Below are 72,089 nucleotides of genomic sequence, written 5' to 3' on the forward strand. Positions count from 1 at the left end.
ATATTATTCTTTTTTACTAAACTCACTGTGCATTACAAGTAACTTTTTTCTTTAATCAATGATACATAACCAGAGAATTGTGTTGAGTCTGTTCAACTTGCTTCCAATCATCTAAGTTTGTACTAGAAGATATACCAATATGAGATAAACGCCAACTTCTGTACGAGTGTGCAAAATGTACCATACATGATCATTTTGAATACAAAAAGTGACAACAGAGCAACATACATCAGATTTTTCAAATAATATTTTTTTGAAATCCTACTCATCTATAAAACAGACACCTGACTGAGGTAGTCCAACATGTGTTCATGTATATCACATTCATCACTCACCACATCATCTTGGCAAGGAATGCCTAGGTCCTTAAGTCTATCTGCCTTGTGAGAAAGGAACTATGATATAAGTTCTATTTCTCCCTTCATTGTTCTCAGGACCTAAATAAATAGCACTCTTTGTTCTTGTGGATGTCTTTATTAAGAGTCCTTCATTTGGTGAGCAAATAGGTGGGGTGTAAAGAAAGTGTTGGTGGCTGGCGCCGCGGCTCACTAGGCTAATCCTCCACCTTGAGGCGCCGGCACACCAGGTTCTAGTCCCGGTCGGGGCACCGGATTCTGTCCCGGTTGCCCCTCTTCCAGGCCAGCTCTCTGCTGTGGCCCCGGAAGGCAGTGGAGGATGGCCCAAGTGTTTGGGCTCTGCACCCCATGGGAGACCAGGAGAACCACCTGGCTCCTGCCATCGGATCAGCACGGTGCGCTGGCCGCAGCGCACCAGCCACGGCGGCCATTGGAGGGCGAACGAACGGCAAAGGAAGACCTTTCTCTCTGTCTCTCTCTCTCTCACTGTCCACTCTGCCTGTCAAAAAAAAAAAAAAAAAAAAAAAAAAAAAGGTGTTGGTGAGCCACATAAGCTATCCTCAAGCCTATTCCACAACATTCTGGAACTTTTAAAAATCATTGAAAAAAGTTTCCACAGAGCACTCACATGATGCATTTTGTATCTAAGAATATCACCCTGTCACAATTGAAAGGGCATAGTGAAAGAAAAACAGTAAAAAGACAATTGAGTTTGCCCAGGCAAGCAATATTGTTGAGGACTAAAGGTAAAATAGTCATTATCTGATGGTAGGAATAAGAATGGACTAGAATAACGTTTCAGGGGTAGCAAATCTTTGACTTGCTAATGGAAGAACCAAAATTCAATCCAGGATGAGAGAGTTGGAGTAAAAATTGACAGTCTTCCCCAGATTAAAATAGGAAGATCAGGAGTGAGAGAGGACTCTGGAACATGCCAAGTTGGAAGTATGAAAGGACTTCAAAACATTTGTGGAAAAACAGAGTTAAAAGGTAAGTTTATTTTCACAGTATGCATTTCCATTTACTTACTTTTTTAAAAAAAAATATTTATTTATTTATTTGAAAGTCAGAGTTACACAAAGAGAGAAGAGGCAGAGCTAGAGAGAGGTCTTCCATCCACTGGTTCACTCCCCAATTGGCCTCAACAGTCAGAGCCGAGCCAATCCAAAGCCAGGAGCCAGGGGCTTCTTCCAGGTCTCCCATGTGAGTGCAGGGGCCCAAGGACATGGGCCATCTTCTACTGCTTTCCCAGGCCATCCAGAGAGCTGGATCGGAAGTGGAGCAGCTGGACTCGAACTGGTGTCCATACGGGATGCCAGCACTGCAGGCGGCGGCTTTACCCGTTATGCCACAGGGTCGACCCTTCCATTTACTTTCTGAAGACTTCTTTTGTAATGAGGTCAAAATTTCCAGCAGAGCCTTAAGGATGTGTACTGAAGCGAATAAAAGAGGTCTATGTCATTTAAACAAATCTGGAAAAGTTGTTGAAAACAAATATGACAGAGATATTTATTGCTTTCCAAAAATGCAAGTTCTCTTGCACATTTTCTAGCATCTTTTCATTCGGGGGCTCCATACAGCTACTGTTGATGAGTGAGCTATGGGTGGGAGTGGTGTGTGACACATCCTTGCAGAAGCAGGTATGGCCGTCCAGCACTTTTGTGCAGCCATGGTCCAGGCAGCACCCCTACAATATATAAATAGTTGGGACAGGACCTCTATATGGGATACAGCATTCCAAATGGTGACTTAACATGTTACACCACAACACCTGCCCCTAAAAGAGTAGGATTTAACTAAAGGTGATAATTAAAATTATCTGGAAGATTTTCAATTAAAAAATCTGTATTCTATGGTGGACATTTGACACAGCAGTTAAGATATCACTTGGGATGTTTGCTTACCATATAGAGATGCCAGGGCTCAGGTCCAGACTCCATTTCCAATTCCAGCCTCTTTATGAACTTTCGTTGTTTTCTGTATTCATAGTATATTAGCTTAGTCATCCTTCAGTATCCGTGGGACATCAATTCCTGGACCCCAGTGGATACCAAAATCCATAGATGCTCATGTCCCTTATGTAAAATGATATTGTGTTTGCATATAAACTATACCCCCTCTCACATAGTTTAAGTCATCTCTAGATTACTCTTAATTCCTAATACAAAGTAAGTGCTATGTAAATAGTTGTTATACTTTATTGTTCAAGGAGTCATAACAACAAAGAAAAAGTCTGTATGCATTCAGTACAGATACAGCAGTTGTGGTCCTAACTACATTTTCTTTTTAATTAAGATTATTTATTTATTCATTCATTCATTTTTATTTGAAAGTCAGAGAGACAGAGAACTTCCTTCTGTGAGTCACTCCCCAGATACCCATAAGAGCCCGGGCTGGACCACGCTAAAGTCAACAGCCAGGAACCAGAAGCTCCATCCAGGTCTCAAACACAAGTAATAGGGGTCCAAGTACTTGGGCCCACATCTTCTGCCTTCCCAGATGCATTAACAGGGAGATGGAAGCAGAGTAGCTGCAATTTGAACCAGGACTTTGGTACAGAATGCCGAAGTGACAGTATGCTGACTTTTTATCCAGCAGTAGCCAGCACATGTGTACACAAACACAAATAGAATAATAAACAATGTTGCATGTATTGGAAACAAAAATATTGAAGTTGGAGAAAAGCATCATTTTTGCTGGTAACATAACCTGATATGAAGTTCCCTCATGGATCACAGTGAAAGTTGTATAGAGAAGCAATAAGCAGAGTGGACACAACTGGGTAGCAAGTGACCCTATTTGTGGTAATGCTTTTCAGAAGGGCTGATGTCTTAAACATAAAGAAAAAGTGAAAATCTTTAAGAGCCAAAGTGAAATAATAGAGGTAGAAAACATCCTTATGGCCTTGCCGAAAACAGAGGAAATGTTTGGTGAAGTCAGAGAATTGTTTCCCAGAGTGCTTTGTGAGTAACACCACTCCATAAAGTGCCCCTATAGAGTAAATACTCTACTGTTGAGGAGTTCTTTGTCACTACTTCCAGTCCTTGGAGCCTCACAGAGCTCTTAGCTTGTCAGAAACCCAAAGAGATCCTTGGGTTAAAGAAACTGATTGAACTTTAGCCAATGTTTCATGTGTTGGATTAAAAACAACTCCCACTTTGTCCCAACCAGCAAAGTCGCATGCTTTAGTACCGTGTTCTTTAGAAAACAGTTTGGAAATGACAACGTTTCATATTCTTTTGGATTGCACTATGCTGTGCTTCCCATTCTTTGTGAAAGACTGAACAATGGCAGAAGATGCTTGCCCACATTAATAAGGACTGAGGATCCCTGGGTCTGGTCGCCAGGACATATCTGAAGAATCGCTGGCTTAAAAATAGTTAAAAGTTTTGATCACTAACAGTATTAGCATTGTCCCCTATTTAATATTATAGTAAATACTAATTTTCTTCAAGAAAAGCTCTGTCCTTTTGAAGGCAGTCTTCCTCCCATAGTCAATAAGATACTATTTAATAAGATACCCTGTGTTCCTTTGTTCAGAAGAAGAGCTTCATTTTTGCCTTTGATGCATCATTAATGTAAAAGAGATTTCTGGAGGAAACGAAGCAAAAGACTTAGGAAAAATGAACCAAGTAAAATGAAAAAGTAAAGCAGGCTGTTTGAAACATCTTTGTATCATGTCAATAAAATGCATCAATGTTAATCTGTTCAGCTCTGGAGAGGGAGATTAGAAAGAGAAGATTCTTGAGCAGGCATAGTGGCACAGTGATTTAAGCTACCACCAGCAACGGCAGCACCCATATTGGAGTGTCAGTTTGTGTTATGGTTACTTCGCTTCTGATCCACCTTCCTGCTAGTACACCAGGGAAAGCAGTGGAAGATGGTCCATGCCACCCAGGTGGAAGACCCAAATAGAATTCTTGGCTCCCATATTTGACCTGGCCCAGGCTCGGCCGCTTTGGTCATCTAGGGAGTGAATCAAAGATGGAAGATCTCTTTCTCTTTTTTCCCCTTCTCTCCTTGTCTGTATGACTCTCAAATAAATAAAAAAAATCTTTTAATTTTTTTTAAAAAAGTAAAAATAAAAGAACCTGTTATTAGTAGAGAAGAAATGACACTAAAATTACAAAATGTTTGGCGGGGATACATAGCTCCTTTTTTATGAATGTCGCTGAAAAATTTATCATGACATGCTCGTGTTTTGAACTGAAGGACAAAAAATTGTCAGAGAAAAGAAGTTATGGAGAAGGGAGAAAAGTTCAGAAGTATTCAAAATAGTTCTCAGGGTAAGTTCACAGAAGAATTAGAGGAAACAGTCAAGCCACAGATAACTGAGTCTAGTGACACTGCTGCAATTTTACAAAGGACAAAACTGAATATTGTTTTAGATTTTGTTAAGAATTTTAATCAAAACTTTGGAAATCTGGGCAAAGTCATTCTTGTCGCGGTTTGTGATGACCCACAATACAGCACCCTAAGTGGTGAGTGTGAGAGGAACAGCCCTGACTTGGCTGGAACGGGTGTTTGGGGGTTCAGGCTGGGTGGAGATGTCCTTGAAGATAAGCAGAGGAAATCTTTGAGAGGAGTGGAATGGGGTAGAAGAGAACTTCCAAAAGCCCCAGAGGATTTAGATAGTCCTACCTGAGTGCTTACCAAATAGCTTAATTTCTGCATTTGCGATGTTCTGTTTAATTTTAAACAGTCAGAAGTGGCTGAAAAAACAAAGTATAATAAAGAAAAGCGATCAATGGTTAGGATTTTGAAAATCAAGTGAACTAATGGACTAAGAAAAGCAAACAGCAAAAATCATTATTGTGTATTACTTAAGGGCACCCATTTTACAGTCTGAGAGACCCAGGTTGATTTTTTGAGTTATATCACCTTATTAGCTGCAAGAATTGGGCAGCTCACTTAAGGTTTGACATAGTTTCCATAGCCAGATAGTAATGCCTGCCTCTCAGGACTGCCAAACCAGATTTGAGATTCTTATTACAATGTCTGGCACTTATTTTTCATGTTTGACAAATTACTAATCACAAAAGAGTGAGAATCTGATCAGAGGAAAGCCTGATACAACTTTCAGTGTGATACAAAACAAATTTAAATGCAACTTTGAAGGCCTTTTAAAGATCCATAAAGGGTGTCCTAGTATTCTCTTGTTTAGAATGGTAGAGAAAAATTTTTAAGCATTGTACAGTGGAGGAAAGTCATCTATACCTATTTTCAACCTAAAAAATACAAACAATGTAAATGAAATCTTAGGAGACAACACTGTTTTGACATTTTTGCTCTTTTGTTTTTCTGAAGAGACATCTAGGAGAACACTTGGATATTTGAATGCCAATATGAACTTAGTCATTGAGTGGTGAAGTTAATTTTCTAGTAAGTGCTGTTAGCACTAAGCATATCATCCACACAGAAGGAGAGGCATATTCAATCTGATATACACAGAATGCAAACATCTGAGTTATACATCGCCCTAGTATAACATGGCTTGTCTCTATATGAGCCCAGATGTTACATGAGTCTATTTGAGGAAAAACAAACCAGTCAATATTGTGCTGGTGCTTAGTGTACTAACCTCACAGGCAACTCGGACAGCTGCTCTTCATTGGGAGGGTGTGGACATGCTGAGTCTTTCTAATCTAATCTTGAGCTGGAATTAACATTTCTACATACCTCTTCCCATCCAGAGGTGGGCTAATACACAGCAACCTCCATGAATACTAACACATTCGTGAACCTTATTCATTCATAAAATTTTTATCACCCACCCATGATGTGTGATGCTTGGTTTTCAGCCCTGGGGATAGAACTACAGGCAACATTGCACTCAGAGTGTCTCTGCTCTTGTGCAGAAAGATAGATCATGCACAGGTAAACAAGGAGGACAAATCCCTATAAACATAAGTTTCACCAAGGAAGGAAAACACAGTAATGAGACTTAGAGTAGGCTGTCAAGACATTTCTGTGGAATGAAAGAAGGAAAACAGTTCCTCCACAAATGTCACTTGGCAATCGCTCCAGGCAAACACAGATGCCCTCTTCCTAAGGTTACGGGTGGTGGATTTTCTTCCTTGCCAGCTATGCTGTAAAAGCCCATAAAGAGTGAGTTCCTTGGCCTCCATCATACACGCCTCCTCCCCCAGTAACATACACATACATAAGTTTCTCAAGAAACTCTCCAAGTCTACATTTTAAATGAGATAAACATCATTAGAATGCTTCCTATAATCCGTATCCTGTCCCCTAAAATTCTAAGTGTTTATTCATATTCAATACACTTGCATACTTGTAATCCAGGTGCTATTCTCATCTCCTTTATATAATGCAAAATTTTTAGGAGCAGGGAAATATAGTAGCTTGTGAAACATCACACATCAGCTGAGAGTCAAAATTTAAACCAACACAATGTGGCATCAGGGTTTGAGGTTTCCTTTTGTTGGAAGTGAAGGAGTCATCATCATGATTTAGTATTTTCCTCTCAACTCTGCTTCATAGTATTTTCATACTCGTCCAGCCAAGTCTCTGAATGCACAAGTTTTGTCTTTTTCCATCAAGATCTTGGAGGATCATCACAGGGAGACACACATCCTACCTGCAAGGGATCAACTCCTAGTTCAACTGACTTCCTTGACCAAACTGTCTCATGACTTACCAGTATCTGTAGTTTGCCTTTGGGGACTATAAATTGTGCTATATGGAATCATTTTATTTCTTATCTCTTCCACTAAACTATAAACTGAGAGAGGATATGGGTAATTTTTTGTTCCAAATATTTAGTAAAAATCCAGATATGTAAGATTATTCATGAGGTGCTAATGAAATGAATGAAGGAATATATGATGAGAATAGAGCTCCAAACCTATACGTAGTGGTGACTTCTTAATTGGTTTTAACTTTTTCCCAGAATAGTCATTTCTTGCAGACAGCGAGGTACAATTAAGCAGTAAAATGCTTCTGCTTTTTACTGGACCATCAATGTCACTAGCAGAAAATTAAGAGAATGAAAATAATTGTTGCTTTGAACTCTCACAGCTGAGGAACCTTTATTTAGAGCCTCTTCTAAAATAATTATCTTTTTATAAACATGCATTTGATCTCATCTACTCTTTCACAAGTTATTCCTGTGTTTGGTGCTCTGTTTTGACTCCAAGCTACCTTCTGGGTCCCCATCTGTCAATAGCAAAGTGCTACAATTATGACTTCCCCTCAGTCAAATCTGCTAGTTTTCTCATACTCAGTTGCTGTAGCACTTCAGCCTCCCTCTAAAGATCCGTGTCTTTAATACTGCACATTTCTCTCTACAATTCATTTACTTACACTTTTTCACAGATTTTTGTCGACACGTTACAGACTTTGACACTTGACAGTTTTCTGAAGCGTCTGCTAAGTAAATTGAAAATTGGGATACTACAACAGGAATTCAGCCTGTAGCTGTCTGTGTCGCACTTCTGTTTCACATCATCCAAAGTCCTATTGTAGTCAACTGTGCTGTAGAGCTGAAGCTCCAGCTCCACTTGGCGTGGAATTGCCATTTCGTTTACTATGCCCAGTGGTAGAACTTTGGACTGTAGGCATTATTTGCTGAAGAAGACATTTTCAAAACATATATCTGATAAGAGACTTGTGTCCAAAATATATAAAGAACTTACAATTCTATCATAAAAAGAAAATAACAACTTTAAAATTATAGAAAAACCTGGAACATTCACACAAATGGCCAATAAGTACTTGAAAAGGTATTTGACATCACCTCATTAGGACAAGGTAAATCAAAATCACAACATACCACTTCACATTGGTTAGTATGGCAAAACACAGAAATAATAAAACTGCTGTCAAGAGTATAGAGAAATTGGAATCTTGTTCCACTGCTGGTGAAATTGTAAAATGTCACAACAACTTGGGAAACAATTTTAGTTCCTCAAAAAATTAAACATAGGTTTACCATAAGAATGAATAACTCCATTCATAAACACACACACACACATACACACACACACGGATGCACACACACAAGAAGAGAAAACATGTCCGCACAAAAGCTCATACACTGCTCTTCACAGCAGAATTATTCATATAATGAAGATGTGGAAACAACCCAAATATCTGCCAATTGGCAAATGGATAAACAAAATATGGTGTGTTGAATAATCAATGTGTTAATCTTCCACAGAAAGGAATGAAAAGGGGTTCTGCACTGTGCCGTAGTGGGTAAAGCCACTGCCTGCTGTGCCGGCATCCCATTTGGGCGACAGTTCAAGTCCCAGCTACTCCACTTCTGATCTAGCTCTCGGCTATGACCTAGGAAAGCAGTAGTAGATGGCCCAAGTCCTAGGGCCCTTGTATCCACATGGAAGACCAGAAAGAAGCTCCTGGCTCCTGCTTTGAATTGGCCCATCTGGGGAGTGACCCAGCAGATGGAAGATTTCTCTCTCTCTAACTATTCCTTTCAAATAAATAAATAAATATTTAAAAGGAATGAAGTACTGATCCATGCTACAATGTGAACCTTGAAAAGATGATGATCAGTGAAAGAAGTACATCCAAGGTCACGTGTTATGTAATGACATTTATACGGAATGTCCATAATAGGGAAATCTTATAGATAGAAACTATTTTTTTTTATTTGACAGGTAGAGTTATAGACAGTGAGAGAGAGAGACAGAGAGAAAGGTCTTCCTTCTGTTAGTTCACTCCCCAAATGGCCGCCATGGCCAGCGTTGCACCGATCCAAAGCCAGAAGCCAGGTGCTTCCTCCTGGTCTCCCATGCAAGTGCAGGAGCCCAAGCACTTGGGCCATCCTCCACTGCCTTCCCGGGCCACAGAAGAGAGCTGGACTGGAAGAAGAGCAACTGGGACTAGAACCCAGAGCCCATAAGGGATGCCGGCACCGCAGGCGGAGGATTAACCAAGTGAGCCACGGCGCCAGCCCCTGGATAGAAACTGCTTTAGTGGTTGTCGGAGGCTAGGAGAAAGGTGAGCGGCTGGGTACAGCTATGGGATATATTTAGAGACTGTGTAAATGCTTTAAAATACTGTTTCAGTGGTGGTTGCACAATTCTGCAATATTGAAATTGGATAGTACCATCAAAACAAATAGATTTTATGGTATGTAAATTAGATCCAAATGTGCCTATTTATGCTTGATCATAGCCAAAAGGCTGAGAAGCAATAAATATATCTATTTAAGAAAGAATAATATTCTACACCTCCAAAATTCCACGGCTAAATTGGTGGTATTGATTCAAGGGTGTTATAAATTCTTGGACAAAGTTGAAGGGGTAAAATAATTTTCCAGTCGTTACTATCAATGAATGGGTCTGAGGCTAATTATCATGTTTACAAGGCACATTACCCCTAATTATTAATATTACTATTACCATAATAGTAATATTACTATTTTAATACAAATGCTGAAAAAGTTTTTCATCCAGAGAATTATGTGCATATATATTTATTATATATTTTGCTTGTGCTGTTAATCAATTTCACTAAACAGTATAGTTATGTGTTCAAATTTACATACCTTAAGGAAACCTATGAAATTTTTAATTAATAATTTCAATTCAAAATAGTACAAAAAGGAAAAATTAACTTAAGAAGTGAATTTTTTTATCCTCTGAAACCTTTCTTGCTGTTTGTAGATTTTGTTTTGGTTTCTGAATTTCTGACCTAACTCATTTCATGTCTGTGACATTGGACTTGGGGATGACCACTGAGGAGTATCGTTCCTTCTTATTTTTTGTCAGAACTTACACCCATTGATTTTGCTAGCAGAGTATTCCTTCTAAAATAATAAGGTCTCAAGAGATAACTAGGAGCAGGTACCTTGTTTAGAGTATCATGTGGACTACCAAATGAGTGCATGAATTTCTGGGTGCATATATTTTCTATGTGTGTGTGTGTGTGTGTATGCGTGTGTATTCATACCCTCAGAAGATTTAAGACCTAATTTCAAATTGTTAAATTGCATAGGAAGATGATACTATATATTGAGACTTTAATTCCCTTCATAATGAAGAGATGAAACTAGCATGTTTAATTTTAGAATCACATTTTAGTGTGAGAGACCTGATTTCTATTGATTCAGTAGATTCTTGTCCTACCTAATTTACAGTGGTAGAATTTTGAGGAAGCAAACATATATAAATGTGTAAGTTTCATGTATAATTGGGAAGCATAGATAAAAATAATTTGACACTGAAATTTATATTTAAGAAATGGTACACTTTGGTGCAATCAATTTTTTATTATGCTGCTGAGATCAATAGCTACAAATAAGATATAAAAACTCTATTATTGATGGGGCACATGTCAGTATAAAATGTGCTGTTTTCTATAGCATTCAGGGGTAGAAAATTGCATTATGCAGTTTCCAATGATATTCATATTGCTCTGTGAAGAATGGCTGTTAAAATCAATGTACAGTAAGTCAACATGAGGATATTTTATAACATTATAACATTGAGAAAGGCCAAAGCACATATACAAAAGAAACTTCTGTTTTTTTAAATATTATCTTAGATTCTTTTGTCAGGGATTGGCTTGAATTATCAAGATAATAATATTTCACCATTTGAAAACCAGTCCAGATTGGTCATTACTGAATCTGATTATCCCAAAAAGCTTCTGATCCTTGTGACATTAACTAAATAAAATCTTAATGCTTAAAATACTTCACATTGATGAGGACACCATGGAGTAGCCAGGGAGCACATGTTTAAGGTGGGGTGTGAAGTTGATGCAGGTGGCAAATCTTTGGACTCGAAAGATACGTTACACCTGGTATAGGTCATGATATTTTAGGTCCACAACATGCCATCCCCAGCTCAGCAATGCCATTCATTTAGAAAATAATTGTGCTCTATGCAAGGAAGGAAATAAGGAATATGTTGTATTAGAAATCTTCAAATAAGGTCGCGATGGTTGAGGACATTTATTTCCTTTTAAAAAAAACCTTGATTTAGGGGCGAAGAGGTTTTAATTTGCATGCTTTTTTTTTCTGACAAATAAAACAATGTCATAATGTTTCCAGATACTTCGCTCCATCACTTCTACTTCAATGATAATCCATTTGTCCATAATATAAATACATTTTAATCTATGATAAATGGTGTCTATCTGGCCTATTTGAAACAGTACCTGTTTTACATTTCTTGTCATTGAAATGAGACTTGTTTAAAACAAATAACTTGACAAGGAAATCTGTTTCAAAGAGGTTCATATCATATTTATAGTCAAATGATATTTATTCATTATCTAGACAAATGTGACACTCTGTGGGGCACCTGAACCTACTTATAAAGCAGAAAAGAAGAGAAAATTCACCTAGAGAGATTGATATTTAAATTTTGAAAGCCAGATATTTCTAATTTGGAAGATAATTTATGTCTAAGTAAAACGATTATGAGAAAGCAGTGCCCTAAAGGAAAGAATGGAAATGGATATGATTTCATGCATCAGCTAAAGGTGAGAATGTGTGTCTCTGAGTCGTGTGCATGTGTGTGTGTGTGTGTGTGTGTGTGTGGAGTATCATTACTACTAAAATTCTGACATTGAACATTTTTTAAGCCATACACCAGAGTCTTGCTCCCAAATTCTGTATTACCAAGATACTTTTAATTTCATACTGGAGCTGCCTCAATCATCTATAGCTGCCAGAACAAAATACCACAGGCTGGGATAAACAGCAGGTACCATTGTCCTACAGTTCTGGAGGCTGCAAGTCCAGGAACCAGGTGTCTGCAGGGCGGCACTCCTCTTGAAGCTGCTCTCCCTTGATTGCGGATGGCTGTCTTCTCATTGCGTCCTCACATGGCCTTTCTTCTCTGCACTACCATCCTTGGTGTCTCTTCCTCTTCTTATAAAAGTTCTATCAGATAAAAGATCCACCCTTATGATCTCATTTTACTTTAATTGTGTATTAAAGGCTCTATCTGGTTATTCTTGTAAGTGAATAAGGTGATGTGCGAAAATGGTTTGCTGCCCACTTGTCCCAGAAAACCCCTCAAAATCATGCAAATCAAGAGTGTCAAATCTTTGTGTTCTCTTTAAGAACACCTGAGAGACTTCCCAGGCCATCAAGGGTATGCACATCTGAAAAGCCACCAAATACTTGAAAGATGTCACACTAAAGGAGCAATGTGTGCCCTTCCGTACATACAGTGGTGGAGTTGGTAGTGGGACCAGGCCAAGCAGTAGGGCCGGACACAAGGTGGGTGGCCCAAAAAGAGTGCCGGGTTTCTGCTGCACGTTCTTAAAAATGCAGAGGGTGATGCTGAGCTGAAGGGTTTGGATGCAGATTCTCTGGTCGTTGACCACATCCAGGTGAGTAAGGCCCCCAAGAGGAGCTGCTGTACCTACAGAGCCCATGGTCAGATTAACCCATGCATGAGCTCCCCGTGCCATTTTGAGATGATCTTCACTGAAAAGGAACAAATTGTTTCTAAACCAGCAAAGGAAGTGGCACAGAAGTAAACAATATCCCAGAAGGAACTAAAGGAACAGAAACTATGACTCAGGAATAAATTTAACATGAAAAAATTCCAAATTAAAAAAAGGTTCTATCTTAACATTCAATCAAACTGGTGAAGAGGCATTCAGAAGGGCCGAGGAGAGGTGTGCAAGGGGTGTGATTCCGTCTGTAACAGGAGCTGTAAAGGTGCACATGCGGCTTCCATGTGGTCAGTAAATTTCCTAAAAGTGATGTGGCATTCAGGAGAGGAAGACTCATTTAGGTCCTTTTAGATCTGAATGGAAGCAATCATTGCCCTAAAATGAAATGGGGATGACCTAGCGAGCAATATGAACCTTTCAATTCTGAATTGCCAAGAACTGTTGGAACTGTGATGAAAACAGCCTCTATCGGTCTGGCACCCGAGACAGGCCCTGAAAGCAGGCAGGTTATCCATCAGTGGAGGTGGAAGGTGAGGGCACCGTAGCATAGAGAGGGCAGGGCTACTGGAGAAGTGGACACGGGCCACATGCACAGAATGCTGAGTAGCATATTTTAGTGAGAACCTCTAGACACCTCAAGGAAGCAGTAACAGCAACACCCACATTGGCAAGCATATTTGAGGGGTCTTGAGAAAGTTCATGGAATCATGCACATTTGTCACAGCACTAAAGACACCTGTTCAGATGCCTGCATCTCATATTGGAATGCCTTGGTTTGAGTCTTAGCTCCACTGCTGATCCCGGCTTCCTGCTGATACACAACCTCGAAGGCCTCAAGCGACAGCTCCCGATCTTGAGTCTCTGACACCCAAATGGGATTCCTAGATGGAGTTCTGAGCTGTTGGCTTATGTCTAACTCAGGCCTTGCTATTGTGGGTATTTGGGAGGCAAGCTAGCAGAGGGAAGATCTGTCTCTTTACCTTTCAAACAAATAAAGATAAATTTTAAAAGGGAACTCATGGAAATGTATATCATGGTAGGTGGATTTTAAAATTATGTTCTGGCCGGCGCCACGGCTCACTAGGCTAATCCTCCGCCTTGCAGTGCCGGCACACTGGGTTCTAGTCCTGGTTGGGGCGCTGGATTCTGTCCCAGTTGCCCCTCTTCCAGGCCAGCTCTCTGCTGTGGCCAGGGAGTGCAGTGGAGGATGGCCCAAGTGCTTGGGCCCTGCACCCCGTGGGAGACCAGGAGAAGCACCTGGCTCCTGCCATCAGATCAGCGCGATGCACCGGCTGCGGCGGCCATTGGAGGGTGAACCAACGGCAAAGGAAGACCTTTCTCTCTGTCTCTCTCTCTCACTGTCCACTCTGCTTGTCAAAAAAATTAAAATTATGTTCTACATCCATCTACACTTTTTTTTGTCTGTTCATTCACAAACATTTTAAAAGATTTATTTACTTATTTTGAAGTCACAGATACACAGCGAGAGACAGAGATATTCCATCTGTTTTTCACTCCCAAGATAGCCCCATCAACTGGGGCTGAGTCAAACCAAAGCCAGGAGCTAGGAGCTTCTTCTAGGTCTCCAAGATGGGTAGCAGGTGTCCAAGACTTGGGCCATCTTCCTCTGTTTTTCCCAGGCCATTAGCAAGGACTGAAATATGAACACATACGGGATGCCAGCATTGCAGGCAGCAGCATTACCCACTGTGCCACAAAGCCAGCCCCATCTACAAACTTTTGAGGTCTCCTTGCAGAATCTTGAAAGTAAGTCTGAGAATATCTTTTTGATTAGATGCCAGTGGCAGTATCTGTAGCTTCTAAATATGGAAAATAATACACTCAAAGTGGTATCAGAGGAAATTATTATTATTATTATTATTTTTTTTTTTTTACAGGCAGGGTTAGACTGTGAGAGAGAGACAGAGAGAAAGGTCTTCCTTCTGTTGGTTCACTCCCCAAATGGCCGCTCTGGCCAGCGCTGCGCTGATCCAAAGCCAGGAGCCAGGTACTTCCTCCTGGTCTCCCATGCTGGTGCAGGGCCCAAACACTTCCTCTGAGGATATTCTGACCACAAAGGAAGGGAGAATGGATTACAAGGTGAGCTACTAGAAAAAGACACAAAGTAAAGGAGTAGAATTCTGCCCAGTGCTAAAGGAGCCAATTGAAGCTGTGGCATGGTCATGCCCGAGCTTCAAACATGCCTTGTATCTATTTATGATTTACTTCCTTTGTTTTCCAAAAACATTGTTCCTAAAAGAGAAAATAAGAACCCAAAAGTCCCAAGTTGCTCTCCAATATCCATTGCTCTACATATAGACTTCATAATGAATCTATGGGATGGGTCTGCCATTATTCCAGGAAACCGTTAAGCAGCATTGAGGCAACCCAATATCACCACATTAGTTATGAGGAATTCATACAGATTGTCTATTGTGTTTGCTCCAAAGAGCAAGCTTTTTTGCAAGATATGGTGCAGAGTTCTAGTGTTCTAACACAAAACAACTAGATATGAAATAACAATGAAAGAAGAGACAAAATAGGATCAGAATGTTATCTTCACAAGCTAGGTCAAGAAAGGGAAGGTGTTGGGGTAGGAGGACCTTAGAAAAGCAAAGGGACATTAGAGATAGAAAATTCCCAGAGCAAATGCTGACAGCAGTATGCTGTCCCAGAGCGCCACACCAACTGCACCATGATATCCATTGCATTGTATTGCACGGCTTCATTAGGACTCACTCCTCTCTCTCCATTCCCGACTTCCATGAATGGAACAGATCCTGCAGGAATTTCCATGGCTCCTTGAATTTGTAGGTAATGCTAAATAAGAGAACCAGAATAACAGATGAAAAGTCAACTACTTTGAATGCATATCAGGAAAACGAACAAACAAATGGATGGATACTTCTTTTTGCTGGAACCCAGCCAACTCAAGCCTCAGTTAAATGCATGCATACTATGTTTACATCTGTATTTAATGCCTTGTGTGTCCCGTACAGTCATGGTGGCTTTTATCAGGCAAATTTAATTATCAATAATTATTTAAGAAGAAGCTACCTTCTTTCTGAAGTATACTCTGTTTTTTTCGAGTCCTCACTTCGGAGAGCTTCTTAGTCCAAATAAGTTATTGCATATTGGAGGTATAGAAGCATGCTTCTCTGTGTTATTGCAAATAGAGAACAATTTGAATAGTGTTATTTTAAGAACTCTTGCTTGAGTAGATTAGAACATGTACACACAAGCACACATACACACACACACACAGTTTCTGTTTCTATGGATAAGTCTTGATTTAAATGTGCATAGTTGAATGGCATTCTCAAGTTACTTGCAGACAATAAGGAAAAAAAAAAGTATTTAAGAACATCATGCATCCATTTATCTTTTTGAATATTTTAATATAAATTTTTAAGAAATTAAATGAAACTGAAATTAGAGATACAACAGAAAACGATCTCTTTTTTTAAAAAGATTTTATTTACTTATTTATTTGAGAGGTAAAGTTACAGAGAGAGGGAGAGACAGAGATAAAGGTCTTCCATCCACTGGTTCACACTCCAGATGGCCGTAACAGCTGGTGCTGGGCTGATCCAAAGTCAGGACCTTCTTCCTGGTCTCCCACATGGGTGCAGGGACCCAAGCACTTTACAAGAAAATAAAAATAAAAATAAACTCAACTAAATCTGTTGTAGAAAAGTAATTTAACTGGCCATTTGAGAAGCAACTAGAAGTGATTTTCTAAAATTTATTTATTTTTCTCTGTGAGGCAGAGAAACAGAGAGAGGAGTATGCACACACAGGGTGACAGAGAGAGAGAGAGTGAGAGCGAGAGAGGAAACATGTCTAACTGCTGGTTCACTCTTCAAATACTCACACCTGCCCATGGCTTAGGGCCAATGCTGGAAGTCGGAGACGCAATCCAGGTCTGGGACCTTGCCACCTGAGCCATTACAAACTGCCTCCTGGGGTCTGCAATACCAGGAAGCTGGAATTAGGAGTGGAGGTGAGACTGAAACCAAGCAGTCTGATGTGATGGTGGTGTTCCAAGTAGTGCCTTAACTGCTGGACCAAATGCCCACTCCTGGGCATTAAAGAAACAAATTAGTAATTTACATGTTGTCCACTTAAATGTTTTAATTAAATCTACTAAAATTTTCATAAATGATTCTTAATCACTAGCATTAGATATGTATATGGCCTTTTTTGGTAATGTATCAAACATAGTAAGATGGAGAATATAAAATATTATGAAAATAAATTACACATGAGAGGTCAGGAAAAATTGTACAAAGGAGAGAAAAATCACAAAACTGCTCCCACTTAGCAGTCCTCCCCTTAGCAGTTAGTTCTGCTAACAAAAAATAATTCATTTAAGAAAGATTTTTGCTTTTACACTTACATACTCTCTCTACTGAGTTAAGGTCAAATTATTTCTTATAGTCTTACGATTAAAGCACCAAGTGGAAAATAATTCAGCATAATAATATTTTTAAAAGACAAGAAATATTCATAGCCCAGAAAATGATAATGGACTGAGATAAGGATTTTATTATTTGTTCTTTTTCTTTTACAATATATTACTCCCAATTAAGGAAGCAAATAAATAAGAGACAATAATCACTTCTATTGTCTTATCAGAAAGTTGAAGGACATCTACAAATTGAGTCTGACTGTTCTTCACGTTTCTAATCTGCTCTGTGCTGGTTCATCAATCATATGACCACAGACTTTTTTAGATGAAAGAGACCAGAGAAATTGTCTCATGTATTTTTTTATCTCCTCCAGCAATTTGTGAAGACAACAGAAGCTTCCTCATATTTGCACTAACATTCTGAAAGAGATGCTGGTGGATTGAATGTGTCCTCTGGAATCAGTATTACTATTAGCAAATTATAAACAGATAACTCACTTCAGTGTGAGTAGCTGAGATTTCTAGCATTATTAAATATTGCAAGCTTACATTTTTATTTGATAAATTGGTGATTCAATTTTTATTGATTGCCCACTATGTGTTAGGTTCTAGGGATTTAAAATAATGAATAATCTGCAGCCGTAAGGTACAAGTAGAATGTAAATTGATGGCGAATTTAGATGCATTAAGAGATAATGATACTACAGTAATGTACATTGATAAAGACCCACACAGGGGGTGTGCAAAATTCATGACAATCTTAGTACACACGTCATACCCTGATTTAAAGTTTCCATGTAAACTAACTAATTCAATCCTCCACATAGCCCCATTAGCTGTGTTTTTTGTTTTTTTGTTTGTTTGTTTGTTTGTTGACAGGCAGAGTTAGACAGTGAGAGAGACAGAGAGACAGGTCTTCCTTTTGTTGGTACACCCCCCAAAATGGCCACTATGGCAGGTGTGCTGCGCCGATCCGAAGCCAGGAGCCAGGTGCTTCCTCCTGGTCTCCCATGCGGGTACAGGGCCCAAGATCTTGGGCCATCCTCCACTGCCTTCCCAGGCCACAGCAGTGAGCTGGACTGGAAGAGGAGCAACCAGGACAGAATCTGGTGCCCCAACCAGGACTAGAATCCAGGGTACTGGCGCCACAGGTGGAGGATTAGCCTAGTGAGCCACGGCGCTGGCCACGCTGTGTGCTCTTTTTAACTTCATCTTCTAAAGATGTGGAGAGGCAAACTGTTCCTGACCTGCCCAAGGTCACACACCAACACCAGACATTTTGCTGAAGAACTTGCCATAACATAGCCAAAGAATACCAAAGCTGACTGGAGTGAGTCTAAGTAGGAGGGCCAGGTGCACAGGTGAGGACAAGGTACTCCACATAGAAAAGGCTGCTTGCAAGAACAGCAGCTCGTGTTATCAGAGTACAGCAATTCAGTGTGGCTGAAGGGTGAAATGTAAGGCTGAGGGGATAGGAGGCTGGTGTGGAGGGTGGGGCGGTGATGGCCGTCTAATGCACATGACCTTCACCTAAAGATCAGAGTTTCTCCCAAATTGTGCTCTTTGGCTGCTGCTTATACAAAGACTCCCTGATCAGATAACCTGAGGAACTCTCCTGCAGACGTTTCTAATGGGGTTCCTTTTTAGCAGAATCTGATCGCGTCCTTAAAGTACAGCAAATATTGTAAGTTTCAATAAGTGAACTACAGGCTCTTGGTCTTTCTCAAAGAGTTTGGACACTGAATCGTTTGGTGACACAGCATCTCTTGAGCCTTGTACTGTGCTGTCCCTCAGGAGGCTTGTGGGGCTGCAGGCAATGGGGCCATGCTTAGTGAACTGAGAATAAAGGAGATGATCATTGGAGCTCCTGTGTCTATCCTCTGAAATCCATGAACAAAAAGTCAAAACAAGAGGTGGAGAGAGCCCTAGGAGCTGTTTCTGTGCTAAGACAAGGCATCCAGAATATTTCTTTGCATCTTCTAACTTCTGCTCTTCCTCTAATCTGAGACAATGTCATTGTTTGTCTTTGATTATTGCTCACAGCTAGAAAAACATCTAGCACTATGTTGAGAATAAGGAGAATGGAAGAGTATTAATGTGCATATATTTCATCTCGTATAGAGGGCTCATAGTTATTGCTTTTAATTGAGGAAGACCAAATATCTTCTGGATGTAAGCCAGAATGGTAGAAGGCAGACAAAGGAGAGTTGGTATTTGGGAGAATAAAATGTGAGTACCACCAGATGCATAGTCCACTGCTCAGCTTCATGTTGGGATTGACCTTTCTTTGGATAAGCCACATTTAGATGAGATTCAAAAAGGCTTTATTTATTTGCCTTTGTAAACTGCGGCATAGCACAGTAGTAACAAATGCTGTGGGGCCAGTGACTTGATTTTAATGGTAGTGTTCTCCAGTGCACAGGACAAAGTAAAACACAAACCAGAAATGAGAGACAAATTATCCAGGAGCTCAATATCAGAATAAGAGTTTAAAAAAATAGATCTTTGAATACCTTGTGGATACTAAAAGTAATTATGAAGCATGGTAGCTATTCAAAATTTTGTTCAGTTTTTGAAAGTAAAAATAATAGAACAGAGGGAAGATTCATGTATTTCTGAATGAGATGGAAGTTTTTCATACATAGGACAAAAAAGTACAAAATGTTTTAATATGATTAAGAATCCTAGGGCCAACATTAATGTAGTTACCTTTCAATGGAGCATACACACACACACACACACACACAAATATGCAAATCCGGCATCTAAAAAAAAAGAGAGAGAAATTGATTTTTCATCATTTTCTTCTGAAACTTTTTCATTTCCAAGGAAAGCGTAACATCTCCTGAAATAAAAGGTAATGTGTCTGTTCCTTTTTGTTGTAGGAGGCGGCTTATTCCAACAGTTTGGAGCTACAATCCAGAAACATTTCCTTCTGCTGTCAGGTTTGGCTTTAGGCATTTGAAAGTTAACAGACTGGGTCGAGTGAAGGGCACACTTGCAGCCTGTATTGGATAAAAGTGAGCATAAATTTGCTGCTGCTAAGTGACTATGAGGAAACCTTTAGAAGGAGATGAAAATTAAAAAAAAAAAATCCTGGGACAATAAAATAATTGGTTTTAAGCTGAGAAAATATACACTGCCTCTTACTTGCAGTGCATAACAGGTTTCACTTTATTTTTATGGTTTTTGAATTTATTCTGGGGCTCACTCATTTTACTTTGTGAGTCTCAGCAATACCATTTGTGTAATGACACTCCAGCTATGAGAGGCTTCCACAATGGCTTGTATCAATTTATGTATGAGGGCATGCATGCTTCTAGTAGATATTATCAGGGAACAATTATTTTGACAACTTTTTTAAAATTGCGGGATTGAAAATAATGTAGTAGGAGATTGATTCGAACCACAGAAATGAGAAAGAACAATGTGTGGCAACATAAATGCTGACAACGGAGATCCCATAAAGCTCTAAGTGGGTACTTTTTAAAATGTAGTGGGGGCAGGCATTTAGTCTAGTGCATAAGTGAGATGCCTGTGTCTCTGATTGGAGTGCTTGTGTTTGAGTCCCGCCTTCACTTCAGATCCAGCATCCTGATAATGCATAGCATGGGAGGCAGCAAAGATGACTCAAGTACTTGGCTTCTTGTCACACACATGGGCAAGCTGGTACAATTTCAGACTTCTGGCTTGAGCCTGGTCCACCTTACCCCCATCCCAGTCATTGTGGGCATTTAGAGAGTGAAACAGCAGAGGGGATATCTCTCCAACCCCCACCCAATAATAAATAAAAAATCATAGTCATGCCATCTAAAAATACTTGAAAAAGTATTATAAACATTATTATTTCCAATATTATACCATCCATTGTAAGCACATCATTAATATCTTTTTTAAAAGATTTATTTGAAAGTCAGAGTTACACAGAGAAAGTGAGGCAGAGAGAGAGAGAGAGAGAGAGAGAGAGAGAGGTTTTCCATCTGCTGGTTCACTCCCCAGTTGGCCACAGCAGCTGGAGCTGTGTTGATCCAAAGCCAGGAGCCAGGAGCCAGGAGCTTCCTCCAGGTCTCCCACATAGATGCAGGGGCCCAAGGTCTTGGGCCATCTTCTACTGCTTTCCCGGGCCATAGCAGAGAGTTGGATTGGAATTGGAACAGCCAAGACTTGAACTGGCGCCCATATGTGATGCTGACACTGCAGGCTTTGGCTTTACCCGCTATGTGACATTGCCGGCCCCCATATATATCTTCAAATTTATTTTGGTGTATACTAACAGAGGAACAGATTGGGAAATATGATAGGATCAAAAGAGACCTCAAATCCATTTAATGGGAAACTGAATATTGTGAATATTCTGTAGTCCAGAATGATGCATAATTACTCTCATTACAGGCAGGGCTTGGCTTCCTGTGCCCAGCAGAATCAATGACGACACTCAGAAGTGCCCCTTAACCCAATCACACACACACACACACACACACACCAGCCTTCATGCTCTGCAAATACCATCTTAAAACTCTTAATAATTTTATCTTTGTATCTGTGTTTTCATGTTTTCACTGACTTTGATGGGACAATGGAACATACACTGGGGCCAGGAGCTTCCACTTGTGTGGACCCCACTATAGCCCCTGTCCATCTCCTTTGGACAAGCTCTTGACTGCCCCCTGCTGTGACTCTGCACAGTGATTGCTCTGTTTTGTGTCCGACAGAGGACTGGGCACATGGATAGTAGGGTTCCAAGTAGCTTTGAGGATCTGTTCTCACCCAAGTATCTTTGTGTCTGAGGCAGCATGGCTTTAAACACCAAATAAAAAAATCACTGTGACAGGTGGAGGGAAGGGAGGGAGAGAGGGAGGCAGCGTGAAAGAGAGAGAGAGAGAGAGAGAGAGACAGAGAGACAGAGAGACAGAGAGAGATACAGAGAGAGAGAGAAAGATAACAGTAAAGAAAATGTGCTTTTTTGTTTCTTTAAAACAAAAGATTCTGCATTTTCATTTTGTACTGGAACCTAGAAAATTTATAACTGACACTGATTTAGGTAGAGTAATGGTTGTGTGAACAAATTCACACCTGCATTAAGTACAGATCTAAGAGGTGCCGGAGCTGTGGCATGGTGAGTAAGGCAGCCACTTGCAGCGCCAGCATCCCATATGGGTGCTGGTTTGAGTCCCAGAAGCTCCGCTTCCAATCCAGCTCCCTGCTAATGAGCTGGGGAAAGCAATGGAGGACAGTCCAAGTACTTGAGCCCCTGCACCCACATGGAAGACCCAGAGGAAGCTCCATGCCCCTGGCTTTGGTCCAGCCCATCCCAGCCATTGCAGCATTTGGGAGAGTGAGTCAGCAGATGGAAGATTCTCTCTCTCTCTCTCTCTCTCTCCCTCCCTCTCTCTCTCTCTCTCTTTCTCCTTCTCTTTCTGTTTTTCTTTTTTTGTGCCTGTGTATGTGTGTGCTTTTCCCTCTCTCTCCCTTTGTTACTCTAACTTTTAAATAAATAAATACATAAATCTTAAAAAAAAAAGTATGGATCTAACAATGTCAGTAGTCCCCCTCCCACCATCAACATACGGGTGGGAAATGAGTGATCCAGAATAACTGTTAGCCACAGCCTGACTTGGGCATTGGGCTGCTATTCAAGGACTACAGATGGTATGAAAACAGAGCCTGGGGTACAATGACTCCCAGCTATGGTTATGTGGTCACAGGCACCTGAGTTCCCTTCACTGTAGGTGACAGAGCCATCAGAAAATGTTTCCCTGAAAACATCTGGAGGTTTGGACCCCAGGCGACTGTGTGCACAGTACATAGAAGTATTTCTTCCTCTACCTGTTAAAAGACACTTCTTCAGTCCAAGAGTAAGGTGGATGGAAGCATACATTTGTGCAGTGGTTAAGACACTGCTTGGGACACCCACATTCCAGGTTCAAGTCCCAGCTCTGACTCCCCATCCGGCTTCCTGCTAATGTACCTCCTGAGAAGTCCCTGTCATTCACATAAGAAACTTAGATTGAATTATATTCCTGACCTTGGCCTGGCCTGGCGTAGCCCCAGTTGTTCCAGGCATTTGGTAAACCCCAGAGATTGTAAGATCTCTCTTCTCTCTCTCTCTGTCTCTATCTCTTGATCTCTCTTTCACTCTGTGTCACTCTGCCTTCCAAATAAAGTGAAAACAAATTTTTTAAAGAACAGTAAAAAACAAAACTTGTTTCTTTGTTTCATTATTTGTGACTTTGTGAATTGTAATCTTAGGAACTCAGTACATGGGGCTGCTTAATGCAACCTTCTGTGCCTTAACACCCTTTCCTGACATGGATCAAGCAGGTAGCATGTCTGGGTGGTTCAGTTTCCTTTGAGCTCCTATGTGGGTGAGCTTTGCATGGGTGGCTCTCTTGGTCTTTTTTCTCATTAGTACTCTGTCTTGTATCTTCCAACCAATGGGCAAACTAGAAGCCCATTAGACCACTTGAAAATGTTTTACCCTGCCATCTTTCATTTCCTTCTCTTGTGGCTCTTTCTTTGGGGGCATTTCCAAATATTTCAAAGGCTCACGATTGTCTAATTAAAGAACACTGTGAAAGTAATATCAATGCTAACCTACGTTTTACCATTTATCACAAGTCAACTTAATACATAATGACAACTCTGCGTTATGTATTAGTTATTATTAAGGCTACATTAAATAACCATACTATGTGTGAAAAAGTTATCCAAGAGTTTTTTTTTTTTTTTTTTTGTCCACAGCAGAGTATGATTGGGTATTCCTAGGGTTATGAGGTGTTGTTTTCTAAATTTCTGGAAGGAACTCTATTGAGTCATTTTTGATAGCCCTGTATTTGATAAAGTTGCATGTTCATTCTCCAAGTGAGTCATTCAGTGCCACTTTTCTCAAGCTCAAATAATGATATTGACAATGGAATAACTGCTATTTCAATATTGTGGTTACATCAAAAATACTCAGAGGAAAATTATGTCTGTACTGAACATGTACAGATTTTTCTTGTTATTCCCTAAACAGCTATTTACATGTTCTTTACAGTATATTATAAGTACTCTAGAGATGGTTTAAACAAAATGGGAGGGTATGCCTAAGTTATATGAAAATATACCATTTACATAGTGGACTTGAGCATCTGTTGACTTGGGTTTCTGTAGGGGTCCTGGAATCAATCCCCCTCAGATACTGAGGGATGACTATTACCTCTTTCGTGTGCTGTATGTCTGAGAATGGCAGAGAACACATCTTTATTTCATTATATCATCCTGGACCACAGAATGAGTAACAAAGGCCACCTTCCCACAGGCTTGTTCTCTAAGCTAAATTCAGAGAACTTCAGGAATACATGGTCATCCAAACCTGAAATTCTGAGCCAAGTCAGCAAATGCTGTGTCCTTTAACTATTACAGTAGCAACCAAACAAAAGCAATTAAGAAGAACCTGCCCCCTCCCTCGCTTTCCCTTGTCTCTAGCTTATCTTCGATAGGACAGTAAATGCTGGACTAGTGTCCTCATTTTGGAAGTCTTGGTTTTGATTTCAGGTTTCAATCAGGAAGAATGCATCTATAGAACCAAATTCTACTGCAGTCCCTGATGCAGCCTGGTAAGCTGCTACTGAGCTCTCCAGATTCCCACAATCTGGATCAGCAGTACAGACACAGCACAAAAGAGAATCCTGGGGGCCATTGTGAAGCTGTTTTGTTATAATTAACCCTAGACCCTGTATTGGACTATATAGTCAAACATTTACAGAAGTGTTTTTAACTTTGTCTGATTTACTAGCATATTTCACACCTCACAGAAATTATACATTATTTAATAGAAGTGTATTTCCAACTGGCAAAAATGCTTTCCAGAAAATTCATCCTGTCTTACCTCTATCACTCCTTACATACAAATTAGAACATCTTGCACAATACCTGTGACTTGTTCAAACATTTTAGATCTTGAAAGCCTCCTAATTATACCTTTGCTTTGAAATCCGAATATTTCTATAGCATAGAATACCCATTCCCTTTATAGATTGCCAGCAGGATTTGTTTCTTACTTTGGGGAGAAATCTATTCTTTGCAGAATATTCCCACACATGTCTGTGTCTATTTCTCAGAGCGGTGCCACAAAGGATATGACCCCTTGGCTCCCCGTAACCTTTCATGGTGCTGAATCGCCTTGGACATTGGTGCCAGTCAGCACGATTTGATTTGCTATGGTAAGAATAAGATTATAACTAACAGACGATGTCATTTCCAGGTTCAATAGGCACAGATTTAAAACTAGTCCTCTCTTTGACCCTCTGGATTCTCTTGAACTCTTGGACCTTCTTTGACAGTGTTTGTGAATGAGTGAATTCATGAAAATTCAAGGTTATTTTAATGATAAAGGCACTGAGATGACAAAGGAAGAAGGAAGGGTCGCCCTCCCCAGCCCTGACTTTCCTTGCTGGAGCTGACTTCCTTCCTGGCAGACCCACTGCAGAGTGAATTCCTGGGGATGGTCAAAGGCTGAGAGCAGTTGTGTGTTTGCAACCGTGTGCTGCTACTGATCTGTGAACATGACATGCCTGAGAATATCGCATCGCCATGGCAACAACAAACATGGGGCTAAATTCCATTAGCTGCAGTGACTCAGTGAGTCAAACAGATAATGTGCTAGGCCTGGCCAACTGCCCACAAAGGCTTATGTGAAAGTTTTGATGAATTAACTTCAGCTTGTTATGGCTGCCGTGGTATAAATTCCCTTTTTTGTTACTTAAATCCTCATATTTGTGGTATTTGCTAAATAAACACTTAAAAACCCTTTAACGAGTGTACTCCCAAGAAGGTACATTGGAGCTACTTTATTAATATGCTCACCATACTCACTGCTGCATCTTTTCTATTTTTTTCATTTTTTCTAGATTATTTAAAAATTTTTTCCTACAAATTAGCTATAGAGAGCTGAAAATTTTGTATTGCATTTATCTTCGAACATACAGGATAAATTAAAAGTGGACAGCATTTGCCATTAACAACAGGAATGTTGAGAGTGTTGTAAGGAGAAAGATCATGGTCAAAAGGAGAAAAAAGTTAAGCTCTTTGATATATTCAGTGCAATTGAGGACCCATCAGTTCTAGACAAGATTAAAGAATGTAGACATTTCCAGAATTACTTTGAATATCTGAACTTAATAGCTTTAAATTATAGGGTGTACCTACCTCCTAATATCTCAAATTCAAAAGGGTTATGATCTTTCTTCAAAGAAAAATCTGATGGATAGGGTATATGCCTTGTCTTCTTTTACACAACTACTTAGTAGCAGAGGTAAGGAATGAAGAGTGCTAATGAAATGCACTAGAAGATTCTGGTTTGCCTTTTTTCATCCAGGAACCAGGTGCCTTCTGCCCTTACCCTCACTTCTTTACATAGAACACATATGCTTCTGCTGCCTTCCTCTGTAATGTGGAAGATGGACAACAATGGGTACATGGACTATATTTTAAAGATTTAAAACGTATTTATTGAAAGGCAGAGAGACAGAGACAAAGACAAACAGATAGACAAAGATCTCCATCAACTGGTTCGATCCCCAAATACCCACAGCAACAAGGGCTGGGACAGGCTGATGCCATGATCCAGAAACTCATTATAGATCTCCCACATGGTAGCAGGACACAGCTAGTGGAACCGTCATCTGCTCCCTCCTAGCATGAACATCAGCAGGAAGCCGAGTAGAGATGCAGGCACTCTGATAAGACCTGGAGGAGTCGCAAGCAGCATTCTCAATCAATTATGCCTCTCCAGGTATGTGCATTATCATTTTTTTTTTTTTGACAGGCAGAGTTAGAGAGTAAGAGAGAGAGACAGAGAGAAAGGTCTTCCTTCCTTTGGTTCACCCCTCAAATGACCGCTACAGCCAGTGCACTGCGCTGATCTGAAGCCAGGAGCCAGGTGCTTCCTCCTGGTCTCCCCTGTGGGTGCAGGGCCCAAGCACTTGGGCCATCCTCCACTGCCTTCCCAGGCTACAGTAGAGAGCTGGACTGGAAGAGGAACTACCGGGACAGAATCTAGCACCCCAACCCAACTAGAACCCTGGGTACCAGCGCTGCAGGTGGAGAATTAGCCAAGTGAGCCGCGGCGCTGGCCTGTGCATTATTATTGACCAGTTGAGAAATTAAGATATCCAATCCCTCTACAAAGGAAAGAATGATGAAGGTAATGAACCACAATTTCACTGCTTGGATAATTTAACAAAAAGAGTACCAGCCTACCTGTTAGCTCTCCTTGATCAGACTCTAATCCATAATAGTGAGCAGGAATATCAAGCATGGTATTTTTTAATAATTATGAACACATTATATTGCTGTTTTTCTCCAGGGAATTTTTCACAAACAAAACCAAATCAAACACACACATACACATACACAGACATTTTTCCACTTCTAAGTAAAGATATATATTTTACCTCTGCCTGCCTTTTTCCCAAGAAAACAAACGAGATAATAATATGAGTTATTAAGAACTATTATGTTGGCCGGCGCTGCAGCTAACTAGGCTAATCCTCCGCCTGTGGCGCTGGCACCCCAGGTTCTAGTCCTGGTTGGTGCACCAGATTCTGTCCCGGTTGCCCCGCTTCCAGGACAGCTCTCTGCTGTGGCCCAGGAGTGCAGTGGAGGATGGCCCAGGTCCTTGGGCCCTGCACCCACATGGGAGACCAGGAGGAAGTACCTGGCTCCTGGCTTCAGATCAGCACAGTGCGCCGGCTGTAGCAGCCACCTGGGGGGTGAACCAATGGAAAAAGGAAGACCTTTCTCTCTGTCTCTCTCTCACTGTGTAACTCTGCCTGTCAAAAAAAAAAAAAGCCTATTGAAAAAAACTATTATGTTACAAACAATAATCGAATGGAAAAATGACCATTTCACCTTTATATGGTAAATTTTGAAGTAATCACACCTCATTAAGACTATAGTAGTAAATATTCTTAACCACTGGTTTCACAAAAATCGTATTTGGTGAAGCATTAATACTTTTTACTGTAATGTAAATTTGAAACATCTCAATAACTAAAACTAGAAATAAAGGGAGAGGGAGGCAGGGAAGGAAGGAGGAAAGGACATCATCATATTTTTCTTTTTTTTTTTAAAGATTTATTTATTTATTTGAAAGTCAGAGTTACACTGAGAGAGGAGAGGCAGAGAGGGTGGTGGGTCTTCCACCTATGGCTCACTCCCCAGTTGGCCTTAACGTCTGGAGCTGCACCGATCCGAAGCCAGGGGCCCAGAGCTTCTTCTGGGTCTCCCACGTGGGTGCAGGGGCCCAAGGACTTGGGTCATCTTCCACTGCATTCCCAGGCCTTAGCAGAGACCTGGATCAGAAGTGGAGCAGCCGGGTCATGAACCGGCACCCATATGGGATGCTAGCGCTTCAGGCCAGGGCGTTAACCCGCTGTGCTACTACACTGGCCCCACGTCATCATAGTCATAGAATTGTATCTACAGACTATATCGAATCTGTTAAAAACTAAAAATTTTAAAAATTAAATTTAAATACAAATTCTCATTTTTAAACTGCTCCCTCCATTCAGAGTCAATCCATCCTCCTTGCCAGCATAAAGTATTATGTGTGCAGTACATTAGTACATATGCACATGTGTACACGTGTGTGTATTCATACTTGAGAAACTGTGAGCTTTGTAGTGCACCGTCCTTTGAGGCGGAAAGGATTATATTTGGAGCACTCAGCAGGAAGGGGCAGAATAGGCTCGTGCATGGCCTGCTTTGCAAGTAGCTGGAGAATCAGGCGTGTGAAGGTGTTGGAATAGAACAGTGTCCACGGCCATGCCACTCTGAACATGCCCAGCCTTGCCTGAACAGAACAGTGATGTGATGGGGTGCATGCAGACAATCTAGAAGCAAGGGCACAAAATATCAGTTGTGTAATTTAAGTCACCTAGTCAACAGTGCTAAGGTTTGAGATACTGACTTTGGCAAGTGAAACAGAATTGCATAGTCCTGCTGGGGTTCTTGCAATGTTTGTAACACATCTGGACCTTTTTCTCATGGAATCCCTACCGACAATCTCCTATATCTATACAAAGTATTGGAATGTGACCATCATAGCATAGGGAAGCCCGCATACTTGAAAATACCAGGACATATCCTTAGAAAAGGACATCCTTTATCAGACAAATAGCAAAAATACTTCATCCTCTGCTAGCTATTTTAAAGCATCCATCCCAAACTCTGAGTTTACTGGAATTTCTCTTTTTTTCTCTCTCTCATTAGGAAAAGAGAAAAACAAACTTCATTGACTTCTTTACTGTTTGGATGTCTTAAAAGACCCCTCACACACATATTGCACAACTTATAGAAAAAATTATAGAAATTATGAGCTCTTTATTAAGTGAACAGTAAAATTATAATGTGTTCAACCAATTGCAGAATCCAATCAAGCCAATTCAATATTTTAGTGTGAATTTGGACTAACATAAAGCAGTACTGGGGCTAGCCTTGTGGCACAGCTTGTTAAGCTGCCACCAGGGATTCTAACATGTTGGAGCATATTTGAGTCACTGCTGCTCCACTTGTGATCCAGCTCCCTGCTAATATACTTGGGAAAGCAGGGGAGAATGACCCAAGTACCTGGGCCCTGCCATCCATGCAGGTGACCCAGATGGAGTTCCTGTCTCCTTACTTTGACCAGGCCAGCCGCTGCTGTTGCAGCTATTTGGGAAGTTCTCTGTTGAGAACGGAAGATGTCTTTCTTTTTCTCTCTCTCCCTCTTTCTCCTTCTCTGTCACTCTGCCTTTCAAATAAATCAATCTTTAAAAATATATCATTTAAATATAACATTTTATCATTGTTAAGTCTTTAAGAGAACTTTAAAACAGGAAAATATTTGTTAGGTAACAAATGGTTAAAAAATGGTTAAAACAAATGGTTAAAAGTTATTTGCAATAGGCACATACATTGTTTTTAGTGAGAACGAGTACAAAGTGCTTTGAGATATTTGGTAAGATTTTCTGCTTAAATATTTCAAGAGTTCCCTTCCTTTTTATTCTTATTTACAAAGAGTTGGAAAGTAAACCCAACTAAAGCCTTTCTTATGTTTTGTGGATTCCAAAATATATAGTTTTGAATCGTTCAGACTTCTTCCATTCTCAAATAATCAATACTCATTAAATACAAAAGCCTTTGTTTATAGCCCAAGATCTATTGTGCATTTCCCATTTTCTTGAGCCTTAAGACCCTTCTGCTAGGTGCTATTTGGGGGCTAGTCCCTTGGTGACTAAGGCAAATCCTCTTCTTTAATAAGTCGTGAGCCCCAGCCTCTTAATTCCTTTTGTTGAACTGTTAGAGGTGAGCAAGGTGAACTTCTTGCCGTCTCCAATTTGTTCCTCTTCTCTGTGTGCATGCGTGCCTTCTATCAGCATTGCAATAACTCTAATGGGTCAAAATGTGAGACGCCTGTGCCCTATGTCACTGTATCACAGTTGTGTTTTTAGCTTCCCTCAACTCTCTTCCTGCTCCTTTTTATTATTGCCAGCCTCTCTGATATATCCACAGCTGCCCTCTCATCAGTCTCAATGTCAACACATACACCAGGTGACAGAATTATCAGCAAGTTCAGCACCAGCACCCCCTCTACCTCTGTGTCAGCATCTGACCCCGTGCTGGTTCACAGTGTTATTTTAAATTCAAATTCAGTTATTCGTGCTGGGATTTTACCAATATTTGTAGAGAAAATGATCTACTTGAGGGAAAAGGGAGAAACAGATATCTTTTCATTTTGTGTGGATTAGATTAACTGGAGAGGAAAGCAAAGGGTGGAATCTTTGTTCTTTAAAGGAAATGCGTGTGACTCCTGTTTTCTGTCTTGATTTCTTCTAAACTGTTAGATACCATCTCCCAGGAACTAATTTTCTTTCTTTCTTTCACATACAGTTTAGGCTGTCTGTATTAACTTGTCCTTTAGCTGTTTGTAAGACAAAACGTATGGATCCTAAAAACCTTATTGTACCAAATGTCTGGATGGACCTGCCACCCTCATCCATGCCAACGTTTCAGACTAAAACTGTGTGATCTTCTTAATTTTTATCAGATTATGTCTCATCGAGGTGACCTTCCGTATGGATAAATTGAAGGAGTCTTTTGAAAGACCTTCCAGTACAATGACAAGGCATTCACAAATTGTTGACATCTTGTCACAGATGGTTTTTCCTCGGCCATAAGGACTCACGCCCTTACAGAGGACACTGTGACAGCCTGCTACCCCTCACGGCTGTGCTGTCCTTTCCCACCTCTTTGCTGCTTCCCTCTCGGCCTCAGCCTGGCCCACAGGCACGTTTGCAGCAGCGTTAACAAAGGAGAGGGAGGAAAAGTAAGTCCCCACTAATGTTCCCTGCCTGAGTGGAAGTTCTGACTGTATCCACAGTCCGCATTCTGTTGGCTCATTGATTCCTTTGTTACAGTGGATGCATTGACAGCCCCCATTTCAGTCAGTTTGGCTGTTCTAACAGAATTCCACAAAGTAGCTTCTAAACAACCAAGATTCATTTCTCAACAGTTCTGGAGACTGGAAAATTTAGACCAAGACACCTACAGATGCCATGTCTGATGAGGGCCCACTTCCCAGTATGTAGATGTGACTTCTGCCTTTGGTTTCACAGGGCAAGGGATGCGGCTGCTCTGTGTGATCTCTGCTGTCAGCGCTAAGCCCAGCATTGAGGGTTCCAACTTCAGGACCAGATTCAAGTACTTTCTGGGGGCCATACCTTCTAGAATCATTGCCTTGAGGGGGAAGATTTCAACATGCAAATGTTGGGGGAGGGGCTAGTGCTGTGGTGCCTTGGGTTAACGCCCTGGCCTGAAGCACCAGCATCCCATATGGGCGTCGGTTCTAGTCCTGGCTGCTCCTCTTCCAACCCAGCTCTCTGCTGTGGCCTGGGAAAGCAGTGGAAGATGGCCCAAGTCCTTGGGCCCCTGCACCCATGTGGGAGACCTGGGAGAAGCTCCTGGCTCCTGGCTTTGGATCAGCACATCTCTGGCCATTGCAGCCATCTGGGGAGTGAACCATCAGGTGGAAGACGTCTCTCTTTCTCTCTGGTTCTCCTCTCTCTGTGTAACTCTGACTTTCAAATAAATAAATAAACCTTTAAAAAAATGTTGGGGAGAAAAAACATTCAATTTAGAGCAGCCTCATATGTACCTATTATAAAGTGAAATTATAAAGATAAGTCCATATCCCCAGAACTAAATACATTATTTCCGCAGAAATATCAACCCAATAGTAAAAGAGAAATATAGGTAGGAAAATATATGGGGGTATTTTTCTTTATTTTTTTGGACAGGCAGAGTTAGAGAGTGAGAGATAGAGACAGAGAGAAAGGTCTTCCTTCTATTGGTTCACCCCCTAAATGGCTGCTACGGCCAGCACACTGTGCCAACCCAAAGCCAGAAGCCAGGTGCTTCTCCTGGTCTCCCATGGGGTGCAGGGCCCAAGCACTTGGTCCATCCTCCACTGCCTTCCCAGGCCACAGCAGAGAACTGGACTGGAAGAGGAGCAACTGGGACTAGAACCTGACAGCCCAACCGGGACTAGAACCCAGGGTATCAGCGTCACAGGCAGAGGATTAGCCAAGAGAGCCACGGCGCCAGATGAGGGCATTTTTCTATATGCTACTAGGCTTTTAAAAGGGAGAAGAAGGGCCAGTGTTGTGGCATAGCAAGTAAAGCCACCTCCTGCAGTACCAGCATCCCATATGGGCGCCAGTTTGAGTCCCAGCTGCTCCACTTCTGATCCAGCTCTCTGCTATGATCTGGGAAAGCAGTACAAGATGGCCCAAGTTCTTGGGGCCCCTGCACCCACGTGGGAGATCCAGAGGAAGCTCCTAGCTCCTGGCTTCTGATCGGCTCAGCTTCTGCCATTTTTGCCATTAGGGGAGAGAACCGGTAGATGGAAGACCTCTGTCTCTCTGTGTCTCTCGGCTTCTGCCTCCCTGTAACTCTGCCTTTCAAATAAATAAATAAAATCTTTAAAAAAATAAAAATAAATAAAAGAGATAGGAATGTAGAAGCAACAGTCCAAAAAGTAAAAGATGGCAAAGTGAATGTTTTCAGGATAAGATTAATAATCAACTACAGAAATGGTTCCTTATAAAAATTAGAACACTTCTGTCAACAACTGGTGCCAGTTGTCTGAAAATATGTTTTTCTGTGAATTGGAGTCCATTGACTTCTGTTGAATAAATCATGTTAGTTGGAACATACTTTGCAAGCATTTAAATCAGTCATCTTTAAAAATGAAAGCACACTTACTACAATGCAGCAGGCTCTGAGAATAAAAGTCTAAGTATCAGAGGGCTTCTGCCCCAGAAGCTCAACCTCTGATAGCAGAGGTGGAGGAAGACAGGATGCAAATCACTGTCACTCAGTCAAGCAAACGCCTTGGACTTGAATGCACCAAGAATGAAGTGACCAACAACACAAGGGCGAGGGCCAGGCAGACAAAGTGCAGGCAACTGTTTGGATTAGCAGTGCTCTGGTGGACTAGGTAGGCAGATCTGGCCAGAGAAGAGCATGTAAACCCGGGAAGCCGCTGAGAAAATGCTATTTTATCCTGAAAGACCTTGAGCATGAGAGAAACAAGATCAAATTTGCATTTTATAAAGGGCACTGTGGCAGAAGTGTGAAAGATAAACTGGAGCAAGGAGAGACTAGAGATAGAGAGAGGAAGAGAGATAATGAGAGCGTGAACTTGGAGAGTGGTACCTCAGAGCACCTTCAGAAATTGGCATCTTGCCCTCGTTAATCAATCTCTCTTATTCTGTGTTTCTGTGCACGCACACACACACACACACACACACAGGTCTGTACAAGGTTTACTTCTAACCAGTCATCTCCACAAACAAAATCTCATGACTTCATTAACTGGGAATATGGCATGTTTCACAAATGTATTTTATAAAGCGTTTTTCCTAATATTACACCTACTTACAAACTTCTGTGTTCAAAACACTGAAAAGCCCTGTGTCATTATTTATGACATGACTACAATTAAACCATAATACAGTGCTTGATAATGTTTAAATTAAGAAATAAATAGACCAGAGCCAATGAACAGAAGAATAAACAAAAATTAGTAGCGTGGATCATGACTCGTGTTTGAATACTTAGTTTGTTGTTAAGTGGGAAGCACGGGCTTACTAGGTAATTTTTATTTGCTTGAGGGGCAGAAAATGGAGAACGTGCTGACAGGCTTAAGTATCATGGGATTTCATGGGCTTTTTTGGCATGAAGATGAGTGGCATTCCCTTTGCATGTCACACCTTAAGTCACACATGCCATCACTTCCTCATCATGTTACCTCTGCTGCCCATCATATCTGACCCAAAGAAGTGAGAACTCCCAGGCCAGGAGTGCTGATAGGGGAGGGATTAAGCTATGGGACTTCAAACGCGCCTCCTTCAGAGATTGCCAGCACAACTCTAGACATCAGCCAGCACCAGGCTCATCACCTGGTGTCACAGGTGCCTGGTGGGGACCCCTGAAGCCTGCTCCCTAGGTGATGGGCTTGGTGTTCACAAGCAAACCACAGGATGTACACACAGGGGGACTTACTGTAATTGTTGGGCCAACTTTCCACTCTGATGAGCACTGGTCATACAATTACCAAAGTGTAGCGTCTGGCTTGTAATGCCTTGAAGAGTGATACGAATTAGAACATGAAAAATATTTTTTATTTCCTGTTTTAGATTCTATTTTTTAATTTGTATGTATCCCACAAATACAACATTATAGACATAGCAATTCTTCTTAGTGTACCCACCCACCTACCCAATTCCCCCCCCCCACACACACACACTTTCTGCTCCCTCTCAGAACATGAAGTAATTTAAAGGGATGAAGATCAGAGTGGTCCAAACCCCATCAAGGATAATGAGTTCTTCATACTGGATAAAAGAAAGTCATGCAATAATGTAATTTTTAAAAGATGTAACATAAGTTCTTAAATGAAAGTCAAAACTAAATACAGTATGCTATTAGACTTGCCCTATCAGCTGCATCCTAATAGATATAAGAAGAACTCCCCAGATAACTCCCTTTAAAAAATAAAGAACTAAGGACATAGTCATCTAGGAAATATTTTAGAAACAAGCTAGATAATCTCTAAAGAAATTGTTTCATGTGGGACTCTGCAACCATCTAATTTATATTTTTCCATTTGTGCCACTCACCATTTAAAATGTGCTTGCTTTAACAAAAATGTGCAATTAAGCTACTACCTTTCGTTTCTAACTCTTATTCCTAAACATCACATTTAGCTTCAGCTTTCAAATATAGTTAAAAAAAGAAAAATATTGTAAAAGTAGATTTTATATATTTTCATAGCTAGTAAATTCACTGTATTCCTGACTGAACAGATTTCCTTTCCACTTTTAAAAACTGTCATGCTCATCTCAAATGCAAAACACTTTTCTGAAAAAATAATTCAATGATCGTGTTTCTGTATACGGGCAAGAGTTTTATTAACTCCTAAAACTAGTGCTAAAAATCACATAACAAATCATTATGCTTGTAACCTTGTCTTGAGATAGAGCTTATGAAAAGGGTTTATCTATAGCAAAAATAAAACAGTATTGGCAAATTATTTCTCCAGGCTAAATAATGACAGAATAGCAGTGACCACTGAATTGTGTGTTTCCTCTATAGCGACGTGGAAAATAAGGGCTTAGGTAAATATGTCCATGTATCATTATTAAATTTTGCTGAAAAAGTAAAAAATAAATGTGGAGAAATATCATAAATATTGATGGTATTAAAAATTATGTGCCATATTTTAAATGAATATGTAAAATAAATTAATTTTGAGACAAAAATATTTAGTCTATTTGTGTAAATTTTGTTTCTGTTTAAACAGATAAAGATAAATTTTTATGCACTCTACAGAATTTGGTAATTTATTTTGAAGATAAGCAAAATGACAAATGGCAAGATTGAACACTGTAATAAAATGTGCTTTGTTAGTTGGTGTTTTTGTACAGAATTGTTGCAGATTTAAAAACAGAAATATTTTAAATACAGATATAATTCAGAATATATTTTGTTTTAAATATTTAATAAAATAATTAAGTCTTATTAAACTAACATCCCTTATTTTTAAATTATGTATCCTTAAAAACTCTTAAACTTTTCATCTTTATTGAATAATTCATTAGCTGTAATTATTTTATACAAATTTTGACTACCATTATATATGAATGTCAACTCTTTGAAATTAAGAATTATACTTTGTTTTATAAGCTTTTTACTGTAGGTTTATTAATATTTTATATTTGTTCTCTTCTGGATATCTGTGAAGATTAAATGTTAGTTAGAAACATTATTTGTAATTCTTGTGTTTAAGTCCTCTGATAGCTTAATTAGAATTCATTTTTCCACCAATGGACATTGCTTGTTCATTGTATTTGTAACTAATGAGACTAAAATCTGAGAACAGGAAATGGGTGTTTTTAGATAAGCATATAAGTTTGTGTAGTCTTATCTCTTTCTCTTTCACACACACATAAACATACACATAAACACACATATACCATATAGCATACTCTAAATCTATACTGCATAGCATCTTCTAAATTTGCTTCATATTTCTCTACCATTCTTGCTTACTCTTATTTCACCCATGGATGAGCCATCCATTTCAGTCATTAGAGGTCAAATAGTTTGGTTCCATTAAACTTCATGATGGGCTTTAAAAATTATTTTTTGTTACTTTAAACGGCAGAGAGAGACACAAAGAAAGACAGACAGACAGACAGACAGACCTACCATCTGCTGGTTTACTCCCCCAGTGCCTGCGATTGTTGGAACTGGGCCAGGCCAAACTTGGAAACCAAGAATGCAATCCAGGTCTCCCAGATGGGTTGAAGGGATCCAACGCGTTGGGCCATCACAGCTGCCTCCCTTGGTGCTGATGTCATAAGTTGAATGTCATGATGGAGGCAGATACTAAACCCAAGTACTCCAATGTGGGAGGTGAGCATCTTAACCTCTAGGCCAAAGACCTGCCCCCGTGCTTTTAACTTGATTAGACTTTTAAATTATTTTTCTGTTAAAACATTAGTGGCAGAGAGCTTTAATTTCCATATCTTTAATACTATATGAGGCTGAGGACGAAAGAACAAACTTTCATCAAATGCATATTATGTACTTTAATGTATCAAATATATAATGAATATGAAACAACAGTATTGTTTTGTGAATTATAGAACACAATGCTGAAAAACAAAATATGTCCAACAAATGGGGAGATTGACAATCAAAAAAAAAAAATTGCAGTGAATTTCAATAAAGAACCACAACAGATAAAGAACTAGGAAAGCCCCCTAATGCAGGGGGCCTTGAAGGGCTCCCTGGAGGTAGTAGCCCCTATGGAAGCAGCCAGGCTCACAGAGGCAGAGGTGTCCCATAACATCACAAAGGTCTAGAACAGTATTCTTACAGTGTGGCCGCCTCATTAGTCTATTCAGGTTTCCCAGAGGACAATCAAATTAAACAATCACCACCACAGCATCTGCCTTACTCTTCATGGTCAAGGAGAAACAGTCCTTGGCAAGTCTGAGACAATTTGTGTCTGTGTTGCCACCCAGGCATGCCCCATGCCTGTGGATGGAGCGCACAACCTCAGTGAAGCACGTATGAGCCCAAGTGGATGAGAAACAGGGAAAAAGAGGAGGAAAGAGAAATAAGAATGGATAGTTCATTCAATATGGTAGCCCATATGGAATATACTCCCCATCTAAGGAGGATAATAAAAGGAAAACCAAGTATAGCAGAATAGTTTAGGAAACACTTGGTTAGCAACCTAAGGTCTCAGGAATAGTTTTTTTCTGTTCCTTCCTCTTCTTTTCATTCTTCATATTCAAAATCTATGCTTTCACCCTAAACATTACGTCTCCTTTACTAGTGCCCATTCCACACACTGCATTTTTCCCTCACCAAGATTTCCTCCTTAAAGGGGGATTTCTGAGCCTTGTCTCTTGCAGAGTGGCCAGGACAGGCCTGTCATGGGCTCTTGACTGTGGTAAAAGAGCATCTGTCATATGGAAATTAAGGCGCAACAGGACCCAAGCAAGAGCTAATTCATGTGGAAGGGAATTAATGGTGGGGGAGGGGAAGGAAGACAATTGAGATGCATTATAAAAATGAGCATATTGGGGGCAAGCAATGAGGCACAGTGGGTTTAGCTGCTGCTTGGGATGCCCATATCCCGTATTATAGGGCTAGTTTGAATCTTGCCTATTCAGTTTTCAATCCAACTTCCTGCTAGTGCATTTGGGGAGGCAGCAGATGATGGCTCTAGTGCTTGAAGTCCTGCCAGTCATATCACAGACCTAGACTGGGGCCCAGGCTCTTGGTTTCATCTTGGGTCAGTTGCAAGCATCTGGGGAGTGAACCAATAGATGGAAGATTTGTCTCTCTCTCAGTGTCTCTTTCTGTGTCACTCTGTTGTTCAAGTCAATGAACACAAATGAACATTTAGGAAAAAAATGATCATTCTGGTAAAGTTGGGGAAAACACTATTCAGCTTTGCCAGGTGACAAGAGGAACCATTAACAGGCAGCCTGTGAAGTGCAGGGACAGGACCCTCTGAAAGAGAATTTTAGCTAAAGAGCTGGGGAAAATTTTACACTGGCTGCAAAAACATTGTCATGTTTTAAAGAATTTTAAAAATAGAAGAGGGAAGTAAGCTGGCAGCTGAGTAAAGGCTCTGCCGATCACCTCTCCGTGCACCCCAATGGGTACACCTATGTGCACACCAAGTCATCGTCACAAGAACCACTCATGACAGTTGAGGGGCCACAGCGCTTCATTTTCTTACAATAAGTAAAGCTGGGGCCAATGTTGTGGCACAATGGGTTAAGCCCACCCCACCCCTGCCTCAACCCTGCCTGCACCACTAGCATCCCATATGGGTGCTGGTTCAGGTACCAGTTGCCTATGTCCATCCAGCTCCCTGCTGATGTACCTGGGAGAGCAGCAGAGGATGGCACTGGTACTGGACCCCTGCCACCCACATGGGAGACCCAGATGGAGTTCTAGGCCCCTGGCTGCAGCTTGGCCCAGCCCCGATCATGACGGACATTTGTGGAGTGGATGGAAGATCTCTTTCTCTCTCTCTCTGCCTTTCCAGTAGACAAATAAATCTTTAAAAAAAAAAAGAAAAGAAAAGAAAAAAAAGTGTTGCCCATGTCACTCATTCTCCCAGTACTGAGAGAATGCCACATAGAGAGGTCTGCCACTTCACTAGGACAAGGGAGAGCAAGCTGCATCAGGTGTCAAGCCCACCGTGAAAAACCCAGTTAGGCTGAATCCTGCAACCCCTGCCCCAGGTGCATAACTCTGGAGCGAATAATTGGAGCTTTGATAGCCATGTGGCCTCTGACAATGTCCCCCAACTGCTGGTAAAAACTGAAATTCTAGGCTCCTCCAGAGGTCTGGGAGGAAGCTTAGGACTACTCCTTAGAGCTCAGAGCTGGACCCACTGGGCTAACACCCAAGACCTGATAAGGCTCAAACACCTGTGGCCCTGGCCACTGATCACAAACTGGGCCTCTAGACTTGCCTGGCATTACTCAGAGACTTGCACTCCAGGTTTGAGAGCAGGGAGGGGAAGTGAGGGCTCATTTTGGAGTGTGTCACTGCAGGCCTCTGGTGGACTTGGTGGATACCCCTGAGACATCATAGGGACAGGTGATATAGGACTTAGGTGGGATCTGTCTGGGGCCATTCAGACAGCTACTTTTATCACTGACCTCCAGCCCCTAGACAAACAGCAAGGAGCCAAAAGACTCTGTCCTACCCCCAGGCTACAGTGGTCTCTCCTGAAGAACTCCAGGAGTTCCGTGGTTTTCACATGGACAGGACAAGGAGTCTGACCACCAAAGGCCAGGAGGAGGCACTTGGGGATGGACTCTCCCTTCTTAGGCACTTTCTAAGTTCATAATAAACAACACATCAACTGTAAATTTGGGGCAAATTTGAGTTTGAGGAGTATTTTAAGATTGAATCCATGAAAACATAGCAACAATGGACTTGGAGAAAACTGAAACTTAGGCTCAGAGAAAACAAGTTGCTTAGAATTTCTAGAAGGAAAGCCATAAAAAATTCAGATTACTATAATTCATCCTTCAAGGTACAGAAGACCTGTCTCTCAATATGCAACAAGAACTTCCAGTGAAACTGATCTCACCTAAAGAGGAAAGCAGTGTCAGAAACCAAGCATCCAGGAACTGACATTTCTAAATGCTTGGATGAAACTTTCAAAAGAGCTGTTTAAAGGAAACTCAATGAAATGCAAGAGAACACAGAAAGGTGATTCAATATTCTAGAACAGAGATTTGCTAGAAATATGAAAATAATTAAACTAAATCAGGCAGAAATCCCTCAATTGAACAGTACACTAAGTTAAATTAAAAATGTGATGGAAGGAGTCAGCATTGTGGCTCATCAGGTAAAGCTAGTGCCTACAATGCCGGTATTCAATAAGGGTGCAGGTTTGAGACCCAGCTGCTTCACTTACAATCCAGCTCCCTGTTAATGTCCCTGTTAAATGTGTAAAGCAGCAGAGGATACCTCAAGATCTTGGGCCCCTGTACCCACATGGGAAACCAGGAAGAGGCTCCTGATTTCTGGCTTCTGCCTGGCCCAGCCTCAGCCATTGTAGCCATTTGGGGAATGAACCAGTACATGAAAGATGTTGCAGCCATCTGGGGAGTGAACCAGTAGGTGGAAACTCTCCCCCCACCCCCGTGTGTGTGTGTGTGTGTGTGTGTGTGTGTATAACACTGACTTTAAAATAACTAAGTAAATCTTTAAAAAAAAAAACTTGTGTTGGAAGGCATTAACCATAGAATAGATTATGTAAAAGAAACAATCAGTGAACTTGAAAACAGGCTATTAGAAAATCTACAGCTGGAGGAGAAAAAAGAATCAAGGGGAATGAAGAAAATTTGTGGGAAATGTGGGATTGGATAAAAAGAGCAACTATTTAGCCATTTGTATTTAAGAGGAATTTGAGAATGCCAATAGGTAGAAAGCATTTTCAAAGATATAAGGACAAAAAGTTCCCCCAAATAGAGAAAGATAGAGTTCTCCAAGTGCAGGAAATTCAAAGATTATCAGTGAGATTCAATTCTACTCAAAGACATATTATATTCAATCTTTCCAAGATTAAAGACAAAGTGACTATTCTCAAAGCTGCAAGAAAAAAAGAAGCAACACAGTAAAGGGGCCCAACTGTATACTTCTCCTTATAAACCTCACAGGCCAGGAGAAACTGTGATGCTATGTTCACATTACGGAAGAGAGTACATGCCAAAAACAATGTGTCAGCAAAGCTATCCTTCAGAAACGAGGGAGATATAAAAAAAAGATAGTAGCCAGGAGAATTTATCTCCAGACCTATGTTACAGGAAATGCTAAAGGAATTTTTCAAATTGAAAGAAAAGACACTAATAAGCAAGAAGAAAATAACAGAAGGTAGAAACTCCCTAGGCAGTGTCACTATATAAGCAAATTCAGAATGCTCTAATGTTATACGCCACATATCTTTACTGAAAACACTCAGAAAATTGTATTAACTACATAAAAATGTTAAGAGACACGCAAAATTCAAACAAGTCAAATGTAACATCTATAATTCAAAATGTGAGGAAGAATGGAGCACAGAGGTAAAGTTCTTTCATTAGAATTACTTGTCTCTGGGCCGGCGCCGTGGCTCACTAGGCTAATCCTCCACCTTGCGGCGCCGGCACACCGGGTTCTAGTCCCGGTTGGGGCGCCGGATTCTGTCCCGGTTGCCCCTCTTCCAGGCCAGCTCTCTGCTATGGCCAGGGAGTGCAGTGGAGGATGGCCCAGGTGCTTGGGCCCTGCACCCCATGGGAGACCAGGAAAAGCACCTGGATCCTGGCTCCTGCCATCGGATCAGCGCGGTGCGCCGGCTGCAGCGGTGGCCATTGGAGGGTGAACCAACGGCAAAGGAAGACCTTTCTCTCTCTGTCTCTCTCTCTCACTGTCCACTCTGCCTGTCAAAAATAAAAAAAAAAAAAAAAAGAATTACTTGTCTCTGATTTTTCTTTATCTGTTTCATTGTCTTTATAACATTAAGGTGTTATCATTTTAAAATGACTTATTATAGTCAAAGTAATTGTTTTCTAAACTTTATGGCAACCACAGAGCAAAAATCTGCAACAGAATTACCAAAAGTAGTAACTGAGTCAAAGTACACTATACAGGAAGCCAGTTATCTACAAATGAAAATTGTAAGTGAAGGAACAGGAAAAGAATTACAATAAAAATGCAAAGCAAGTACCATAAAGACAGTAGTAAGATCTTATCTGTCAATAATTATCTTAAATATTAATGGACTAGATTCTCCAACTAGAAGGCATAAAGATACTGAATGGATTTTTTAGATGGGTCCCAACTATGTGATGCTTACAATAAACTCATTTCACCTTTAAGTACACACTGAAAGTGAAAGGATGAAACAAGACATTCCTTACAGGTGCCAGTGCTATGACAAAGTAGGTTAAGCTGAGGCCTGCAGTGCTAGCATCCCATTTGGGTGCCGGGTCTTGTCTTAGCTGTTCCACTTCCAATCCAACTCCCTACTAATATACCTGGGAAAGCAGCAAAAGATGGCCCAAGTTCCTGGGCTCCTGCCACCCATGTTTGAGACCCAGAAGAAGCTCCTGGCTCCTGACTTTGGTCTTGCTCAGCCCTAGCTATTGTGGCCATTTGAGGATGGGCACAGCAGATGGAGACATTTCTATCCAGCTATCCCTCTCTGAAACTACATTTCAAATTAAAAAAAAGCAATATTACTTACAAATGGAACCCAAAGGAAAGCATAAGCAGCCATACCTCTGTCAGATAAAGTGCATTTTAACTAAAATACAGTAACACCAGAGCAGGAGCATCATATAGTGATAAAGGGCTCAATCTTGCAACAGTAAATAACACTTACAAATGTATATGCATCTCAATATTGGAACTCTCAAATAATAAGCCAAATATTAATATACCTAAATGGAGAGACAGACTCCAATGCAGTAAGAATAGGGCAAGTTAATACCTCACTTTGAGAAATGGACAGATCATCTAGACAGAAAATCAACAAGCAACAGAGTCAAATTGCACCCTACATCAACTGGACCTAACACACACGTACAGACCTTTCCATCCAAAAGCTACAAAATGCACATGGAATATTTTCCAGGATTGATCATGTGGTAGGTCACAAAACAAATTTCAAAAAAAAGGTAGGTCTCAGCAAATTAAAAAAAAAATCATATCAAGTACTTTTTCTGACCACAATGCAACAAAACTAGAAATTAATAATAAGAAAAACTTTGGAAAACTACACAAATGCATGCAAATTAAGTAACTTGCTCCTGAACAATAAAGGGATTAAGGAGAAAAACTGACAAAACTTCTTGAAACAAGTGGAAATGAAAACACAGCATACCAAAATGGGATATATCCAAGGCAGTACTGAGAGGAACATTAATTGCAATCAAGGCTTGAAAAAAAAAAAAAAAACACCAAAGATCTCAAATAAGCAACACATCACTGCACCTCAATGAACTAGAAAAAACAAGAACAAATCAATTCCAAAATTGGGGGTCAGTGCTGTTGCATAGCAGGTAAAGCCACTGCCTGTGGCACTGGCATACCACATGGGCACCAGTACAAGTCCTGGCTTCTCCATTTCTAATCCAGATCCATGCAAATGTGCCTGGGAAAGCAAGAGAAGTTTGTCCAAGTGCTTGGACCCCTACACCCACGTAGGACACCAGAAAGAAGCTCCTAGCTCCTGACATCAGATCTGCTCAGCTCTGGTCGTTGTAGCCCTTTGGGGAGTGAACCAGCAGATAGAAAACACCTCTCACTTTTCTTGCTCATTCTCTCTCTAAAAATAATTTCAAAATTGGAAGAAGGAAAGAAATAATGAAACTCTGAGCACAACAATGACATAGGGACTAAGAAATATAAAAACACAAAAAAAAATTAAAAATGAAGATTTTTTTGAAATGATCAATAAAATTGATAAAACTTTACCTTGAACAACTAAGAAAAAAAGAAAGTGGCTTTAAATACACAGAATCATAGATGAAAATGGAGACATATGCCTTACTTACTATGAACAATTATAAAGCAACAAATTCTTTAAGCTAGAAGAAATGGACAAATTCTCGGAAACATAAGCTCTAGCAAGATTGAACCATAGGCCAGTAGAATGCATAAACACACCAATAAGGAGCATTGACACTGAATCAGTAAGAAAAAGATCTCCTTAGTCTGGTATCTATGGAGACTGATTATGACTGGTGTGGAGGGAAAATCACATGATGACCCTGGAAGCAGAGAGAGAGAAAAAAAAAAAAACATAAATCGAACAAATAATAATCGACACTCTCATGAAAGCCTGCCTCTGAGAACAAGTTCATAATGAGCCACAGATGTGCCACCAGCCCCATCTGTCAGATGCCATCATTAGATCAAGTCCCCACCCTTCGTCTATCAACCATTAACATTAAGATATAGAGTTTAAACAACTGCATGAGTTTTGGGGACACAAGCTTAACAACTCCTAACACTCTGTCCCTGGCTCCAAAATTCACACCCTTCTCACATACAACATACCATCAATTCTGTTACCCAAACTCCCAAACGATTAATGTAGTTCATCATTAATTTAAAAATCCAGTGTATAGTTTTTCAGGCAGAAAATAAGACATGAGTGATTTGGGGGGTTGGGGAGGTGCATATGACCTTCCTCTATGGGTGCATCAGGGAGGCTGCTGTCTTCCAGGACCCACCCAACACTACACACTTTGGGGTTTAACTTTTGACTGAAGTGTTCTGATTAAATAGAAACTCAGTCACCAGAAAAGCCTAGTTTGCAGCCACCTGTGAAGAGATCCCAAAGTCATCCAACTCCCCCATGCCAATCACAAATGCCAATCCTGGGCATCAAAGCCACATCTCAAGTTGACTCCCCTCATTCTTTAGGAATATGAGCTCCAACACCAGGAAGAAAGGGTATATGTGCTCTCTGGATGGGCCCTTCTCTTGCTCGGAACATACTTACCTGCTATTCCTGCAGGGTGTGGTATGCCCTCTGAACGGACCCATTCTCCCTTTAGAACATACTTCAATAAACTTTAGTAAGCATACAGGGTCCATGTGCTCTCTACAGACCATCACTCCTTTGGAATATATTTCAATATGCTTTTGCTTTAATATCCAAACTTTAGTCTCTCCATCAGTGAAATGAACTGATGCAAGTCAACCACCAGTGGTGACAGTCTCATCTGAGACTCAGGCAAACTCTCTTAGCTAGGAATTTGTATATTCAAAAGCAAAGTACAGGGGCCAGAGTTGTGATGCAACGGGTTAAGCCATTGCCTGCAATGTTGGCATCACATATGGGTGTCAGCTGGAGTTCCAGCTATGCTAATGTTCCTGGGAAACAGGATGCCCCAAATACTCGCGCCAGCACCACCCTTGTGGGAAACCTGGATGGAGTTCCAGGCTCCAGGTTTCAGCCTGACCAGCTGCAGCTTTTGGGACCTTTAGGGGAGTGAACCAATGGACAGAAGATCTTTCTCTCCTTTTCTTACTGGCTATCTATCTCTCCCTCTCACTCTGTAACTCTGCAATACAAATAAATAAATGAGGGACCAGCACTGTGGCTTAGTGGCTAAAGCTGCCACCTACAGTGCCAGCATCCCATATGGGAGCTGGTTAGTGTCCCGACTGCTCCACTTCCAATCCAGCTCCCTGTTATGGCCTGGAAAAGCAGTAGAAGATGGCCCAAGTCCTTGGGCCCCTGTGCCAGCATAGGAGACCTGGAAGAAAAAGCTTCAGGCTCTTGGCTTCAGATCGGCACAGCTCCATCCATTGCAGCCATCTGGGGAGTGAACCAGCAGATGGAAAAACTCTCGTTCTCTTTCTCTGCATCTCCTTCTCTCTCTGTGTAATTCTGACTTTCAAAAAAATAAATAAATCTTACAAAAAAACACAAGCACTATCAGAACTAAAGAAACCTTTAAAAAAGAAACCAAATAAATCAATAAATCTTAAGAAAATAAAAGGTACATACTTCCAGTACACAATGGTAAGGCAGGCAAATCTCCATTTCCATTCCAAACAGGGGAGACAAGGAAATATAAAGGATTAATTGGGCCAAAGCAAGACCCAAAACCTGCAGGGCAAATATGAAGTAGCAAAACTCGCATGCAGCATTGTATTGCTAGTCTCCTAAAGACTTGAGCACCCCTCCCCCTAGCAGCTTTGCTGGTAGGATTCTTTGCAGCTCCACCAGGCACTGACAGAGTGGAAGCTCTTTGTAGTAACTCTGGAACCAAACTTTGTCTGGGTCTCCAGGTTGTCTAAAACACACTTTGAAATCTAGGTGGGAGCCTCTGTACCTACACAGTCCTGTCGCTCTTTGTCCATATGCCTGTTTTCTGAGGCTGGATGCTGGTGTCTGCAGCCTTTCTAGACACTACTTTCCACTACACTACTTGTGATTCATCTCTGCAAAGTATCTCACATCTTTGACACCTGTACGAGTTCAGGGTTTCCTCTGCAGCTTCGCTCTTGCAGCTTCACAATGCACTGCACATGCAGGGATCCAACCCTACAGCACCATCCTGTCTGGCCTTCCAGTCTCCCCTTTGAAATCTCAGTCTAAGCTGCCATGACTCTGTAACTCTTAGATGCTGCACTGCTACAGAACTAGTACCATGTGGACAATGCCAAGGTCTTCCTCCAGCTGGAGGCATGGCAAGCCAGAATTTGGGGCTGATCCAGAGTGAGCGGGGTGCCCTTGGGCTCCTGCATTCAAGGATTTCTCCATGGAAAATCTTTGAAACATATTTGCATGCTATGCTGCTAATGTGCCTGGGATTGCAGGGGTAGTCACAAAATTATTTCTGAAATGCCTTCAGGGTCTTTCTCCCCTTGTCTCGTTCATTTACACATGGCTCCCTGTTACCAGAACTTACCTATTTAGTAAGCAATTTCTCTATCTCATTTTCCTGTCCTAAACACACTGCTTTCTTTTCATTCTTTCTCTGACCAAGCTCCAAATCAAAGTGTCTTCACTGTTCCCTTTTGTTCCTGATTTTCACTGTAAGACATTCTTAGAGCACCCACTAACACCCAGGATACAGCCTGTACACTTGGCTGCCTTGGAATCTCATTTGCCAAACAACTCAGTCCACCGTTTACAAGTTCAGCTTTCCACAACATCTCCAGATACGGACAAAATACACCCAGATGCCTGGCGACAATGGGCAAGGGTGGTCTTTAGTCCAATTCCCAACAGGACTTCATGTCCATCTGAAATCTCATCAGCACAGCCTTTCCTGCTCATGTTCCTACCAGCGTTCTGGTCTCTTCTTGAGCCCTCACACAAATCACTGATAATGCTCAGCTTACAATATTCTAGGTTTCCTATATCTTGCTCCTTCAAATTCTTCCAACCTCTCCCAGTATACCAAATCCAAAAAGCTCTTCTGCATCTTCAGATCAGTAAATAGTAACGGCCCTATTTCTTGGTAACAATTTTCTGTATTAGTCCATTTTTCATTACTTTTATTTTTTTAAAAATTCTATTTATTTATTTGAAAGGCAGAGCTATAGAGAAGCAGAGGTGGAGGGAGAGAAAGAGAGAGAGAGAGAAGTCTTCCATTTGCTGGTTCACTCCCCAGATAGCCACAATGGCCGGAGCTGCGCCCATCCGAAGCCAGGAGCGGGAGCTTCTTCCAGGTCATCCATACAGGTACAGGGGCCCAAGAACTTGAGCCATCTTCCACTGCTTTCCCAGGCCATAGCAGAGCACTGGATGGGAAGTGGAGCAGCCTGGACTTGAACCGGCACCCATATAGGATGCTGGCACTGCAGCCAGTGGTTTTACCTGCTACACCACAGCGCTGGCCCCCATTTTTCATTATTTTAACTTGGACACCTGAGGTGAGCTTCTTGGATAGGAAAAAATTTGTTTTACCTTGCAGTTCATAGGTTACTGTTCAGGATCAGGCAGCCCAGTATCTGATGTCTGAGGAGGTTGGCCATGGCCAGTATGAGGAACAATCAATGTTGAGCCAGGGTACGAGGGGAGGGTGGCTGGGGGCAGGGGGAGGCCCTCATATAAACTCAAACCCAAATAACAACCAAAACTTTCATTCAAAATACCCTCCAAGGGTATAAAACTCCCACTGGCCGCATCTCAAACATCGTCATCAGACCCAGTTCCCACCCTAATCCATCAACCATTAATATTAAAACATCAGAGTTTAGGCCAGCGCTGCGGCTCACTAGGTTAATCCTCTGCCTTGAGGCACCAGCACACCGGGTTCTTGCCCCAGTCGGGGCGCCGGATTCTGTCCCGGTTGCCCCTCTTCCAGGCCAGCTCTCTGCTGTGGCCCGGGAGTGCAGTGGAGGATGGCCCAAGTCCTTGGGCCCTGCACCCCATGGGAGACCAGGAGAAGCACCTGGTTCCTGGCTTCTGATCAGTGTGGTGCGCCGGCCGCTGTGGCCATTGGAGGGTGAATCAATGGTAAAGGAAGACCTTTCTCCCTGTCTCTCTCTTTCACTGTCTACTCTGCCTCTCTGCCTGTCCAAAAAAAAAAAAAAAAAATCAGAGTTTAAACATCTGCATTTGTTTTGGTGAGACAAGACCTGTTCAACCCATAACAGCTTCCCAGCTGAATTTTACCAAATATTTAAGTAATTAACAGCCATCCAAGGAAAATGAACTCCATCAGTCATATAGACACCTCCACATCCATGTTTATTGCAGCATTATTCACAATAGCCAAGAAATGAAAACAATATAAGTGTCAATTCATCAACGAATAGATAAAGAAAATGTGGTACATACATATGATGGAATAGTACTCACCCATAAAAGTAATAAAATCTTGTCATTTGCAACAAAATTAATGGAACTGGAGATCATTATGTTAAGCAAAATAGGACAGGCACACACAAAAATATTATGAATAGCACATAAGGTCATTCATATGTGGTGTCTAAAAAAGTGTGACCTCCCATAAATTAGAAGTGTAATGGCACTTACCAGAGACTAGGGAGAGAAATAAGAAATGTAAGTTAAGTGAAAAAGGGTTATAATTAGATAGAAGTAAGAAGTTTTGGGGTTCTATTGCATAGTAGGATGACAACAGATAATATTAATATACTGTATTTTTTTATTTTTAAAAAACCTAGAAAATAGGATTTTGGATGCTTTTCCTTGTAAAGAAGTGACAAATGCTTGAAAGAATAAATATATCTGCCATGGTTGGACATTACACAATGCATACATATGATGAAATATCACATACTACCCCTCAAACAATTTTTATATGTATGCTAAAATTTAAAGAGTCATGATAGCAATTCAGAAACAGAATTAACAACATAAAAGAAGGGAAGAAGTATCAGTGACTGTGGGAGGCACAGTGCATCCGTCTTTGGAATCCTCGTGGCAAAGGGTGATTGGTGTGAGGAATACTTCGCCATCTGTTAGAGTTGACTGAAAAATTTTCAGGAGGGTTGTGTCTGCGCTTTGCTCTTTTCAGGGCTTGCTATGGGGTCAGGAAGAAATAGACACTGATACATATGGTTTGATGATTATGTGCATGATTAACTCTCACATATGAGACAAGAGTAAGGATGTAAAAGTCCATTGAGATTTTTCAATTCAGAATTTTCATCTTCATTAGATGTTGAAACAGCTCAATGACTTAACGAAAAACTTTTCTAACATGAGAAATGATGTCACTTTCATTTGAGATTACAGCTTACTACTCGTTACAGGATAAACATATTTTAAATCATTTATGTCTATTCTTTCTTGATAAGGTACTGAAAAAAGAAACCTTGCCTAGAGGTGAGTCTCTGAGGATTTAGATCAAAGTAAGTAGAGAAAGACATTCTGGCAACTGTGCCCATTCACTTATGCTATGTATGAATGGTGTTTCTATATGGAGCACTGGAATACAGCCTACTAAACCCAAAACCAATTAATCCTATACAAATACTTCAAGAGAACAGCTATGACCTAGCATGAGCCAGCCAAGTAATTTGAGATGAGAAGGGAACAGGGCTAGGGAGGGCTGTCTCAGCAGAGGGATGGACGTATGAAACGTTCCAGAAACTTGAAGTACAGACACCTCCCAACACAGGGTGGTTTCATTTAGGATTTTTGATGTTAAGATGGTGTGACAGTGATGCACACTCAGTAGGAACAATTCTTATGGAGTCGAATGTGGTCTTTTTCCAGGGCTGGGACTGTACAGTCCAAGGCTTCCTATGGATGCTTGACAGCGGCAGTCGCAAATCTGTCAGGCTCTCTGTCCTGAGAGAATTTACCACCCATGGTCTACAGTGCGCGCGCACCTGGGATGTGTGGTAGGGTGGGTGGATTCAATGCATTTTTGGCTTGGCATATGCTCAGTTCAGATGTGCTCATCAGGACATGTGTGCATGTCAACGAGCATCTGTTTTGGATTACGGCAAGAGCAACAAGGGCAAAGTTGGAGAATATTGGCCATGAACTGAAGAAGCAGCCATGGGCTAGTCATGGAGGGTTTCTATGCCATACTCAGCATGATGCTCTTGTTCCTACACACGACTAAGGAGTGTGGATTGTGTTCTCATGAGCCATTTAGGGCAGTCAGCTGTTTCACTACATGGTCTTCTTTCACAGTAATCTCAAATTCATATCTGCTTAGACACTCAATGTAAGGAAATTGAAATTGAACTTGTTTCTTGCATCTGTGGCTATAATGCTGCTCAGTATTAAATTTGTGTGCTCTTCTTAAAAAAATATTTGAAGGGCAGAGTGACATAGAAGATGAGAGAGAGAGAGGAGGGAGAGAGACAGAGAGAGAGAGGAGAGGTGGAGAGAGAGAGATATTCTTGCTGCTTTATTTTCCAGTGGCCAGAAAAGCAGAGGCTGAAATCAGCAGCTAAGAATTCCATCCAGGTCTTCCATGAGGTTGTACTAGGCCCAAATAATTCAACTATCAGCAACTAGTTTTCTAGGCACAGTGGCAAGGAGCTGGATCAAAAATGGAGTCACTGGGATGCAAACCCAATATGGGATGTCAGCATTGCAAGTGGTGGCTCAACTCACTGTGCCACAATGCTAGACTGGTGTACCATGTTATACAAATCATACTGATTGAGTTTGAAGTACAAATTATAACATAACATTCTATTCAACAACCTACAACAAGATAGGTAAAGAAAGCCATAATATGGAGAAGTATTTGATAATTGAAAATTTATGGTAAATATTCTACATCATTTTTTAAAGTTTTTTTAAGATTTATTTATTTGAAGATTTTATTTTTTTTTTATTTGAGATTTAGAGTTACAGACAGTGAGAGGGAGAGACAGAGAGAAATATCTTCCTTCCATTGGTTCACTCCCCAAATGGCAGCAACAACCAGAGCTGCGCCAATCCGAAGCCAGGAGCCAGGAGCTTCTTCCAGGTCTCCCACGAGGGTGCAGAGGCCCAAGGACTTGGGCCATCTTCTACTGCTTTCCCAGGCCATAGCAGAGAGCTGGATCAGAAGAGGAGCAGCCGGGACTAGAACCGGCATCCATATGGGATGCCAGCACTGCAGGCAGAGAATTAACCTACTGTGCCACATCATTTTAGCAGGAGGGGAAAAAAAAAATCCAAGGCCCAAGAAAAGGACATGGTAAAACTCAGAGAGGCTGTTTATGAAATAAGGCAGAATTTATGATTAAACTATTCCCGGCCGGCGCCACTGCTCACTAAGCTAATCCTCTGCCTGTGGCGCCGGCACCTCGGGTTCTAGTCCCGGTTGGGGCACCACATTCTGTACCGGTTGCTCCTCTTCCTGTCCAGCTCTCTGCTGTGGCCTGGGAGTGCAGCGGCCGACTGTAGTGGCCATTTGAGGGGTGAACCAACGGAAAAAGGAAGACCTTTCTCTCTGTCTCTCTCACTGTCTAACTCTGCCTGTCAAAAAAAAAAAAAAAAAAATTCCAAAACATAATAAAGATTGAGAGAATTCTAACCTGTAAGTAATCTCTCACAATGATTTTTGATGAATGATAAAAATTTGTCTCAGTTTGTGGTTAATTTGCAATATTTTTAACTGGTCAAAGTAAATTATATTTATTCGACCATTTGAGTTACTTTATATATAAGGATGTAAGATTTTGTGAGTGGTATTGTAAAGCATAAAATGGTAAATTAGTTCTAAGAATATACTTATGAAGTAATTTTTCTTGGTTTATTCTAGTCTTCCAATGGTTTAATAACATTTATTAATGACCAGATTTGCACAATATCAAAAATCATAATCATCCTAGAATAAAATTTAGCATATATTATTAAGATTAACTATAGTGTATTTAGATTTTCCTTTATAAACAATGTGTAAGCTACAAAATATTTAGGCATTTGGAGTTATTTGTCATATGTAATATATTTCTTTAAATATCTATGTACATGAACATATATATATTTACTTGCACATGTGTACACTTATACATGGATACATACACCTATTTTAATCAATAATTTATCAGAGCCCCAAATTTTATTTTGTACTTTTCTTTTTCAAATTCTATAAACACATGCAAGTGATATTATTTAAAGTACTATTGCTTGTGGTATAGAAAAAATGAATTTATTTTAGATTTCCAAAGAGTATGTTCAAATTTAATGTCTCACAAAAATATTTCAGCAGTATTACGTTACAGATGATCTTCAGAAACAATGAGAACCAATTTTAGTGACGTATTAGATATTTTTCTCAGGAAATTTGCTAATGTATATAATTAAAGCAAATGATGAAATAGAATGTAGTGAGAATGCTGCTTTGTTGGAAAGTTATTCAAGTGGAATCTTGCTTGTATTTCATATTTAGTAACCCAATTAGTAGTAATTCAACAAAGAAAATTCAGTAAGGAGAAAGCTTCTGGGAAGCATAAATCTCCTTTTCCGTTAAAAGTAATTCTGGCCAGAGCTGTGGCTCACTAGGCTAATCCTCCGCCTGCTGTGCCGGCACCCCGGGTTCTAGTCCCGGTTGGGGCACCGGATTCTGTCCCGGTTGCCCTCTTCCTGTCCAGCTCTCTGCTGTGGCCCGGGAGTGCAGTGGAGGATGGCCCAAGTGCTTGGGCCCTGCACCCCATGGGAGACCAGGAGGAAGCACCTGGCTCCTTGGCTTCGGATTGGCGCAGTGCTGGCCGTAGCGGCCATTTGAGGGGTGAACCAACAGAAGGAAGACCTTTCTCTCTGTCTCTCTCTCTCTCACTGTGTAACTCTGCCTGTCAAAAAAAAAAAAAAAAAAGTAAACTCTAAGGGGCCGGCACTATGGCACAGCGGGTTAAAGCCCTGGCCTGAAGCACCAGCATCACCAGCATCCCGTATGGGCACCGGTTTGAGTCCCAGCTGCTCCACTTCTGATCCAGCTCTCTGCTGTGGCCTGGGAAAGCAGCGGAAGATGGCCCAAGTCCTTGGGCCCCTGCACCCACGTGGGAGACCTGGAAGAAGCTCCTGGCTCCTGGCTTCGGATCAGCGCAGTTCCAGCCCTTGCAGCCATCTGGGGAGAGAACCAGCGGATAGAAGACCTCTCTCTCTGTCTCTACCTTTCTCTGTAACTCTCTTTCAAATAAATAAAAATAAATCTTAAAAAAAAAAAGAAGTAAACTTTAATAAAAGCAGCACACATAAACACTCATGCATACACAAAGGCATGTGATATGAACACAACACAGGAATTAGAAACCTGTTAAGGAGGCAAAAATTTAGAATGCAATGGTCTTTTCCAAGCATGAATATAAACTTGTTAAACAGATCAACTAGGCAAGTAGAAGATAACTTTTTTTGTTAAAAAATTTATTTATTTGAAATCGTACAAGAAAAATAGGAAAAGAACACTCAAAGGCACACAGAGAAGATAATAGGAAAACTGTCAGGGATTGGTAAGAAGCAGGAAAAAGCCAAGAAAAGCTTGGAGCCACCAGAAGCAGAAGGAGGCAAGAAAACATTTTCCCCTTACCAGTAACCACTAAACACCTTGTTCACTACCATAGCACTACACACAGAATTATGTATAATGGAGGGCGTTGTTTCACCAAAAAATAGGTGACACATTATATTGAATTGGAGCTAATTGTATTGCCAGGTACTGTATCTCCCTGACAAATGCTCCCCTGTAGATTTTAGGTGCGTTCTCAGTTGAGTAAAAGTTAATTCCTGGACCTGCTTGGAACATAGGTTTAGCTGATCATGTCATGTAAAACTCTCTTCACCGCTGAAAGACTGGCTAAGGTAGAATAGAGAATAGAACCCTGGGGTTATAGTAACTCTGTATAGTTAAGTGAACAAGGATTAAATCCACAGCTAACATACTGACCCACTATAATTTCTGATTTACATTGAAGAACAACCACAGAGCTCTCCAGGATGGAGAGACTGCTCTCTCAAATTGACTTTTCAGTCCTAGTAAAAAGTGTGGTCCCATTTAGGATGGGTGAACTGGATGATAAATCCACTCCAATAATTCAATCTTCCTTCGCCTTTGAATGCCTGCTTCAAAAATATACCAAGGTATTTGGATCATTTCAAGTTCATTTAGTACAGACCACATATTGATCGATATTTAAACAGCCAACTAGATAACTACAGCCCTTAATAACCTCTCAAACTTCAATGTTCAATCTACAATTCCCACTTAGTGGGCTCATAACAACAAATTCATCCTGATCACTGCACACTGTGAAGATCCATTCCCATATATATTCTTTGGATTTTGCATCTGTAAACCAGGAAAATAATGTGGCTGTCTCAGAGTGCAATTTTTGTACTCCCTCTTTAAGAGCCTGCAGAGATGTGCATGCAGTTTTAGATCTAGAAACAAAGATGGCGGTGAGAGTGGGTCCTGAGGACACTTGGCATTGCCCTGCATGACACCTATAAGAGGCGAGGCCATGACAGTTTCTCTAGGCAAAGCGTGGTTCATTTCCCACTTGGGCATGGAAAGCTGCTTTAATTGGCTATGCACTCTGATCAGAATTTTGGGGTGCAATGTTCCCAGCTTCACCAGGCTTCCCCATATGTCCTCATTCCAATTTTTAAGGTATCGTGACTTCCCCCCTCATTTTAACAGCAGATATCCTGTGAGAGCAGGAATTCAATTTACATTGTATTTCAGTCATTTGCTAGATGAGATTTGGATTTGGTTTTCAGTAATCTCAGCTCGACAGCTACCAAAGATAAGGTTTCTTTCATAGAAGACACAGAAGCTTTCTGGTCATTTATGCAGCAGTTGAGCTGGGAGTTTGCAAACCTGAAATGATATTTTACTTTCTCCCCTTAGCCTGGTGCAATGAGGAAAAGCTAGCCAAAATCATCATGCTTGGTAGTTAAACAAAGATGTTCAAAAGATAAGCTGACATTGTGGCAGAATGGGGTTAAGCCACTGTGTGTGACACTGGCATCCCACATCCCAGTGCATGTTTGGCATTATATATAATGTGTCTAGGAAAATAGCAGATAATGGACCCCGTTCTTAGGCCCCTGTCACCCATGTGGGAGACCTGGATGGAGTTCCTGGCTGGTCCAGTCCTAGCTGTTGGTTGAAAGACCTCTTTTTTTTTCTGTGTCACCCTCTCTCTGTCATTTTGCATCTCAAATAAATTAATGAATAAATATTTTTAAATTAGCCAATGGATAATTTTTTAACATAAATTTTTTATAATAAGTGTAAATGATAGCTGAAACAATCCAAGAAGGACCACAAAAAGCAAATTTCAAAAAAAAGTATGGTATATAAGTATTTTCATGCAACTTTAACATCTCAAAGAATTTGTAATCAAATGATTTTGGTGTCCCCTATGTCTTTTTTAAAAATATATATTGCATTAGGAAAAATTTATAAATGCCAGTATCATTCATGGCATGGTATTTACCAGTTGGTAATATTTTCTTGTATTCACATAATATTTGCTGTTTCCTAGTACTTTAATGTCCATTCTCATTTGCTTCTGGCCATAGCCCTATGTGTGAGATGTGATAGATAATGCATTTTGCCCCTTTTTTGGACTTCAATAAAATTTTTAAACATTTTAATGACATACAGTATGCATATCAAATAATGCACATAAATATACAAATAAATGATTCTTGCCATCTGATCACATTCATAACCAGCACCCAAATAAGGAACAAAGCATATTAGTGCCCTGAGTCCTCATAAGACCCCTTCTCCATTTCTTTTAACCTGTGAAATAAGAATATATTGTGGGTGGCGCCTCTGCTCACTTGGCTAATCCTCTGCAGTGCTGGCACCCTGGGGTTCTAATCCCGGTTGGGGCGCCAGATTCTGTCCTGGTTGGGTTGCTCCTCTTCCAGTCCAGCTTTCTGCTGTGGCCCGGGAAGGCAGTGGAAGATGGCTCAAGTGCTTGGGCCCTGCACGAACATGGGAGACCAGGAGGAAGCACCTGGCTCCTGGCTTCAGATCAGCACAGTGTGCCGGCCGTGGCAGCCATTTGAGGGGTGAACCAACAGAAGGAAGACCTTTCTCTCTATCTCTCTCTCTCACTGTCTAACTCCGTCTGTCAAAAAAAAAAAAAAAAAAAAAAGAATATACTGTGATTTACGTGGAATGATTCAGTGAACCAATATTTGTAACTATATACTGAATGTTATGACATTTACACACTTTTTAGCCTCTCTATATGTATTAACTACCACAAATAAGACAAAGTGTGAGATTTGTACTTTTGGTTCTGGCTTATTTCACTTTACAAAGTATTCTCCAGCTGTATCTATTTTGTTGCCGATGTCAGGAATTCACTCTTTTTTGTGACTGAGTAATATTCCATTGTGTATATATACCATATTTTCTTTTTAAAATCATTAGTTGATGGACAGCTAGGTTGATTACATATCTTAGATATTGTGAATTGAGCTGCTTTAAACATTGGATCCAGGTAACTCTCATATGCTGATTTGAATTCCTTTGAATGTATTCCCAAAAGTTGGATAGCTGCATCATACTTTTAATTTTCTGAGGCATCTCCTCACTGTCTCCGTATAGCTGTACTCATTTTCATTGCTACCAACAGTGTGTTGGGGTACATTTTTCTCCACATACTCACTAGCATTTGTTATTTTCAATATATGTGTAACAGTCATTCTAATGGGGGTGAGGTTTTTATTTGTGTTTCCCTGATGGCACGCGCTCTCTCTATCTCTTTCTCTCTCTTTCAAATAAATAAGTAAATATTTTTTAAAGGAAAAAAAGGATTCAACCATCAAAATTTGCAAACAAGCCAGAGTAATAAACATATTCAATGCAATTACTATGAAAATCACAGAAATAGAGAAACAACTAGAAAAGACCCTGAATAGCCAAAGCATTCTTGAGTAGAAATAGCGAAGTTGGAAGCATCACACCTTCTGATTTCAGTTCTACAGTAAACTATGATACTCAAAACAGTATGATACTAGCATAAAAATAAACACTTAAAATAATGTAATAGAATAGAATGTCCAGAAATAAATCCATGAATTATGTTTATATATCAAGAATATGTAATGGGGAAAGAATATTTTCTTAAATAAATGGTGTTCAGAAAACTGGAAATGCAAATGAAAAAAGATAAAATTAGATCTTAATCTAATGCTATACCCTAAAATCAACTCAATGTGAATTAAAGACTTAAATGTAAGCTCTGAATACAACATTGGAAAACATTCAGTTGGTCTTGGCAGTGGCATAAGCAACAAAAGGATAAATAAACATGTGAGGCTACATCAAGCTAAAAGGTTTATGACATCAAAGTAAACAGTCAGTAAAATGAAAAGCAACATACTGAGTATGATAAAATATTTTCACACTGTATGTCTGATAAACGGCTAATATCAAACATAAGGAAGGAATTCATACAATACTCAGTACCAAAATGAAAATAATAATAACTGAATGAAAAATTGGAAAAAACCTGCAGACATTTTTCCAAAGAACATATATATACATGTCCAACAAGTATATGAAAATGGTATTAACCACCAGACAAAGGCAAAACAAAACCGCAATGAGAGGATGGATGTCTTAGTATCTAAGGTGTCAGTTAGAATGCCTGTGTCCTAAATCGGAGTACCTGGGTTTGATAGCTGGGCCTGCCCCCTAATTCCAGCTTCCTACTAACATGATTCCTGAGAGATAGTGGTGGTGGATTAAGTTAATTGCGTTAAAATGCCACCCATGTAGGAGACTTATTTTGCTATCCCACTTCCCAGGTTTGGTTTGGCCATAACCATTGCTGGCATAAAGGAGTGAACCAGAAAGTGGGAACTCTCTCTCTCTCTCTCTCTGAGTATCTGCTTCCAAATAAATAAATAAATAACAAATGAAACATTTTTAAACCATAATGAAATATCATCACATACCTGTTAAGATGGCTATTATCAAAAGGTCAAAAGATAAAAAATGGAATGTAGAAAGTAGAAAATCATCGTTGTTGAAAACACAAATTTGGACTGTAATGGTTTAGATAATAGATTGGGTGTACCCCTAGGTCCTTGTGTTGGAGACTTGGTCCCCAGAGTCTTATGTTAATGGTTAATAAATCAACGAATGTTAATTGTTAATAAATTAATGCTGGATACTTGATCCAATTATGGATTTTAGGAGATGGGTGTAGTGGGAGACCCTCACTAACTGGGTGAGTGCCCTCAGGAGGGGAGGCTGGGTATATAATATGGTGCTGGCCCCTCTCATGCTCTCTACCTTCTGATTCACCTTGTGATCCTCCTTCCACACCTTTTCCACCACTTTTTTCAGATACCCAACTGTTGGGGAATAGTCTGTGGCGGTATGGCTAGGCGGAGGTTTTTACTTTCGGTTTTGACCGGAGGGGGGGGGGGCTTTCCTATGGGCGGGGCTCTCCGGAGCCTGAGGGATCGAGGTCACGGTAAACAACAAGATGGCGGCAGGACCCCCGCAGTGAGTCCGCCTGCCTGCCTGCTGCGTGACACCTCACCTGATTGGCCGAACGACGCGTGCCTTTCACGTGAACAGAGACCGGATTGGTGTGCCCGATGCATGGACTCTAGCTTGCTCCTGATTGGTTGCATTTTGTATATAAGCCGCGGGTGTAAGGCGGAAGCTCTCTTTCTCTCTTCTCCTTTCCTCCTCCCTCTGTCACGTTTACTTTCTCTAATAAAAAGTCTACTGAAGACGGATAAACGTGGTTTGTTTTCTCGCCCGAGAAACCGTCGTCGCGGGCCCTGGGTTGAGTCTGATGGCCAGACTCCCCGAGACGCTTGCAGCACCCAACTAATGGGACTAATCATGGTCTGATAGCATCTGAAACTATAAGTTGAAATAAACTTGTTCCTTCCCAAGTAGCTTCTCTCAGGTATTTTAGCTGTAGTAACAAAATGCTGACGAATGCAAATGCCACCATTATAGAAAATAGTATGGAAAATCATAAAAAACATTGAAAATAGGGAGTAAGTGTTTGCCAAAGTGGTAAAGACACTGCTTGAAATGCCTGAATTCCATATCAGAATGCTTAGGCTCAAGTCCTCTCTGCCTTTAAAATAAATAAAAAAGTGCATTTTTTAAAAATTGAACTACCAGATAATCCAACAACCCTACTTCTGGATATTGATCCAAAGGAAATCACTCTATCCGTGAGATATTTGCATTCATTTATATGACTGTAGCATTACTTACAATAGCAAGATGTGGAAGTAATCAAAGTGTATGAATTGATGACTGGATAGAGAATATATGTCATATGTATGTGCGTATAGGTGAATATTATTCAGGCTTTAAGAAGAAGAGAATTGTGACCTTTCTGCCAACAAGGATTAACGATGGAGGATATTGTGCAAAGCCTCAAGTGACATAAGCCATTCACAGTAAGATAAATATTGAATGATCTCATTTATATAAAGGGAATTCAAAAAGATCATGGAAAAGAGTTAAAATATATATTTTTGGTGCAAGAATTTTGAAATCTATGCATAACTGTTTTCATAACGTGAATTTTCCATGAACTTTTTGAAGATTCCCTAAATATAATGCAATCTAAAAAACAAATAATTGGAATTCACAGATTGTAGGAAAATCATTACCAGTGGTCGAACAGGTAAAGGGAGACATCGCTCATTTGTAAACTTGCAATTATAAGTTCTAAAGGTCTAACACATATCATAATGACAATAGTTAATAACATTGTATTGTATATTTGAAATTTGCTAGTATAGTAGATCTTAAGCATTTTCATCACAAAAAGGTAAGAATGTGAGATGATCAATATGTTAATTAGCATGATCATAATAATTATTTTGTAATGTATGCATATATCAAAACATAATGTTGAACACCTTGAGTAAATATGATGTTTACTTGAATCAAGAAACAAGAAACAAGAAAGAGAACCTACAAAATAAAGATGTTTGCAAATCGTGTATCTAATAAGGGACATGTATGCAGATTATAGAGGATTCTCATCATTTAACTATAAAAAAAGATAATGACTCCATTTGAAAATGAGCAAATGATTTCAAAAGAAATTTTCCCAAAAGATATATATAAGTGATCTATAAGAATATTAAAACATGTCCAACATCATTAGTCAATAGAGAAATAAAATCAAACCACATGCGATTCCACTTCACACTTGCTAAAATGGCTATACTCTAACAGATAGTAACAAGTGTTGGTGAACTTGTAGAACAAGCAATATCCCTATGCATAGTTAGTGAGAATGCCAAATACTGTAGACACATTGGAAAATAATCATAAAGTTTCTCATATTCTCTGCTAGAGTTACCATACAATGCAGCAATTCCATTCTTGTGTATGTACTCCCAAAATACAAAAATGTATATACTGAAAAAACTTGTACACAAACGTTCATAGTAGGATTATTCATAGTAGCCTCAAAGTTAAAACAACTCAAATATTAATCAGACAATTAATAGTTCAACAAACATGATCCATTCATACAAAGAAACATGATTCAGCCTATAAAATGAATTATCAACACATGCTACAACATAGACGAACCTTGAAAACATTATGCTAAGAAAGATAAATTAAGCACTAAAGTCTACATAGTGCATGATTCAATTTACATGAAATATCCATAATAGACAAATTCATAGAAATGGAAAGTAGATTAATGGTTGCCAGGGTTACAGGGAGGGAAGGATAGGGGTTTACTGCTAATGTATATGGTGTTTCTTTGGGGACAATGATAAAATGTTCTAAAATTAATTTATTAATCATGATATTGCCAACTCTTTGAATATACTTAAAACTACTGAAGTATGTACTTTAACAGAGTGAATTTTATTATGTAGAAATTAATTATATTTTTATGCAGCTGATTAAAAAAATGTAAAAGACAATCAGTGGGGCTGAGTTGTGGCACAGCTGCTTAATCTACCAGTTATGATGCACCCATCCCATATCAGAGTGCTAGTTTAAGCCCTGGCTGCTCTGCTTCCTGTCCAGCTCCCTGCTCATTCACCTGGGAAAGCAAACGACAATGGTCCATTATCTGGGCCTCTGCCACCAACATCCGAGAACTGGATGGAAGTCCAGGCTCCTGGCTTTGATCCGGTACAGCCCTGGCTGTTGCAGTAATTGAGGGAAGCGAACCAATGGATAGAAGATCTTCTTGCTGTAGGTCTCTCCCTCTCTCTGTCACTCTGACTTTTAAATAAATACATCTTTAAACACACACACACACACACACACAATCAATGTTAGAGAAATGCCCATCCTGGCATCTAGATCTATTATTGCAGCTCTAACACATAAGTATCCTAAGATATATAGCATGTATTGATTATAATGTATTGTATAGGTAGATGTAATCTAAGAGATTTTGTCTTGATCCTTTTTACCATAAAAAATTCCGTAGGTTGTAGAGCCAGTTTTTGTTTTTGTTTTTTTTTTTTTTTTCTGGTCAGGTGCTTAGAATGTACATTCCAACTCAGTATGCAGGAACAGGGGCTGACCCTTATGACAGATGTAGCCAAATCTTCATTACTAACTCTCACAAACACCTGTTATGCTCTGGCTCCCCAGAAATTAATTTTGATTTAAAGCTAGTATTGAAATATTTCATAAGTATCTTTAGAGTCTACATTTCCAAGAAGAGTTGATATATACCTGCAAGTCTTTGAAAGTTTAGATCTTTATGATAGTATTGTAAACTGACTCCTTGAGTGTACCTGGCTTATCCTTTAACCAGTATATTCTTGGTCACGCAAATAGATTCAAGTTTTGGAATTGGGTGAGAGACAGTGGCTCTCTAATATGGTCTGAATTGTTGTGTCCTTCCAAAATCCCTATGTTGGAACCTAATATCCAATGTTATAGTATCAAGAGTTTGAGCCTTTTGGGTTATAATTAAGTCATATTGCCTCCATTCTCACAAATGAAATTAACAGCTTTAGAAAAAAGGTTTACGGGCTGGCGCTGTGGCATAGCAGGTAAAGTCTCTGCCTGCAGTGTTGGCATTCTACATGGGCGCGGGTTTGTGTCCTGGCTACTCCACATCCAATCCAGCTCTGTTATGGTCTGAGAAAGCAGTTGAAGATGGCCCAAACTCTTGGGCCCCTGGGCCCATGTGGGAGACCTGGAAGAAGCTCCTGGTTCCTGGCTCCTGGCTTTGGATCAGTGCAGCTCTGACCATTGTGGCCAATTAGGGAATGAACCAGTGGATGGAGGACCTGTACCTCTCTCTCTGCCTCTCATTATCTCTCTGACTTTAAAATAAATAAATAAATCTTTAAAAAAATAAAAAGAGGCCGGTGCCGCGACTCACTAGGCTAATCCTCCGCCTTGCGGTGCCGGCACAACAGGTTCTAGTCCCGGTCGGGGCGCCGGATTCTGTCCCGGTTGCCCCTCTTCCAGGCCAGCTCTCTGCTGTGGCCAGGGAGTGCAGTGGAGGATGGCCCAAGTCCTTGGGCCCTGCACCCCATGGGAGACCAAGAGAAGCACCTGGCTCCTGCCTTCGAATCAGTGCAGTGTGCCGGCCACAGTGCGCCGGCCGCGGCGGCCATTGGAGGGTGAACCAACGGCAAAGGAAGACCTTTCTCTCTCTCTCTCTCTCTCTCTCTCACTGTCCACTCTGCCTGTCAAAAAAAAAAAAATGAAAAGAGGTTGAGGTGAGCACTTTGATCCGTCTGCCATGTGAGGGTGCAACAAGAGACGACATCTATGAGTCAGAGAAAGCATCTTCATCAGACAAGAAATCAGCTGGTTCCTTGATCCTGGACTCCCTCCCTTCCAGAACTATGACAAATGAATTTCCATTATTTATACATTTCAACCTAAATGTATATTTTATATCAGCACAAATAGACAAGGACTACTTTTATCATAGTAACTCAAACCAGGTCTTTATTCCAGAAAGCTAGATATGGTTGTATTAACTACGTGGAATGCTTTTAAATACCAGTTGGTCCCATACTAATCCTGGAGACTTCCCAATCAACTAGTCATTGCTACAAGTCCTTGGGAGTATGTTTTGATTATTACTCCAGCCCTACACAGCTTATGGTACCCATGTCTACTTTGATTCGACCTAATCATTTAGCCTGGGCCTCTCTAAGAACCCTTACACTCCACTGGAATGAAGGATTGCACTGAAATGGCAATATCTCCTGGGTTGATCCTGAGTCTGCAGAGGACAACCCCCTCCCCTCAGCATGTGTGTGTGTGTGTGTGTGTGTACATAATATGTACTGATATATTTCTCAATCTTTCCTTGGATAGCATTGTTACCTGAACTTCAGGAAAGTTTACAGATTTTAACTACGAGGGCAGTTGGAGGAATGACAGCTTCTCAATGGAATATGAGGGGACAGTTTCATGGTGGAACTGGAGCACATGTGAGATTTTAAAAGTAGGCAACAGTTACATAAGTGTGGAAGTGGAGAGGACATCCCTGGAGAGCAGCATGATAGGCCACAGAGAGGCCCTGGGATGCTAAAACATCAGGTAGTGAATCACTCAATCTGCAAAAGGTAAGGTATGTGAAAGATTCAAAAAGGGCAAAATAAAATACCCATCCTATCTTGTTCATAGCATATAATATAATTTGAAAATAAAATATATTGTCAAATATATAATGTCTAAGTATTTCTTTAGATAACCATGTAAGGGACTTCTTGAAAAAAATGTTTATTTGAGAGACAGAGAGAAAGAAAGAGAGAACTCCCACCTGCTGGGCCACTCCCCAAATGAACAGCCAGGACAGTGCCAGATGAAAGCTAGGAGCCAGGATTACAATCTCGGTCTCCCAGATGCAGTGCATGGACCCAACTACATGAGCAAGGACTCCAACTTGGGTGCCTCAAAGGACAGCTTAATTAATAGGTCAGATGTCCTCCCCTAAGAGCCTTTTGAAACCAAAGACAATAAAGCGATTTATTAAAAGAATCAGAAAAGAGAATGTATGCAGAAGCACTCTGAATACTGTTAGAAAGTATTGCCTGTATGTCCTATAGCAATCACTTGGCAATTATTTTAGGATCTTAATCCATAATGTGGATTGGAGATTCATACCAACCTTTGTGGCTTCTGAGTATCCTTTTCTCTGCATTTTACTGTTACTTTTTTTAATTCGAGTCAGTGTCTCTGTATCCTAGTGGTGATTTGGTCTTTCACTTGATTATCAATAACCCTTAGTCAGAACTGACTGATGGCATCTTTCAAGAGAAAAAAATCTATCACCTCAGTGAATGACAGAGATCAGATATCATTCAGACAAATGTGTGCTTTCGGTAATCAGCAAACCTATTTGTAGGGAAAGAGAGCTACTGACAACTTCATGAAACATTAGGCTCATGCCCAGTGGTAAAATTATTCTTTTTTCTCTTTCAGATTTTAAATTTATACATTTCTGAGTTATTTCCTAGTGTAATACACCAGTGACTAGATGACATTAATTTCTCCTGCTCTCTAAAGTAACACTTCCTAGGATTTTCAGATAACTTTAATGGTATTAAAGGTAATACACTTTGGAAGAAATACAGTTTCATCCTGAAGATTTCATTGTCTCTCACTCAAGGGTGTTCTTGCTGATTATTCTTTCCTAAAGTATACTTTCAGTTTCAATTAAATGGCTCTGAAGTATCTTAAGTATAGTGTTTTTATAGAGTACATCTAATTTTACTTTTACTTGAAATATAGTTTAACAAGGATCTTCAAGGGGCAGGCATAAATACCACGAGAACATCCACTGTTTTTTCTATCATTAGCTAGAAGGAAAGTAAAACTTTTGTTATTACAAAAGTCAATTTATTCTAAAGTCAAAATACATATTAGTCTTAAGTTGCCTTGACTATGGAATCTAACTCAGTATTCTAAATGCATACATAAAAACAATTAATAATTATGGCCAAAGTTCACAGACCCAACTTTTTTACCCCACGTATTACATATTTTACAAAATAGTTTACTAAATATGAACAAGAAATCACCAGAAGTAGAATATTTAGAAATACATGCTGGAGAAAATAAAAGAAAGCATTGATATTCATGCACACACTGAGAAGCGCATCAGCATGAAATAAAATGAAACTAAATAATGAGCAGCTCCATATGCCCTGTTACAATTTAGTGTTCCTATTTTCAACACAAATTTCTGCTTTTGATCTGGTAGCTGCTAATTTATGTACTATATTTTGCAAAAACTATTAACTCACTATTTAATTCCCACTTCTACATATTCAACTCCATTTGAGCTTCTCAGCCAAGATTTTAATTGATTTTTGTAGTAGCCAGTTGTTAATAAGATAATTTGTCAATACAATAATAAAACAATTGTCTCAATAGCTCTAGGAGTTCAGTTCATCAGATAACAAAGTTGAGTTTTGTTTCATTAATTGAATGCAGGTGTAGGAGCTGTTGGATGAAAGATCTAATTCCCTGTGGAACTGTGGAAATCTGGGTCAGAGATCACTGAAAAATTAGTTAAGCATGATGGGTCACAGTGGCTCAGACAGGTGTCCCAGCCTTGTTTCTCTGTGTCACTTCCTGTGCTCTTACTTAAACACTAGTCTGTTGAGCTCGGGCATGTAGGTCAACACATGGATTTCTGAATCTGTAGTAAATTAGGAGCCAGGAAAGGATTCCTTATACTCATAAACACATGATCCTAAACACCCTGTCAGTATTAACTTTTCAGGATAAAATAGTTCTATGCAGTTCATGGCTTCCAAGAAGCCAGTGAAAACCTTTACCTACCCCCACTCCCATCTGGAAAGATGAGTGATAATCTCAAAAGAAAAGGAAACGAATTATTTTCAAGAAAATAAAAATGAAACATAAGACACTCACTCATACTGAAAAGGAACCTAGATATTCATACTGAAAAGGAACCTAGAGTTATTGAGAAAAGGGAATTGATGTTAGTAAATGCATTCTCTATTTTTAAAAACATGTTGTAAATGTCAGACTTATTATTCTTTAGTTAATCCATAGTTGTGACACTTGGAGCTTTTCTTGTGAGTAGGAGAGGGTATTTTTATTACAATTGTTAAAAAGTCACCACTAATGCTTTATGTCTTTACCTTACCACTATTCTCGGTAATGATAGAGTTATTCTTAAATGCCTACATAATAGTTAAAAACTAAGATTGGATGAAAGCTATTCTATTTTATATGGAGGGAGTAAACTGCTCCAAGGTTGCCTGAGCATGCAAACAAATTAAATTGGCAGGCACACTGAGAAACCACAGATTAACTGTGGCCTTATTTATGCCTTAACTCCTTAAAACACGCACACAAACACACACATACACAAACACAAAAACAGATATACATATATTTTTTCTTACTAGAACACAGCTTTTCTTTTGAAAATGATTTATTTATTTCACAGGAAGTTACAGAGAGAGAAAGAGTGAGAGTGAGAGAGAGAGAGAGAGAGAGAGAGAAACTTTAAGATGAAGAGTTTAGGAGGCAGTAGATTGGCCTTTTGCCAGCAGTGCCAGCATCCAATATGGGCACTAGTTTGAGCTCTAGCTGCTCCACTTCTGATCCAGCTCCCTGCTGATGTCCTGGGAAAGCAGTGGAAGATGGTCCAAGTGCTTTGGCCTCTGGACCCACGTGAAAGACCAGGAAGAGGCTCTTGGCTCCTGGCTTCAGATCATCTCAGCCCTGGCCATTACTGCTATTTGGGGAGTGTACCAGCAGATGGAAGATATCTCTCTTTGTCTCTGTCTGTAACTCTGCCTCTCAAATAAATAAATAAATCTTTACATAAAAAAAGTTAAGAATTTTTAAGCCCAAGGGTAACCCTAACTAGGGAAATAAAATTAAGATAAAGAGATTTAAGTTGCAAAATCTGAAAATGATATGCTAGATAAACAGGCTACCCAGACCTAGAAGGAAAAGCTGAAAGATCTTTACAAATTCTGTTCAAACATTCAAGCTAAACCTATTTTATATTGTGCAACAATAATACTTATGCTATTTATTAAGAAATGTTTATATGCCATTTAAACCTAATTTTAAGATCTCCCCTTAGGTAAGTGTGTATTTTTCCTACTCATTACCCTTTATGGATTCTAAGATATGTAACTTTTCACATTTCACCAGCACTGAAATCAAGAGGCTTATTGAAATCACCGTTTTGAGGAGGTCCTTTCACCTTGTAGTTAAACCTTGCTGAAGAGTCCCTTATCCCAAATCTGAGAGCCTCAGTTCTATTTCCAGCTCTGGTCCTGATGCTTGCTTCTTGATAGTGCAGACCCTGGGAGGCAGGGGTGAGGGCTCAAATAATTGAGTACCTTCCACTCCTATGGGAGACCTGTATTGAGTTCTCGGCTCCCAGAGAGGCTCCCCCCAGCAGTTGTGGATATTTGGGCAGTAAACCAGTGAATAGGGGTTCTTTTTCTCTCTCCTTCTCAAAGTGGTTTTCCATTAGAATTAATAGAGGCCGGAACGGCGGCTCAATAGACTAATCCTCTGCCTGCGGCTCCAGCACACCGGGTTCTAGTCCCGGTTGGGGTGCCGGATTCTGTCCTGGTTGCCCCTCTTCCAGGCCAGCTCTCTGCTGTGGCCCAGGAGTGCAGTGGAGGATGGTCCAAGTGCTTGGGCCCTGCACCCGCATGGGAGACCAGGAGAAGCACCTGGCTCCTGCCTTCAGATCAGCGTGGTGTGCCAGCTGCAGCACGCTGGCCGCGGCAGCCATTGGAGGGTGAACCAGCGGCAAAGGAAGACATTTCTCTCTGTCTCTCTCTTTCACTGTCCACTCTGCCTGTCAAAAAAGAAAAAAAAGAAAAAAAGAAAAAAAAGAATTAATGGAAGCATTGTTTTGTGTCATATTGGTTCAAATAATAATAGTGCATATTGTACAATGATGGCATCTTTGAACTTGAAGAAATATAGATGCAACATTTCTGCAGTAGAGATTGAACATTCTTTATCTGAAAATCCCAAATCTGAAATGCTCCAAGTCTCAAAACATTTTGAGCTTTGATTTGATGCCACAAATGCAAAATTCTAGACCATGAAACTTTGCTTTACCCACAAAATTAAACAAAATGTTGTATAAAATTACCTTCAGGCTATATATAAGGTTTATATGAAACATAAATGATATTTTTGCTTCGACTTGAGTTCCATCTCCAAGATACCTTACCATGTATATGGGAATATTCCAATACCCTAAAATATCCCAAATCAGAAACACTCTGGCACCAAGGATTTTGGATATAGAATACTCAACCTGTAATATCTAACTTTTGCAACATTTTAAATTTGATCATGAGGGATCATATATAACTGATGATAACGTGGCTGAAAAAACAGATGGTCCCCTATTGTTGGTGGGAATTTGTAAAGTGAAGAAATTTACCAGGAGCTAGTGCCACAATAAGAGCAATTCCGTTTTGCTTCTGCATCACTGCATGAGATGTCAGCAACCCCCCCAAATGATTAATAATAAAACAAAATAACTCACCCCAATAATGTCCAAAATATTAATTAATTTTAAGAAAGATTAAAATTTTCAAATAATGAATATTGTTTAGAAGTCACTGAAGAAAGGAACTAGTTACCCCACATCCCTCCAATCTATTACTGGTTTAAGAATAACCACTGGGGTCACCTAGTGTGGTGGGTTAATCAATTGGCTTCCGACACAGACTATTCAAACAGGTATGAGCATCTCTGTCCCCTACACCCTAGAACAGGGGAGGGAACCAAGCATGAAAATCTTGCCTGTCAAAGACTCAAAGTTTTTCATTGGAATCCTGACCTCGAATGTGATATTAATTTGGGTAACTAGGTAGCTAGTGAGCAGCAAGGAGCTAAAGAACAGCCAGTACCCTAGCTATGTGAACTACCCAAATCCTATCACTACCTCTGCCGATCCAACATGGCTAAATATTTGGCACTCCCACTCCTAAGCTAAGCAGCTAGGCCTCATGTTCCATCATGCAGCAAACACCATGACGTGTTCCTGGAAAGCCCCATTCCAATTCCTGCCTCCTTTGAGCTTTCCATCAGGCCCTGCCCTGAACACCATCCATTATCCTATAAAAAGGACAACTACATTGCATGAGGTTGCACACCTTCTTGTCTAAGTATGTAATACGTCTTTGCCTTTCAATAACCCCTGCTTTTCTGTTCACCTCTATCTAAATCTCCTGATTGCATTCTCACATGAGGGAAAACAAGAACCTGGACTAGGTCTAGCTGTAGGTCTCTCTGAGCCCTGCCAAGGCTCTTGATCCCACCAGAATTTTGGAACCCTGATCCTTCCTCCCAACAATATTAGCATGTGGGACATGGGGAGGTGCTCAGTTGTGGAGGTTAAATCTGCATGAATGAGATTAGTGCTCTTACAAAAGAGACCCCAGATGATGCAGTTGCCTTGTCCTGTATGTGTAGATGCAGCTAGGAGGAGCCATCTATAACCAGGAAGCAGCCATGCCTAGACACCGATTCTGCCAACACATTGATCTTAGACTTACAGCCTCGGCAACTGTGAGAAATAAATTCCTGTTGTTATAAACCATGCAGGCCATAGGATTCTGTTGTAACAGCCCAAAATGGATTAACACGCTAAGTGAGTAGAACTAACATGGCAGTGAAGACAGCATTAACAGGAAAGCCCTCCTGGAGCAGGCCTCCCTTTTCAGGAAGGGAAGCAGCATGTCCTTGACATCTTTGCCCACATCCTCCCCACATCATGACTTTGGCTTACTGTTGTCCTGAAACTGACTTCCAGTCCTGTGGACACCAAGGTGGAGGCTGAGTGAACAAGGCAGCTGAGCAAAGGGGAGGAGATTGTGTTCCTTGATCACTTTTGACTGGAAGAAGCAGCTTCCTCCTCAGTGAGAAAGAATACAACTGGAAAAGGATCCTCAGCTATGTCAGAGATGTGGTGAGAGTAACATTTCTGATTACCCCAAAGTCTAGCAAGTCAGTCTCTCTGAGGGAGGAAAGGTAGGCATGAGTAGCACCTGGTTTTTCATAGCAGGAACTCTATGTCATAGGCACTTGAAGTTTCCACTTCACAGATGTACAAGTCAGTTCACAGAGCAGTTAAGTGACTTGTCAAAGAGTTGACATTTTAGTTTGCTTTAAAGTGCTTGAACAAATAGAAAAGATCTTTTCACTTCAAGGTTATCACTTCTTCTAATGCAATGTCCTCTATGTATTGCCAATTCAGTCTCTCCATTAGGAACCTTTGTATTTGTGTGGAATTCATAATTGTGCAGATTCTACATAGGTTAGCACTATTCTTTCAGATAATGTAGATGGAGTCATGGAAAACAGAAAAGTTCTCCAAATGTCAACCTCTCTGGTTAATTCTTTTCTGATGATCTGATCAATTGAAAAACAACTTACACTGTAAGTTCACTATTTGAAGGCACAGAATTATAACCAACTTCATATGGATTTTATATCACTTGACTTACATTTCCTTACATTGCATACATGGATGCAAATGTATTAGGTATTTCCCAAAGCGTAGCTATTAAACTTTATGGCATGAATTTTTAAAATTTATTTAAAATCACATTAGGGTTTGTTTTATTTTTATATGCTCAAGTACAAAATAAAATCTGCTTTTATCAACTCAAATATTCAATGTATAAATTAAAAATTATCAGTCACGTTTAGCATACAAGTTTTTAATCAAGAAGGACAGTAATTTATGATAAAGCACATGTGCAATTAACAAAGGCAAGAGATGTTGATATATGGAAACAGTCATTGTGAGTTGGTAGATGGAGGCAAACTTCTACACAGGTTTGTTTGATTCTGCTGTCTGGGTAATTAAGACCAAACTCACCTTTTTTCCTGCATTACCCAAATAATTTTTTGTTAGATTTGGATAACATAGAAAAGAAAAATAAAGGAGTACAGTTTGACTTAAATTATCCAAATTGGTCAACTTTATTGTCACCATTCACCAGCTAATTACAAAATATCTGGCTTCCTGAAATGATCCAAGAAAAGTTAGCTTAGCCTTGCAGCTAGCTTTTGTTTGTGAAGGATCCGCCCATATCTTGACAATGACCCTGCTTGTCTTCTTTCCATCCCCATCAGGCTACTTTCCCAACACTCAGGCTATAAGACTACTTTGATAGTTACATTTGCTTCTTTGTTGTTTATTCTAAGTCAAACTAAGTATGACTTAGTGATGGTTTTTGATGGCTTAAGTCACAAATGCTGGCAATCGAAAAGGCAATTTCTTTCTTCTTGATAATAATGGCTTCTAAATAAAGCTTTTTTTAGACAAAAAAGAATTTTCCATCAAAATTTGTTCCACAAACGTCTTGACTCTCCTATTTCCAATACCACACGATGTTCCTCACTGAGGTCCAG

At 40.3% G+C, this 72,089-nt stretch overlaps 1 long non-coding RNA gene across 2 annotated transcripts; it reads right to left on the reverse strand.

The window, feature by feature from the left end:
- Positions 1–4,453: 4,453 nt before the first annotated feature.
- LOC103346809 (uncharacterized) lies at positions 4,454–34,914 on the reverse strand. Of its 2 annotated transcripts, none has more exons than XR_007915214.2 (4): positions 34,759–34,914; positions 15,816–15,916; positions 15,498–15,578; positions 4,454–12,234 (listed from the first exon to the last, which is right to left on the reverse strand). It is a non-coding gene; the product is annotated as an uncharacterized lncRNA (long non-coding RNA). The 2 variants fall into 2 exon arrangements; XR_007915218.2 differs by lacking the exon at positions 34,759–34,914 and adding an exon at positions 16,633–18,281.
- Between the last annotated feature and the right edge of the window lie 37,175 nt (positions 34,915–72,089).

The sequence above is a fragment of the Oryctolagus cuniculus genome, chromosome 2, assembly GCF_964237555.1.
Source record: "Oryctolagus cuniculus chromosome 2, mOryCun1.1, whole genome shotgun sequence".
Classification (NCBI taxonomy): Eukaryota; Metazoa; Chordata; class Mammalia; order Lagomorpha; family Leporidae; genus Oryctolagus; species Oryctolagus cuniculus.